General features: G+C 39.5%; 4 protein-coding genes across 5 annotated transcripts in view; all 4 read left to right on the forward strand.

Annotated features, from left to right (window-relative positions):
• The first annotated feature begins 11,166 nt into the window (after window positions 1-11,166).
• On the forward strand, window positions 11,167-38,775 carry LOC308142378 (uncharacterized protein C14orf132). The gene is made up of 2 exons (XM_080512743.1): window positions 11,167-11,259; window positions 38,406-38,775. The coding sequence occupies exons 1-2, from the start codon at window positions 11,233-11,235 to the stop codon at window positions 38,640-38,642; spliced, it is 264 nt and encodes an 87-aa protein (XP_080368869.1). The 5' UTR covers window positions 11,167-11,232; the 3' UTR covers window positions 38,643-38,775.
• A 22,324-nt stretch (window positions 38,776-61,099) lies between these two features.
• bdkrb2 (bradykinin receptor B2) lies at window positions 61,100-64,502 on the forward strand. The gene is made up of 2 exons (XM_080512738.1): window positions 61,100-61,204; window positions 62,646-64,502. Exons 1-2 carry the CDS (start codon window positions 61,185-61,187, stop codon window positions 63,679-63,681), a joined length of 1,056 nt encoding a protein of 351 aa, XP_080368864.1. The 5' UTR covers window positions 61,100-61,184; the 3' UTR covers window positions 63,682-64,502.
• Window positions 64,503-66,487: 1,985 nt separating this feature from the next.
• bdkrb1 (bradykinin receptor B1) lies at window positions 66,488-68,369 on the forward strand. Its single transcript, XM_080512737.1, has one exon. The coding sequence runs from the start codon at window positions 67,167-67,169 to the stop codon at window positions 68,352-68,354; it is 1,188 nt and encodes a 395-aa protein (XP_080368863.1). The 5' UTR covers window positions 66,488-67,166; the 3' UTR covers window positions 68,355-68,369.
• An 8-nt stretch (window positions 68,370-68,377) lies between these two features.
• The window catches only part of LOC308142376 (B2 bradykinin receptor-like), a 9,497-nt gene continuing 5,785 nt past the window's right edge, over window positions 68,378-72,089 (forward strand). Inside the window, exon 1 of one of the 2 annotated variants that reach the window (XM_080512740.1) lies at window positions 68,378-68,629. In XM_080512740.1, coding sequence (XP_080368866.1) covers window positions 68,625-68,629 — 5 coding nt within the window. In that variant the 5' untranslated portion in view covers window positions 68,378-68,624. Of the gene's footprint in view, window positions 68,630-71,797; window positions 71,876-72,089 lie in introns of those variants that run through there. The other variant, XM_080512739.1, reaches the window with a different exon arrangement.

A 72,089-nucleotide genomic window follows, 5' to 3' on the forward strand; every position in this document is an offset into this window, starting at 1 on the left:
CTAAGCTAATTATATTGCATAAAAGTATTTTCCCCTGGCTTGTCGCCCATCGTCAAGCTCACAGGCAGCGGGTGGCATTGGCCAGCAAATCCTTGTTTAATATCACACAGTCTGGGAGGAGGATTTCTCAAACGGAAGCTGACACTACTGGAACAAAACCACGGTGCTACACAGGGATGAAAGGACCAGAGAACAGGAGCACCGTAAAAGATCGTACTGGATCATAACAGCACAAAAAGAGGAGCAGACAACATACTGGATTTATTTTTGTCATAAAATATCTTTGTGCTCCTGGCATTCATCTGCAGCACTCAGTCATTGCTCTTTGCTTCTTCCTGTATGTATGGCACCCCAGGCGGATGCACAAACACTTACCTTTTCAAAGCAAGGCCCTCATTCTAACTAATGATGGATGGAAAGCTTTGACCCACAGGATATATAGCCGGCACCATCTTAAAACATAAAACAATGCTTTAAATGTTATTTACTGCCAGACTTTCACATTACACCACATCCGTATTAATTGTATTGCTTCATAATATTGCTCCTCTGATACCAAATGTTTTAGAATCAGTGTTTGATTTTTGTCCTTTATGTGTGATTTTTACTTATTTTTCTCAAAGGTATCTTTTATCCAAGCAGAAAGTTATCAAGCTCTTTACCAGAACTAATACTCATGGATTTGCATGATCTGCTTCCTTTTCTGCCATTGTATTTTTGTAATCTAGTACTGCATAAATGCCCCATGCAGTCAGAAGATAAGTTTTTTTTTGTTTGTTTTTTTTAAACAATGAAAACAATATTCTGAGTCTTACTGTTTTTTCACTGATATCTTTTGAAATAAATTGCTTTTCTGGCTCCATTCTCTGAAAAACAAAGCCACCAACTGTGGTACAGCCTCTTATCGGCAGTATGGCACATCACCAGTTGTGACATCAAGAAGAAATGACCTGGAAGAAGGTGGAAGAGGATGGGAGCCCCTGAGCACAGATGCTGATGGAAATGTTAGAGGTTGAATGCAGCAGTGTCTGAGAGGTGACTGACCATGTTACAATGATATTTTGACGAGCTTTACACTGTAACTGGCTCTGGAAAACACAAGAAGAAAAATCGGATCAATTTTGAAAGTCTTTGAAGCTGAAAATGATGAAAATAAAATAGAGCAGCACAAATGTGCATAATCCTCACAAGTGATTTCAGGAAGGCTGTGAATGGACAGGTTCTCCTCATTGAACTTGGAAACCTATTTCTTCATAACTAAAATAATTATTATGTGCTTGTTTACAATGAACTATCTATAGATATATCATGTACCTGTTACACTCCTTTATATGTACAATCAATCGTGTTCTAAAATATGAGCTTGATAAGAAAGATTATTAGGTTTACCCTTTATTTCTTTTAATCATGATTAAAAAAAAATACTTCACTTGCATTCAAGCAGGAAGACTTGCTACAAACTATTTTGTCATCATATCATTATGTCTCATTCAAAGTTATTAAAATACTTTCTACTTGTCTAATGGTACTTTGCTGGACACATTTTTGCACAACTTAACTGAGCAAAACTTTATCTTCTGAAAAAGTATAGGACAAACATAATATGAAATACAGTAGTGAAGTTGAAAGTACATCCTCAGGGCAAATTAAAGTCCAAGGTCAGATTTTCTACGGCCAGCTCTTTCTGCACCAACATGTTTAATTGTGGGGCACAAACTAAATAAATATATGTAACTTGTGATTCCTATTTTCAAGCAGTGTTACCAACATGATTGTGTAACATACATACACATTTTGGTATGTGGTATTTATACATATAATAAATGTGTCACAAGAAGAAAAAGCTCACCTATAATTGGTTGTAACTGACTCATTGAAGTTATCAGCAGATATGAAGAGGATTTTTATGGATTGATTTAATGAAGATGCTGTTGCTTCTTGGACTCTTTCACACGATCAAATCTAATCCTTGTTTTTGACGCCTCTGCTGTAAAGCAACCGATATTTCCTCCTGGTGTTACCCCATGCAACAATAATCCGAGGCTACATTCAGGTGACATGACATGTACCTGAGCCGACAGAGCCACCGAGGTGTCTCTGTCATCCAATGTTCAGTGTTGGTCTCTGTTCACACCCAAATGTGTTTTTGCACATATACTGCATTCTACACACACACACACACACACACACACACACACACACACACACACACACACACACACACACACACACACACACACACACACACACACACACAGAAAATATCACTAAAGGTCAGATCAGTTTGCCTCACATTTGCTGCTAAAAGTCAAACATGCGCACATTTCAACAAACTGGCAAGTGGCCCAGCAGAGTGGCAGTTTGTGGGGCCATTCAGGCATGAGACAGAGGAGTGTGTGTGTGTGTGTGTGTGTGTGTGTGTGTGTGTGTGTGTGTGTGTGTGTGGGTCTAGAATAAACTGAATCTGTAGAAAAGGTTTGTTGTTTTAATCTCTTGTTATGGTTCACTTAGATATAATACCACAAAGGACAAAGCAATCATTTCTGGAAGGAGCTTAAAAATGACAGAAAAGACATTTGAAAGTCAATTTCTTCATATAATGGGCAAGTTGAGCCGCGGGCTGAGATGAAGACAGACAGACAGACAGACAGACAGACGTACACAAAAATAGCCAGGTGATCACAGAGGAAGTTGTTTGGACAAACTGCTCATTTCTATGAATTTAGGGTTGGTGAGAGCACATGGAGGATGAGGGAAGAGAGAGACAGACTGAAAAAAATCAAGATAAATGAGTTTTGCTGTGTTACGCGGGTTTCCAAGGGTGAAGATGTCACAAGTCTGAATGAAATCAGATCTATTGGAAACTAAACGTAATTTCAGGAAGATAAAAAGCAGATATTACAAGAATGAAAAACAATATAAGGATTGGAAGGGCAGCTGGGGTAAAACATAGACGTCAAGGCTTCTTCTCTGTAATATCATTAAGCTGCTTCAGCAAACAGAAGTTTACAAATTATCCCCTTGTTGCAGTCCGACTTCAAACCACAAGATGGTACATTGAGCACTTCCAGCTGCCCCGAGGGAACCTATGTTGAACAAAGTAGTTTTGATGATGGATAGATTATAGTCACACTTCCTTTTTTGGATGTGTAAGCAATGTTAAGAATTTCTGAGGAGATTTGAAGGACATATGATGTGAACTTCTTGAGTTGTGCACCTTTAGGTTACACGAGATGGATTTGCCTTGAGCTGCATTATGATGCCAATACACAATCAGAGAAAGCCAACAACCTCAGAGGTTGCTCAAAGGTTGCTTATGATACTCTTGGGAAATCCTTATTAATGGTATGCAGCCTTGTTAAATCAAGCAGGAATCAATTCCTTTCCTGCAAAATTGCCCAACATCAGTGAATTTGATTTAACACATCATCTCGTCACATGGTTGCCTTTGTGCTTGCACTGATTGGTTCAGCACCTATCTCCTCACCTTCGGGTCATCAGACCTGTATTATAGGACTGTCATATTACTGTCTGCAATATAAAACCTTTAATCTCTTACCCAGGGCAAAACAGACTGCATTCTCTACATTATTTCCTGCACATACCAAAGATGTAGCAGAATAAAACACGGTGCATATACAGAGCAAAACGAGGAAACTGGCAAGACCCTTAACCCTCCAGCAGCCCCCCTGGGTGCTGTATTGTATGAGCCCACTGTTATATAATATATAGTTAAGATTACCTATAGATACGAAGGGTTAAAAGCAATCAACAAAGTTTTTATTTTAAGAGTTGTAGAGATTTTTTTTTATTTCTATGGAAGCCTGCATCTCTTGACATCATATCTGTTTATAATCCCACAATAATAGTCAATGGTTGTGGATGTATTACGCAATACATTTTATGTAGATGAAAAGTTCATTTTTCCCATGAGTGATATGTTAGGAATACATGAAATACAATCGATATTCCTTGCAGATTAAAAGCTGAGAGGGGTTTTAAATCACACTTTCACACAGGTCAGGTATGTTTATGGGTATTTGTGTGCACTGGCCCCGCTGCAGCCGTCAGAGACCTTGGCCGTATACGTGAGACCTTGATGTTGTTTCTCCAGAAAAAAAGGGAGTGTTTTCTGCGAGGACTGCGAGCAGAAGGTTGACTGGTCAGAGGTCAAAGCACGGTGCTGATCTTTCGTCTGAAATGAATACACACGCACATGTATTCATGATAGGTGAGTACTATGTCAAGTGATATTTATACCATATACATGTGCTCGTATCGGCATTTAGAATGAACCCAGCACAAAACGGCTAATCTCTATTTTAATGTAAACATTTTGAAAGAGTTAATATGAAGGCCTTCTGATCATACAAACATGTTGAAAGCCAGAGGAATATATGCAACTCTGTCTCAGTAGAAAGGAGAGAGTAATCTGTTTTCATTGCACTGAGATGTGGCTTGTAATCTTGGCAATGTCACCAAGTGGCATTCTGGGGGAAAAAAAACTAAACAAAACAAGACAAAAAAGAAAGAAAAAAAAAACCCCAAAACAAAGCAGCCGTGGGTAACAAGGCATTTGGCTCGGGGTGTTGTGCAAATCCATTTTCTTTGTGCCGTTTGGACAGCAAGACATTTGAAAATGTCACAAAGCGTACCAGCTTTATTAGGATTCTGCATACGACCAGACGGCACTGCATTTAGCCAGACGAGGTCATTCTTGAGGGGAGCTCCAGCCCTTTGGCTGTCATTCCGTTTGTAACGGCATACCTTTAACTGCATTTTTTTTTTTTTCATCCCATGAAAACATTAACAATTCATCTTGCTAACAAGTGTTTCCTGATTTAGATTTTGGCTCTGTGTCTGTGGCCTCCACTGAAGCAAAACCACATTGTTCCACATAAAGACAGCAAACACAGGCACTGTGGTGCTAAGCCTTCATTGTTTTGTTTGGTTTGTCTTTCTGGCTTCCCACTAAAAATACTGGCTATTACAGTGAGGCTGTAAATATTTTGTGATCTCTGTTTAAAGTTTTATATCTTTATTGAGAGCCGGAGGGGGCTTCAGATCTGAGTGACCATCTGACGTTCAAAGTATCAGGTCCTTTAATGGAATTTCGACTTTCAGACCTTTCCAGTGCCAACTCTCACTGTTCCATAAGGATACTATCTCAGAAAGGAACAGCTTAACTATGTGAATGGTTCCAACACAATGACACATATGGCATTGTTTTGTCGAAAACGATCTGCCACTGAATATTTAAATTCCAGCTGGAGAGAGCAACTTTTCCAGTCCCATTTTTTCCCCCTGGATTCACCTTGTTATAAATGCAGCTGGCTTAGACTCATATTTTGAAATTCTCTGCTGAATTTGGCATGATGTTGCATTTTTCACCTGCCAGTTTCAGTCTTATTATCATTAAATACTTGAAAACTTGATTGGGGAACTAATGTTCCACAATATAATTAGTTATTTCTATTAATGTACACTGAGGACCTGATTCACTAATCTTGGTAAATTAAGCTCAATGATTAAGGTATTTCACCTGTTTACGCAGAAGGTTTTGTTGTTCCCATGCTTGAATTTCCTTTGTTAGATCGGACCAAACTAAATTGGTCTAGTAGATAATAACAAAGTATCACTTAAATAACAATGATTAAAAAAAAAAGAAAATCCTAAAAATATATATTTTTAAAGGCTGAAACTAGACTGATTGTCTCCAAAATTAACTTGTAGTGGCTCATATGAAAAATGTGGTAAGTAGCATTGACTGTAAAGCAGCGTTAGGAGTGCATCTGTGTCACGTACTCATGGTCACATGCACGCATGTGCACACACACGCACGATGAATTTCAATATATTCAGCTGATGATTAATTATGAATCACCTGCCTTGTTGGCTATTCATCGGTTGAGAAAAGGCAAACTGTATAGTGAGTGCATGATGCTGAGAAAAGGCCTAATGCAGGAAAAGTGTGTGCTTGTGCATGTAGCATGCATGATGTGTTTGTGTGTATAAGTGTGGGAGGAGCAGCATTTACTAATATCTCCTTTGGCAAATAATAACCTGTGTGTGTGGGAGGGCTGTGGGGATCATTTTTTATTATATATTGTTTCTCTTGGGGCTTTGGCTCAATTATCTTCTTGTTTGATTCTTGATACATGGCTTTTTGTTTCCTGATGCAAAGATTAACAGCAGGAAATGTTATTCATCAGATCTGCCATGGAGCCGTCGCAGCCAAAGTGACACCTAAACCCTCCCACATCAAATGTATACAGGATTAAACGGAGAGCATCGTTCCAATCCTCCAATAACTTACCCATAAATGCACATATGTGACATCAGAAATACAAGCACATGCTTTCTGGGCAGTGAAAGCGAGGGTGACACACCACATCAGTCATAATACAGGCATTCATAAAAGTTAAGGCAGGCCAGCCTAGTAGGTGGCATGACATTATTCCAACTCATTACTATCAACCTGGAATATTACTACATGACAGGGCCCAGTTTGCTTGTTAATAGTCTATTTTTACTGAGATTATACCGCTGTGAATCAGGGCCAGTGGATGCCCAGTGGCACATCCAAAACAAAATGAGAGAGCCGAACAGACAGTGTTTGATAAAGAGCAGGACAACTGCAGAGAAACACATCAGGATCAGGCGAAGCTCGATGTTGCCATCAGTAATGTTTAATTTGTGAATTATTTCAGAGTTTAGATACTATTTGACACTATCAAAGTCAAAAATTATATTGATGCTCTTGAAACCCCTTGATCAGGATGGAAAATATGCTGATTGAATATTATTTTAATCAATTACACCATTGGGGAAAAAAAGAGACAAGTGAATTTTGTTCGTTTTGCCTCAGAGCATGCAAACATATTAGGTCTAATGATCAATGTTTAGGTTATGATGTTAAGCTCTGACATCACCATGAATTTTAATCCATTTAATTTCTGTATCTAACTGTCTGTAGACTCTGTAAAGAAACCATCACACCAGTGAACAAAATGGATATAAGCTGCTTCCCAAACTGGATCACTGAGTCACTTGAGGCCAAGTTTCTCACCATCTGATTATAAGAAATATTACACTCGTCAAAGCTCCACAACCTCACCATAGAATTCAGCGTTTGTCTGTGGAAACCGAGCTGTCACATAAATTCCCTTTTTGTCAGCACAGGCCTTATTAAAATATTATGTCACATTATTTATGACTGTATGTGTATAGACAAAAAAACAAAACAAAGGAAATATAGTTTTGAAATAATCTCTGTGCTGTAGATTCTCCAGCAGCATCTCACAAGAGAAATTGCCTCAGCCTCAATAGTCATTATAAATGAGTCTTTCAAACAAGCCTGTCTTTTTATCTAATGAAAAAGACCAAAAACACCCAAACTTCTTTTGTTTTTACATTGTTTTACTTTTCGTGCAGAGAATCCTTTCGCTTGTACAACATACAAACATGTTTCTTGTCAAAAATAAATATCCTTGGTGTGTGTGTGTGTGTGTGTGTGTGTGTGTGTGTGTGTGTGTGTGTGTGTGTGTGTGCGCGCGCGTGCGTGTGTGTGTGTGTGTCTGTTTGCATGGTGTTAAAACTGCATATATGATATAAACTTCCTGAATCTGTAATATGTTCTACAAATGCTCTCATGAATCAGCGAGCTAATACAGACATTAAATCCAGTTCAAAGGGGCTGGAGGTGCAGCCTTGAACTGTAAAGTTAAATCACCCCACACTGGAGAATCGGTCTGAATGTCGTGCATGCCTGCTCAGCAAAAAAAGCTGACAGGAGGAAGGATTGTGAAATGCTGATCTAGGAGATCTCCTTCATCCACTCCATAGCAGAGGCGAATGGTAAACTATAAAAAAACAACAACATGGGATCAGGTTGAGAATTTTGACCCTGTCATGAAAGCCTCTCAAGAATCACTGAGAATTATGCACCATATTCTCGGTCTGTTGCTCTATTTTGCTTTATCTTGATAGACTTTGAATAACTAGTCAAGCAAATACTGCCGCAGAGCTTTTATATGTGGACTCTTGTGTTACTCTACCAAGGATTGAGTTTTAGTATTCACAGTGAAGGCCGGGTCAGCAGTAAATTAATCACTCCCTGTACTGTAAGTAGAGCTTGTTAATTGGCTCTTTGAAGAGACTCTCCACTGAATAATAGCACTGTCCTTTATTCTGCAGGCCTACTTAATTCAACAGCATGTCATTAGTTTTAGGTCACAGCTTTTCGGCGGATCCACCGATGGCGTCCTGAGAGTGAAAATTCCAATGTGCATGCTTTTTATGAATGTAGATCCACAGATTCGGTTTCAAAGATGTCACAATGATACACCTGTTGTGCTCCTCCTTGATTCAAAACACAAAATGTAATGAAACACAGCTTCAATTGTGTGTGAAAAGTGCCTCGTGAAAATCACGGACTGTTTACTTTTCACATTTCAGAGACATTTTCCCAAAAAAATTTACCTAAAATAAAGTACTTCCATATTAACTCAAGAAATGTCTTTGCTTATGAGAATAGTGTATTCAACCATTTTACTATTAGGTAACTATGATCACCATTCGTATAGTTGAAAAAAACACAGTTGTCTAATTTTATTTTGTCTATACCTGTAAATGCTACTGAGTTGTGTGTTTTCGGGTAGCATTTACAAGGAGAAAAAAATGGCAGAGGGCAGGGAGTAAAAAAGTGAGTATCCACGACCAGAGGGAGTGGCTACTTCCCCAATTGATGTCATAAAGGGAAAGTCTCTGATTCGCCTGTATGAGAAAAAGATTATGAAGTCAATTTAACATAAAATGGGACCTTTATGTTAAACTGGAATAATATGTTCTATATGAACTATGTATTAATAAGTATAATATGCACTGTATTTGTACAGTGGTCCAAATAAGCTCCACAAAACATCTGGAGGATTGCATCTGACAGACACACAAACTAACACACACTACCCATTCAGCAATGTGATTTACGACACTTGCATTCTTCATAATCGTACTTATTTTTACTTTGTTTGCATGGTCCAATATGTTAACTTATATAACTTCCTCCACCAACATGTCCAACTACACATTTCTATGCAGGAGGAAGATAAGGGCTCCTTTCAATCCTTCAGTGGTTAATCTAACCAAACAAACATGGAAACAATGGTGTTTCAAGCTGATTCTCGTGAAAACAGAGTCTAAAATGTGCAAAGCCCTTGATTAAATGCTCATGTTTGATCCTCATGTCAGTCATAGTATTATTCTTAGGAGATCCCCTGCAAAACATTCACAACGTATTCCAGTGAACATGCCATTTAACACTCTTTATGAAGTAAATCAGGCCCACAGCAACAATCACGTGCATTCGCACTTCTGCACCAACAGGCAGATCAAAGGCCTTGAGCCCACAATCCTCTTCCTGTGAACCAGAAGACCTGCATAACACCGCAGACCCGCAGCACTATCCACTCCATTAACTAGGAAGCAAAGCAACAAGCAGCAGCACTGTGTTTGGCATTCCAAAGGATGTTGTTTGCTCTCTTCAAAATTCTCCCAGTGGTTTGGTTCAAAGAGATTTCTGAACCTGTGCAGCTCTTTGTTACTTAAGTGCCAACATCTTGGGAAGAGCAGGAAAGTAGCTGCTACTTTTTAACCACGAATAGTAAAGCTGTGTTAGTCGTTTATCTTCATTTTTACCACTATTTCAGTTTTTCTGCACCGGTGCTCCTATGTCGCAGTCTTTCAGAGCTCGAGTTTTAACATCTTAAAAAATTCCAAGTCAACACATACATGAAAAATATGGTAAAAGTATGAAGTATAAGTAAGTTACTTTTTGAACACATTCGATTGCTTTACATATTGTCGTATACCTTCATAAAAAATATGTCAGGTGTATATGCTTGAAATCCATTTCACAGATGTTGAATCTATGACTACAAAAAAATAACTGCAATTTCTTTTGAAAACCACATACATATGCTTGTATTGTTTCAATTCAATCACAAAGTTTCAATGTTGATTCACAAACTGTGGCTATACTCAGTCCTTACTTGTGTTTTTCTTAAAGTTTTAAAATAGACTGCATGATGCAAACTGCTGGCAATTTATGTGTACAATACATACATCAAAGATCGCTCATGAAAATAAAAGTGCCTCTAAACAGTACTTAATTGTAGTAACCTGAGTATTTGTAATCTATTATGCCCATGCTTTTACCTTTGTTAGACGGTGAAATTTTTTTAATTTTTTTAATTTTTCGCAAAAGCAAAGCAGTGCATGATGACATGATCATATTTTTTTGTTTGTTTTCATCCGTACTCATTACTCTTAAATCTATGGATCAGAAGAATAAACGTTTTTTATTAAGATACTCAGTTGCTTTAGTATTTTCTTCCTCAAGTGAACATCATTTGGCTGTTTCCATTATTCAGGGGTCACCAGCAAGTCATTACAATGTGCAGTGTTTTGTTCACGCATGATGAAGTTCCTACTGCAACTGGGATTTGAACCCAGGTCCCGAACTCAAGGTCAAGACTTTAACCGCATGCATCACCAGGGAGCACTTGGACATTTTCCAATTGTGTTATGGTCACTTGTGCACTTTTGGGTTTTGTTGTTGGAGTTGTGTTTTCAATTCATCAATATTTGCTTTATATTTGTGTCGGAATACAAATGGATCATTAACTTAAAAATCATGCTGGAAGAATCAATTAATGGACAGCATGTATACTTTCTGCAAGAGAAATTGAACGTGTCTCTGTGTGTTGTTGGAGGGAGGGAGGGAGGGAGGGAGAGAGAGAGAGAGGGAGAGGGAGAGAGAGAGAGGGAGAGAGAGACTGCACCTCCTCCGCTGTGTCAGTCAGTCCGGCTCCTGCGCTCCTCCGCGTCTCGCTCTCTCTCTCTCCCCCCCCCCCCCCCCTCTCTCTCTCTCTCTCTCTCTCTCTCTCTCTCTCCCACTCAGATTGTTTCTCGCAGCCACATCTCTCCATTACTCCGTCTGCTCGGTCCCCCTTTCCCCCCTACATGGTCTCCTCGTCCTGTTTTTGTCTTCTTTCGCTCGTTTCAACCCTCATCCTTCAACATGCTCCCCACGTGAATTCTGCACAGGTCTTGGATGCCAAATTCTAAGAAATTATACCAATAATAAACAAAAGCGGGGCAAATGCTCTAACCGGAGGAAACACGCACGTTTGCATCTTTCATTGAGTGCCTTGGCTTGAACGGAGCAACAGCATGGATCTGTCATTCATGGCCGCCCAGGTGAGACATTTTATGTTTTTTTTTTTTTTTTATATACTCCAAACTGCACAAAGATTTTTAGCTCCTCATAACTTTTATTTAGATTTTTTTTATTATTTCTGCATTCTATGTTTTTTTTCTTATGGGCGTGGTCGGTTTTCAAGTTAAGATCGTGCATGTGCGAACACGTCATCTTTTGCAACTGTAAAAGTAAACAGCACGCATATTGATAATAGGACATAAAGTATATTGTTGCTATGCTGTGACATGTATGGCATCGTCACTGTCTGAACACGGCCAACCTTTCAAACTTTATATGGTACCTTTTTGATTTTTAGTTTGTAGTCCCATATGGACATGCTGTACTTTCATGTATTTTTGTATATGAATCAAGCAGAACAGCTGGGATTTAAGTATTTAAACTTTAACAACCCCCTGCGTTTCATTCTCTCTCTCTCTCTCTCTCTCTCTCTCTCTCTCTCTCTCTCTCTCTCGCTCTCTCTCTCTCTCATTGTTAATTGAAGCTGTTAGATTGCACCAATATAATTGGACCAAATAATTCGAGTCATCTATGCAAATATAACACTGCCTGCGTTGCATAGTAATACATGTGCGCCATTGTTTTGGGCCCCATATGGAACATGCGTTATGGCCATGTGGCCAGTCTTTCCTCCTCCTCCTCTTCTTCCTCCTCCCACTGTCTGGATGCTTGTGGTTTTTCCCTGTGCCATCTACTTTGCCATTCTCCGCGCAACTGCTATTAAAAGGCTTCATACCATTATTTTTGTTCTGCAGGCCAGAGAGGCAAAATGCTCCCAAAATCTTTTTAAATCAAGGCTCTCCAAATGGAAAAGCATTGAACCATGGCCCTATCTGAGAATACTTTGTGGTCCAATATTGCTAGATTGAAAGGGATATTTAGTAATAACCAGGAAAGCATGAAGCCTGACCCCTGACAGTGATGAAATCAATTACATAGTTGCTCATCAGTCAAAATAAAAGTAAAATATGATAATGCAATATAGTCTGTGGGTCTCGTATTGTAAAAAAAAAAAAAAAAAGCTTATTATTTCTTGAATGAATGTTTGAAAAAAATGAAGAAAACAACAGCTTGGCCTTTTAACCTAATTAGCACAACAATTTGAATAATTGCAAAACTGCAGTTCAGACAAAATGGTTGATGTGCAACAATGCCACCAATGCAAGAATAATAATTTCAGACTAACTACTTGTGGCAAAGATTATGAGAGTATAATAATTTCAGCCTGTGTTCAAATCACTCCCTTTGTTCTCTTTGTCGCTGCTCCCTTATAATGAACTCTGAATGATAAGCAGTAAATCCAGATTATGACCAACATTTGGCATCATTACTGACGGAGTCCCTGAATGGTAATTTTCCCAGACAGTTGTGCATATGTAATAAATATGACATTTTTGTTGGCATTACATCGTGGCTAGTCTTACACCAAGACTGTAAATACTGAAATAAATTACTGACAGTCATTGCTGAGCAATCTGTGCAAAGAAAAATTGCTTTTCTTCGAATTTCCTTAGTAGTTGGAGGGTCTACTTTAAATGAGGCTTTGCTTTGCTTTGCTTTGATTCCAGTGCTTCGTGACCATATTTCCTCGCATTCATTTCTTGCTGGTTTCACAGTTCACCTTTTTAAAGCCTCTATCTGCCTTCCGCCCCGTCTAAAATGCAGCCTTTTCAGATCGGTAATAGCTAATTTAACTGAAGTGAAATTCATTCCCGTGCCCCGAGTCAGTCTGTAATGGTGACTGTGAATGAAGTCAGGCAAATGTCTCTGGAGTTTTAAAGATTGACTTCACAGTGGATGATTCTTTTTTTTTTTTTTTTTTTTTTTTTTTTTTTTTTACCCATCCATCTCAGTGAAGCTCCACTGTCTGCAAATCATTGGACCTTCGCCATCACTTTGTCTTAAAAAGATGACGGATGCCGCTATAACTGTTCCCTCCTAAAGACAAGGGAAAGTTTTTTCAAGAACGCTAACTCAAAGGGGCTGGATACAGCAGTTTATGCAACATGCCTACAAACAAACGATCTTTTTAGATTTAGATTTTCCTTCAGCGAGCATGTGGCTCACTTAGCATTTAGTGATAATATATCCTGCAAGACAAGACTATAAATCATGTGCACATTACTGTGAAAACCCATCCAGACGAGGAACATAATTGGCCATTGTTTGGCTGCATTTATCACCCCTCTGTTTGTTGAAACGCTTCTGTACGAAGTCACAGAAACATGCTGAATAGGTCTCCACTGAACAATGCGGCCACTCTTGTGTTTGGCGAACAATTTGCATTTGGCAGCGATGCCTCACTGGGTTGAAATGAAAAGGGGCATACTTCATTAGGTTGAAAGTGGTGGCATCCTCAAGCATTGCAAAACACGGATTAATAGGTGACAATCACAGTGAAGCTTCTGAATACTAAGTTCAATGAGGCAATTTGTTTCCTTTCTGTTAGATCAAACTGGGAAACGTCTCGCATAGTTTTCCACAGCTTTAATGAGGAAATTAAGATTTTCAGCTCATCTTGTACAATTGCTAATGGTATTGATTATTTCTCTGCATCTTGTAGCCTTCACAATATTTAATCTGCAGATGTAGGACATAAAAAAAGGAGGCAGTCGTATATTAGTCAAAGCTCGTCTTTTTCTGTTAATACTTGCAGACCAAATAAGACTCTAAATAAGACACCAACACATAAATAGGACAAGTGGACGCGAGCTGTACGCCCTTGCCAAACGTCTTAAAAGTTAATTCTTAACATACATGATTATACATAGTCTCCAGTGTGTCAGCCTTTTCCTGGCATACATCTCCCGCTTCACTGGTTTCACTCCAGCTCCGGTTGCTCTCGTCGCTCCAGTTCCTCCTCTCCTCACATGGCATCCCAGCTGCCATCCACAGCATTTCAGCGGCAGGATTTTAAAACCTCTGAACAGCAACAACGTCCAGGCAACACCTGTAGCTGAATGGCTTCTCTTCCCTCCGGGATGATCACCACGTTGCTGTTCATTGACTGGCTCAGTCACGTATCCACAGATAGCAACCAGCATGCTTCTCTTGTTTCTCTCCCTCTATTTCTCGGATCAAAAACAAAGAATTTCAGTCTTATATCTGGACCACTATGGTATCACTAAATTGAAGTAGAAACTGTACTGTTGAAATATTTGTATGAGTCACCAAACATACATTTCAGCACAATTCAATGTTTTCCATGTCTATCAAATTCCAAATATTGACTGGACTGTACATACATTTCTTCAGATTGTGAGATGCCAGAAATGCATCCGAAAACTTTTTTTTAATCAATCATACTATTGGAAAACAGCTTTAGCTTTTTTCTTTTTTAATGCTTCCACATCTGTAAGGGACATGTGTTTGTGGGATGAGCAGTACAGTCGACTATTTACTTTGGGAGAAATAATCAATACAGCTTTGTTTTTTGTGCTATTTATAAGGAAAAGAAGAAAGTGATGTGTTTTTGATGCAGCACAGTTATGTTACCAAGACAAAAATGTGTGAATATTTTGTGCCACTCTGTCCAGATTAATATGCAGTAAACAATGGTGGCATGAGAAGGAGGGAAGTCAAAGAAGCACATCACAGGTTGACCTGTATGGTCTCCATGTTTTATATATGAACTCTCTATGTATACTCTGGTTAACGTGGTCGTGTGTGGAGAAAACACAGTTCTATTTTTGGTTAATGAAGCTGAGATATAAAAGGTTGTCACCAAACAGTTGTGTCAGAAATCCTAGCAGGTTCTTGTTAGGCTTCTGTTATTTGGTTGGAAGCAGTAAATTGGTCTTCTTGGCTTACAGCACACAAACATGATAAATTAAGCTGAGAAATCAAGCCTGAAACATGCATAAGTAAATTAAATGTATGGCTGGATTGGATTTGAGGTCAGTCTTGGTATGTTTCGACAGTCTCCTCAGCCATCCTGGGCATTCTGCCAGTCTCAGACGTGCTTCAGTTGACAGATTTGCCACATGCGGCAGCAAAACCCCGAAGGCCTGGTTTTTCCACTACTTGGTGACCCACTAGCCTTTTATTCAATTTGGCCTGGACACAGATGCTCCATAACCAGCATTTGATCTTTGTGCCTTATAAAAAGAGAGAAGATTGTTAGTACTCAGTCTTCAGGCCAAATTGAAAATTAAGAAATAATTTCCATATTCTCACTTCAAATGTCTTGTCTTTATGTGACAAGCAATCAGGCGTTTCTCATTACTCATCAACTTATTTAGTGAAGTTGGACCTCTGAGCCCAAGTACCTGACAGGAATGTCTGTCTCTGCTTGAGTTATTGAGGACAGACAACATGGGAAAGATGAGGATGACGGAGTGGATGACAGCTGCAACAAACAGAGCCATCTGTATTTACCCTCAACACCAGGCGCACAGACCAGGCTCTGACAGAACTGGCAAAAACACTTTAGTTTACTTTGGTGGCAAATGATACAACAAAACACTAAGCGCTTTAATGCCAACACAAGCTGACTTCATGATTTGAAGTTAGAAAGACAGCCTTGGAGAGACATAGTAAGAAGATTTGTTTGTGCGCCACGGCCGCTGATATGAAGCCAGATATAGAGATGCAAGTTCAATAGTTCACAAATGATAATATTTTGCTCCTAAACGCACTTTTCGAAATAACAGCTATCACAAGCCCTAAATCAAGAACGCCGTTGTCCTTGGCTGCTTGAAATAAAATCCAATTACGTAATCATGTTATCTCGCTGAATCTTTCACTGGCCGACTGTCCCTTTAAAAACATCTCTGGTCTCCGTGGTGGAGGCTTATTTGAAGGGTATAATAATGGCACAGCAGTCTTTCCATCTCGAGGAGCTCATTTCTCCTCTGGTCTGCTTTTGTCTGCTTTTTCATCTGGATTTCTATGAACACTCTATGAGTCTTTCTCCTCTTTTTGGGCCATACGTAAGTGATGTAAACTGGCGTAGAAAACATCACTCACCAAACAACAAATTAGATACTTGCACACAAAAACAAGAGAAATCAATGGTTTAACTAGATGGAAAGCAGGTGATCCGTCTTTGTTAAGGCCAATTTCTATTTTTAACGGATTTCCAGAAGAGCTATCCAAGGACATGAAGCCCTTTCATTTGGCTTTTCTACTTTATTTACGTGCACATGTTTTATGACATTGTGTGCAGAAGAGTTAAATGTGTGTGTCGTGTGGATTCACACTTGCAGCAAGAACATTCAAAGACATTTATAAATGGTGGAGGGGCACAGGGCAACACCAGCAACTTGCTAATGAGGAACACCTCCAAAAAGCCTTAAAGATGTTGCCCTGCTTGAAACACATCTCCATTAATAGATGATTTTCTTCGCCGGGTTGAAGGAGAGGTCATGCTCCTCGCAACAGGACCACTTCACTGTTTATTCTCACTTGATGGATCTACGTCAAGACAGCCAGAACAGGGAATACTCAGGAGACGAAACAAACAAGATGTGTCCTATTTTGGCAGAAGGGCTGGTGGCTTTGTTTTTCACCCTCCCTGTGATCAAAATAAGGGTTCATTAGGAGAAGTCCTAGCGGAGAGTCATAGAATGTCAGATGATGTTAAATGAACACCCACAGGTTGACTCGTTTTCTGTTCAACTGAGGAATCTTTATTCCGTCAATGGGAACTATTGACTCGATAACAGGAAATTGCGAGTCTATTTTTGGCTCTTGGAAGCAGGTGCCAAACGGTCTTGTAACCAGCTGGCTGTATGCTAATCCCCCTCCCCAAGTCTCCAGGCTGAGACTCTATAAAAACCCTGTGAAATCATCCAGTGGTTCCAGATTCACAGTTTCAAATATGACTTGTATGCGCTTGTTTTTACAAGAGGTGGGAGAGTATAGATCTGGTCTGCCCACAAATGTGGTAAAAACCATTGTTTACCCTCTGGTTTGGTTTAGCATGGTTGGAGTATAGAGCAAGTCTGAGCTCATGCATTTTTCATTTATCTGCCTTGACAAATATAACAAGTAAAACACATGATTAAATATGGATATGGAAGAAAAATCAGCAATATAGTAATAAGAGCCGCAGCAACTTTGATCAGCACAGATGCTTGATTAAAGTTGAGATAACTACGTTGTGTAAAATGACCACTGCAGAGGCAGGTGTAGATGGCAGAAATCCAATGAAACATCAGTTGATAGAAGTAAGACACAATTTAGTCTCTAATAAGAGGTGTGTCCATTTGCAATGACTAAGGCTGGTTGCAGAACATTTTCAAATGAAAACTCAAAACTTTTGTTGAGAGGTCATTTTAACGTTTCAGGGATCCATTAAAATGATAGTAGTGCTCAGAGCCATTGAAAATACAACTTTTTAAAAACACTCAGACTCCACACAAGAATTATGTTTCACGTAAACGCACCATTTTGGGCCTATCATCCACACTCGGCAGCATTTTAACGGAAAACGGTTTTAACACAGGTCCCAGAGTAGGGAAATTCTAAAACCCCGGCTCAAATTTGAGGTGTGGACAGCAAAGACGATCATCTGTGGAAAAACGATGTCATAATCACCCCGCCTCTCCTCCCCACTGCGGTCTGCAATGCCATATAATAACCACAACAATCACAGACTACATGTTCCAGGTTGACTGTCAGAAGCAATTGATCCTAGCAGGAGGAGGACCAGGAGTATAGACCTATATTTACAAGTCTATGAGCAGAAGTCTACTTCGAAATTTTTATGTTTTCTGTGGCTTCTGCATTTTTGGTGTATTTGGTGAGTCACAGTGCCCCTAAAGGCGTGGCATATGTACTACATGGCCTTAGGCCTCGTGGTCATAGTGATAGGGGGACGGAATTTTTTTTGACAACACTGAGGAGAAAAAGGATTGTTTTGTCTCGTGTGGACGGGACCTCGGTCTCCATGAAGATGGTGCAAACAGTGCTACTGCGCACCACCGCCATAGTAAATAGTTCTTCTACACATGCATGAGTAGATGGACAATCACAAACCTGGCGACCTCCTGGGTGGCATGACTCCCAGTCCATATTCTCTTGGGGTTTAGCTTACAGTTGAAAGCCACTTATAATAACAATCCAACTTGGTCGTCTGTCCATATGAATGTCAGTGTACTCGCCATTGTTAATGTTTATAGCAAATTGTGTGTGTGTGTGTGTGTGTGTGTGTGTGTGTGTGTGTGTGTGTGTGTGTGGTTTCATGACAAAAATAACTTGAAATGTTGTGTAGTCAGGGCTTAAAGATGTTAGCTTCATGTGACTAATGTCATGTCATCGACATCACTCAAAACTCTTGCTATATATATATATATATATATATATATATATATATATAGTCGAATGAAGGAAGAGCTTTTATAACTAAAGGAGGCGGGGCTAAATACTTGAAATGACATGCAGAACCCGGTGATTGATGAGAGTATATTCCCCCCACTGCCACATCACAGGACATAATTTCCCAGTGTCTCTGGGCTGTCTTATTTTACAGCATGTTTGCGCTGTAGACGCAAAATATCTCCCAGCTGTTTTGCACCTGAAATATGTGATTGCATATTGAAAGAATTCCTGGGGAGAATGAAAGAGAAGCTTGATGGACTGTGACAGCCAAGTATGAAGTAATAACACCCCCCGATAGGCCCAACCCACTAACTGCATGATGCTTCCTATATAACGGGTGCCTGTGATATTCTGCAGGTATGAATTATGTAGCCTTACATAAATAATCTATTAACCACCCACCTCGAGATAATTTCAAAGCGACTTCATCCTGTGTATTGATACCATTCTCAGTAAAAACTAAGCTCTGATTTGGGGTTAAACTCAGAGGAGTCTTGGCTCCGATGTAATGTCTCCACAATTAAAGCAAACCTAAACTGCACATCTGAATCCACATCAGGGTGGAAATTATGAAGAGTGGCTTGTGGTTGTTGAGCTGGTGAATGGCAGGTGGTGATTACAAATGGTATATGCAGAAACGAAGCACAACTATAGTTAAACATCGCCACAGCTGTTATAATACAATTATTGCTCTTTTTCTCAATCATTATTTTGTGTCAATTTCCAACACAGATTTTCCAGTTGCAGTAAGAAAAAAAAAAAGAAATGTCTACGAGCAGCTAAAACGGCAAACTCACCTTTTTTTGTTCTTCTTATAACCCCGGTGACTTCAAACAATACCTCTGAAACAATAGAAACTGCAAGGCCCCACTTTTTGATTTGATCTGTTTCACTGAGACTTACACTTTGAGTGTGACCTTGCTTTTGTTCAAAGAAAGCTGCCCTCCAGCGAGTGACACGATGTACAGACGGGGCTTTCTGTCTTCCTCCCTCTCACTCACCTCGTGTTCAATCTGCAAGGGAGCCAGGGTGGTATAATAGCACATAATGCACTTCCATTGCCAAAGAAATACTGTCGCCCTCGAGCAAAAGTCTTGTCTTTAGATCAGCTTCCATGGCAACGTTTAGGGTTTGGATGACGGTCCCGGTTCACACTGTTGCCACAGTTAAACGATCAGCTTCATCAGTACAGCATCTGATCATGAGATTTTGCGATATCCTTTCGCTTACAACTTTATTACCATTTCTTTCTCTCAGTTCATTCGAGCTGCAGTCATCTCATAATTTACACTACAAATGGACTCGTTTCAATTTCCCTTGCTGATGTTCCTCTCGCAGTATAAATTACTTCCCTCCTGTGTTGCTGCCATTGTCTGTGAGCAGCTGCTCGCTTTTTTATTTATTTATTTTTGTCAGATTTATGGCTACTGTTTTTGTCTTACAGTATTGGCTAAGCCGCCTCACCTCTTAATGATGTTTTATAAAAAACAAATCTAACTGCGACCTTCTCATTTTAGGTTGCATGTAACTTTAATGCCCGGGTGATGAATCAGGCACTTACAGTACAGTCAGCTGGATTTAGTATGGAAATCATTTGCAACGCATGCTGGTATGCATGAGTGGTAGAGAAGTACACCAACTTTGATGTGTGTCTGGGTTTTTTTTTTTTTTTTTTTTTAAGATGTTGAATTTTTTATGTCATCTGCAAGGGGTTGCAAATCAATTCTCAGCTCGAGCTTCAAATCTCTCCTCACTGATGCTGTGATGTGTTTGAGCTACAAATCATAATGTTGTATTTCCTAGTTTAACCAATCAAAGTAATGATTCTATCTTTGAGCTCTTCTCGGGGAAAGCTACGATTGCCTTACCTTTATCATTTCTGGTGTTTTTGCATGCAGCCGAAGTAAATAAATGATAATTGAGATTTTCTCATGTGGTGTCATGTAGGGCAACACAACAATCTGCTGTGCAGTGTGCATGTCACAGATCTATTTGGGCTTGCTGCTAGTCTGTAAACATTGTATATCCCCTGCAGGGTTGATGCTGTGTCAGATTACACTTTACTCACCCATGTGTAAAAGGAAAAAAAAATGTCTGGAGCATTTAAAAGCAGTGATATTTCAGTGCTAATCACTGCATTTACTAAACAAAGACTGAAGACTAAGACTGTTGTGATCGAATAATTTCACACCTGAGTGTCATTTTATGTGTCTCCCAAGTCGATTGTGTCACGACGCCCACCTCATTGTTCTGTGTGATATACCTCTCACTGAGTGTGTGTGTGTGTGTGTGTGTGTGTGTGTGTGTGTATGTGTGTGTGTGTGTGTGTGTGTGTGTGTGTGTGTGTGTGTGTGTGTGTGTGTGTGTGTGTGTGTATTTCTCCACCTGAATGCATGCAATAAAATGATTTAGCTTTAATGTTCTTGCAATGAAAAACCTCACATATATTTTGGCCGCTGTTTACAAGTGTTTTGCCATATCATCCATAAACTGACATCCCCTTTTCTTGATGCCCCACTTAGACCTGCATTTACGCGGGCACATGCTGTAGAAATCAAGTTCAATCGAGATTGAGAGCAAGCTGATGGAAAGAGGACTGCTGAAGTGTTTCAGTATCTGAAAACACAGAACTGTAACTAGGCCAACATGGCACACGCGTGACAAATTTATAACAAACTCCCGCCCACCCACCCCCTCCTCCCACAGGGAAAATACATACAGTAACCATTCATAAATGCTGATGCCAACCTGCAGCAGTATATACTAAAGCAAAGCAGCGAGTGTGCACCAGTGTCGGCACTGGCTTACTAATTTAATTTTACAGCACTTGTGTTGTTGTGCTGTTTGCAATTTACACACTGAGGAAACATTGTCCTTCTTTAATAAAGACATGAAACTCTGTCAGCCATGGGGGTGTTGTGGGAAATAGTTTTTCATTCAGTTTTTTTTGTTTTTTTTTAATATTTACATGCAGTGTGAAGAAGTACTGGGCTGTTTACCAGTGACACACTGTTGGGTTTTAGCTCTGCTTTGTCTCACTCTTCATCGAGCTTATTATGAATAAAAATGAGCAGACCGAGGCAGATTTCTTTAATGGTCATCTTGTATCACATTGCCACTTGAGAACACAAACTGGAAATGTAACAAGTCTGTTCTCACATCCACTGTGTGGTGATTTTATTGAATATGGTCATGCAATGTGCAGCGATTCAATATAACCAAGCCTTACGTTTATAATGGAATTCCCTTGGGTTTTTTTATTTTTATTTTATTGCCATAGAAGTACAAACTGAACCATGTTTAGTTGTTATTCACACATTTCAATATACAGTATGTCGTGGTGTTCCTATTTCAATAACACAATCCATTGCAACACTAAAAATCTAATCTCAAGGCTTAAGAGACAGAACTATTTGAATAGTAAATGTTACCTAACAGTTATTGGATTAATCAGGTGGAATGTTTGGTGAATCTAACGGTAACTACTGAGTGCTGAGCTCAATAATAGTGATGTTGGTGGCAGGACAGGGCCCCATGGTGTAGCAGTGGATTGCACTCTTACCTCAGAATGACATTTTCCCTAGTCTTTGGAGGCTTGTGTGGCATTTCCATGGTCTCAGTGCTTGTTTGAGCTTTCTCCATCTACTCTTTGGTCCCTTGCCTCATTTCAAAAAGATGTGTTTTAAACGATTTGATTTAAAATTGCAAGTAATTGTCAATGAAACATCTAAGTTTGATTGAAAAGAATTGATCCTATGCAAAAGTAGAACATATATTATTATATAGAGGATTGGGATGAAATTCCCATTTAATAGTTGTACTAATATGAGGATACCTGTATTGCTTACACGGCCGTTTCTTTGTAAGTGAATATTTTCATACTTATTTGGTGATTTTTCTCCATCGGGTTTTGGCTACATTAAAGACTGCAAAGTCTTCTTTTCCGGTAAATTCAATGAATTTGAAAATGGTTTCATCTGCACTAAAAAATATATATATATATATACCGTGAGGCATCGTGGCTCTACCGGCATGCTGTTTCTGTCATCTGTATTCAACCCTTTTTTTCATGCACAAATGAGAGCTGTTGAAGTCTGTGCACTGACAGACATTAATCAAAATGCAAATTGGCAGAACGAAAAAAAAAGTTATTTAAAACAATTAGTCACTGTTTTTGGTTCTCTTACAAGACTTTTTCTCGGCAGCAGCACCAACCCTCCCTTCACAGCTTCACTTCTGCATGTAAATTAAGCTTTTGTAGTTTGCATATTAACATTTTAATATACTTATGTCGCTTTTACGTACTGAAAACCTTCTTGGGATTAGTGCGGAAGGGCAAAACGGTGTTTCCTCGACTTCTCAGATTTTACAGAGGAGATAATTAATCATGTTCCTTCAAGGGATTTAGAGTTTGTGACAGCAGCAGGCAGGCTATTACACGAGAGAGAAACTAATCGGGAGGGGGGGAAAAAAATAGGAGGGATATTGTGTAAAAGTTTACAAGTGAGAACAACAGAACGAGAATGAAGGGAATTGAAATATGTTAGTGCCTTTATGAGGGAAATCGAAATCGTGGTAGTCTACGAAGGTCTACCATCTACAAAGGTTACACACTTTGTTTGCAGACGTCATGGTGTGTTGTTTGTCTGATTAGAAAAGTGAGATAACGTATTTATGAATTCAAAATTAGATCTCTTCACTTGATAGACTCGCAAGGGAGTTGGTATTGTTGAAGCGCTATAAAACACGTTCTGACACTGCGCAGCCATCAAGGAGGCGAGTGCATCTGCACAGAGTGTCTGTGCGTGCTGGTTTACATCCATCCTGTATGTTTATCTGCCGAGAGGAGAAATTCCATTCGTCTGGCCAACCTTTATGAATAACCTCTGCCGCCTTTCAGTCACATTTCCCTGTCGAGTTATCCCACAGTGAGGCTCGGCAATCCTACTCACTCCGACCATAAATATTCATAATTATAAATGTAAATATAAATATATCATGGTAGGGGAGGAAAATAGATCACTTTAGCTGTGCAACACAGAAATTAATGAGACAGGACATTAAGTAGAGAGCAGCAGAGATATATGAATACAAATTATTCAGAGATGGATGAAGATGTATCAGATTCTGTAATCATGCATATTACATGAATGCCATGGGAGGGTGCAAGAGTCAACTACAGAAGGCTTTCTATTCTCCATGCTGTCTGGTAGATGGCTACAGATAAAAGCGAAGAAAGAGTAAATAAAGTGAGGAGATATGGTGCGGTTTGGAAAGCAGATTTTGACAGGAGGTGGGATACTCCTTTAGGAGAGGGCTTCACAGCCTACATGAGACGAAGAGCGAGCCTGCCACTGTGAAGTCATTGAAGCCTTCGAGAGCCGAGAGAGAAAAGATTTGAGACCGGCAATGACGAGGTCAGAGCAGTGAGAGCTTCCATGAAAGTAGCTGCAAGAGTGGAACCGCAATCTTGAGGCTTCATTGGACAAATACAGTACAGGACACAGATCTCAACTTAGTGTGATTCTGGATTTTAAAAGAAAAGTATCCAACATGCCTCATAAAGCTGTTGTCATTGATATAATTAATTAACTTCATACCCGCATAGTGCTCAGTGTTAGTGGATCCTTTAAAATTTAGCTTTTGTATTTGTAGTGACCCAGAGGCGGTGCATATGAATGAAGTTCTACAAACAGTCTCCAGAGCACATGCCAATATTTGCATTATTAAGCAAGGGAAGATAAATTCATACTTTGCTTCTCTAAGGGGGTAACACTGGATTAACGCCTTTCAGGGAGGAAGTGTCTCTCTGTGCTGAAACCTTCTGATGCATTGAAAAGGCAGTGTGTGTGTGTGTGCGCGCGTTCGTGCGTGTGTGCGGATGAGAGATGAACCAATCTTTGTAGTTGTGAGGACCAATGCTGATACTGATCCAGTATTACAGCTAATGGTATATACATTTCACAATTTAATACCAAACGATACGGCAGCTGATGGGTTTAGCTAAGATGAAAGCTTTTCATTTTCCACAGTGGACGACCACTGATACAATTTGCATGACATTACTATTTGTCACAACCATTATCTCCACTGCTTATTATTTACCATTGACAGAAATAATGTGTACACATGAGAAGTAGAGAGCAGCACTATGAATCACGTAGCTGGAGAAGCCCTAAAAAAAAAAAAAAAAAAAATCTGTTATCTAGTGGCAAAGGCATTTCTTCTTCATAATATTGCCATCTGCTTTGCAGTTCAAAGATTAAAGTAGATCACAGTCTGAGAGGGGGCAGAGCAGGGCCACCCATGCTGCACCTCACCCCAAGCCAAAGTGTTAGATGCACCTCACCTCCAACCAAGTCTTACATGAGTGGAGATGCAATTAAGGGCTTCTATCTCCCTGCCTGAAATGTCTCTGTGTTGCACAGTGAATGAGCAGGCATGGATGGAGCCGTAGGGGTGGCTGATGCAACCAGCAACAGATACACTGAGCACATACTGTAAGATTTCCCCCATTTTTCTCTGTTTGTTTTAGCTCTCTTACTCAGCAAGCGATTAAACATTTTAGTAGCAATGCTCAAAGGAAAATATCGATCAAATATCAGTGTGTGTGACTAAGTCTACCTTTAACAATGCCGTTTAATCTTGAAAAGGAATTGATTTTTGATATTGGTTTTTTTATTTTTTACATGCCAGCAAGGACAAAAGAAAAATAAAGATGGGAGACAAGCAGAGGCCACAGGTTGCTCGACCCTCACGCTCTTAACTTCCTTGAATCTTCCACTATTGAACTTAAAGAAAAAAGTTACATTTCCATTCTGATTACAATAACGGCATCTAAAACAATCATATAGATTAATCCGTGCTTTTGCCACAATTAAGACTTTTTTTCTCATGAATACTGTCTGTTCGCTTGACTTAATTTTGGCATGGGCACAAGAGGAAGTCTATTCAAAAGGTCGGCCGCTGGGGCCTGCATGGGCATAACGGCAGATACCGCAGATCCTTAACGTGAAAGAGGTGACATATGACGCCACTGGGTGCATTTTAATTGAAATTGCTCACAATCTAAAATAGATGAGCTGGATCTGCATGGAGATTTTGAAGTGGTGTGATATTGCCCAGCAAGAAACCTCTGTTGCTATAGCCTGATGTGTTCTTTGGTGTAAACTGCACCATAAAACACATGCTGCACATAATCCAGTTTATGCATATTTAAAATATCTGCTCCCATGAATATTTAACCGGTCATGCCATTGGTGAAAGAGCATTTTTCTGTAAATCTTGCAAACTATCTTGAAATGAAGATGGAAATGGCTATTTAATGTAGCTCAAACACAAAAACGTATATATTAAAAAAAAAACAAAAAAAAAAACGAGTACTGTATTGTAGAGTTTTGGCAGGGTGAGAGAAGCATTTTCAAGATTCACTGAATTCTAACAAGCACTTAAGTTTCTTTCCCAAGGTGTGGTGTCAGTTATGCCATATGCATGGTGCTCCTATAATATAACAATCAGACTATAACTTCAGTTATGAGTTATTTTATCCACAAAGATTTTCAAATAAAATTTTGCAAAAAGGGACATTACATTTTTTTTAAACTTAGCTAAAATGAAATAAAGTGAAATAAATATGTCAAATAGTCAGTTAAACAATAGTTCTGGTGTAATGTTTAAGACAATGCAGTGAATAATGTGTGTGATTGACAACTTGTCTAACTTGCCGTAGCTCTTTTAGTCTTGTAATAGAAGTTTCCTTCACAAGTTGGTGTATTGAGTCACTTCAGACAGTAGGGTAACACAACTTATGAATGTTGTTTCAAGTTAACAGACAGATATATAATATTTATCCACTGGCCACTACCAACCAGAAATAAGTCAAAAGTTTTAAAGTCAAGGCGAAGGGCACGCTGATGCTAAAGTAGCTCCACACTACCATCCCATATAAAACATAACCATGACTAATTCAGTTTCCATTAAAGTGTGTTGCTAATGATGAAAAAAACTGAGTGTGATCCTCAAATATAGAGCACAATCTTCCCCCAAAGAATTAAAAAAAAAAAAAAAAAAAGACTTTTAAGGCTGGTTTATTAAGAGGATGGTATCATCTGTGATCTGAGCTCTTTAATTATTAAACCTAGGTTTTCATGGATAAAGAAAAAAATAAAACGATTTCTTTTGCTTTAGCTTTATGCTTTTCACATGCTGGTCTTAACTTTTTGTGTCAGGATTTCTCCTTTAACTCCTGTGTGAGGAGTCTTTGCAGCTCGGGGAGTCACTCATGAAAGTAAAATGTGTTAAGACACGATGATGGTAAAGCACTTAGACGTGCCCAGATGTGTAAACAGATAAGTGGACACACACACACACACACACACACGCACATCGTTGGCTATCTCGCTTGCTTCTTTTTTCATGACTTCAAATCATTTATCATGTGATCATCTGGCACTCCTCCCCAGTGTCATCTGGCTGGAATAAGAAATCACTCTCTTTGTAGTGGATTTTAATCATTCGCGTCACACGTTAAGTAATCACATTATCTCTAACATTATCACATTATCTCTATCTAAAGCCAACAGGAGTGATAGGGATTGATGATCCAAGACATGTTTTAGTTTCTTCTTTTAAATGTGGTATCATGTCAAAAAATAAAACATGTACGGCACAGAAACATGAAAGTGATACATTGATCAGACATAGCATCAAAGTATAATAAACTTTCTCCTGTCCTGAAGATTTTCCATTGAGCTGACAGATTGATCGAGGTGTCAAGTGAGGATCACTTGGGCTACACTTGTTCCATTGAGTTATAAGATTTATTAAAAAATGCTGCCGGGCCGCAGGGACAGGGAAAATCAATGAGAGCAGAGCTGTAAATCTGACCAGTAGGAACCAGGCCTGAAACTAGAGGTTTCAATACCACAGTTCTGGTGAACAAGCCTCCCTAAAACCCCCAAGATTTATGGCATGACTAGTTCAATATGCCACTGTCTACTATGGAACAGACCTATTGTTTTTTCTTGGCCACTGCGGTTGTATAAAGTATAAGCGCTACTTTTTCTCCAACAAATTGGGAAAAAAAACATCTACAGATTTTTATTTTTCTCAGTACTCTGATGCAAATTAATGACTTCCCTCATTTGCAGCATTGTAAATTGTATTTATTTTCGGCTAAAGTCAGTGAAAGCAGCAACAAACATGACATTATTAGACAATTTCCTTTTGGAGAATTTAAAAAGAATATACTTTTGTGGTGTACAAGTGCAGACTATGCTACTTCTACTATTTATTTGTGTTGCAAACAGGCAGTTAATGTTTGTCACTGTGCATTAAAGTAGCAATGAAGCAAAGCTTTACTTGAGGCACAGCTCGTATTGGATGGCTGGCGCCAACTGTCTGCATTTGGCCTCCAAATGATTAGTTTACTCAGACGTATAGAGAGTGCTGTCGATATTAAAACAAATCTAAAGTAAAAACACCAGAGCTTGTCTTTTCTCTTAGTAAATTGTGTTAAACATTGAATGTCAGTGTCCGTTTGAGTAAAACTAGACTGCTGCTTAGTTTCATTGAAGCCTTCCAGGATCTTCAATGAATTATCAAGGTGTCCTCATGTCAGACTTAAATACAAATTTTATTTGATTTTTTACTCTGTGTTACACACCTGTGGCACCAGGTTGAGACTTCCAGGAGATGTTGTGTAAAATGACATTCAGCAGCTCTTCAAAGGATGAGCTGCTCTTCATTTCACTTTCACTTGGCTGACAAAAGCTCAGATTGGACTGGAACAATTTTTGAGACTGATGCGTGTAATAAAACATGCGCACGGCTCCTCGATGGCTTCAGTCATTGCTCCAGGCAGCATTTAAATTCACCGGGACTGTCAAACAGATGCTTTATGTGTCACTCTCACTTGTTTCGGAAATATACCGGATTGTGACGCAACCATATGAATGTGCCTATTGTTCACCCACGCAGGTGGTTTCACTCCGATTTCCTTATTAGGCAGCTTCTCATTAGTGTGTGCAGCTGTGCTTGGATAATTATCTGCCTATTTCTACCCACGTACTTCTGCACATCCCAAAATCTTGTAGCTTTTCATACAATAGAAATCATATTATAATTTCTAAAGAAAATTAGAGGTAATTTATAATTACAAATTGAGGTTGTATGGGCGCAGATTGAAATCCCTTCACAACCTGGTCGAGATAACGCTGACTTTTAAATTCTGGTTTTTGATGCTGCTGCGTGCGGCAGACGCTAAACTGGCCGTGGGTATGAATGCATGTGAATGTGATCATCTCACTGTGTTAGCAGTGAAACAGAGTGGTGAGTACGTCACCTTTCCCTCTGAGTTAGCTGGGATAATCGACAACACCTCCGTGAGGCGAGTGTGATAAGACAGATTGAGAAGAGTGCTGTCGTATCAAGACCAAAGTTTAAAAAAAAAAAAAACAGTTTGAAAAAGAAGGAGAAGTTTGCATTCTGTTGTTTAGCTTTGTGCTCAAACTGGTCTTCCTAACAGGGTAAGAATTAACTGTTGTTATGATGTATATCCTGCTGAACTCCGCAGTAATGCAATATGACTGGGTGGATGCAATGCAGTGCATGTGGGATTATTGTTGTGGCGTTTTTACCAGCACGTTTACAGTTTAAAGATTTATTAAGGAGTCAAAGCAGCTGTGCTCATCAATTAAAACCTAAATTAAACAAAAGTATATGGTGCCTCTGAAGCTCATTCCATTGCATGTATTTTGTCCTTGCTGTGTGCAGATTAGAATTTTTATTGAATTGCATGACGGATTGTTTTGAGGTGTTTTTGTGTATTTATTACTGAATTAAACACTCTTATTTGTATGGCAGTTTTCATTCTTCCATGCATGAGCCACATCACTAAAGGTGTCTCACCTGCCATTAATAAAACAATCCTTTCCAGCCAGTAAATATATGAATTACTCCACCTATAGATTCCAGTCAATATTCTACTTCACATAATGTGACACGATGTCTAACTCAGGAGCTGAAAATGACATTGGAAGAAGTGGACTTAAAAATAAAAGAGCCAAAACTCAAAACTCATTACAAGTTCAAACAGGAAGAGATTGGCAACCGATCAGCTGTTTGACCAGTTCCAATCCATTTCACTGGACTGGAAGCCACAAATATAAAACTGAAATGTTTTTATTGATGAGCACATACATTGCTAACATCAACCAGAAGCATGGTTTTTGAATCCAGCATCCACTGAGGACTTATTGTAACAAGATGCCAGTCGACATGATTAAATAGAGGCGACATGGTCACAGCTCATGAGGGCTGTGCAACAGGAGAGCAGAGGGACAACGCCATGTCAGACAGATATTAAATTAAACTAACCAAGAATCAAGGCTTTAGTCAAGTAAAGCCTTGATTTACTTGACAATTGAATTGAATTGTAATTAGGGAATAGGGAAACAGACCCCGGTCCGGGTAGGGGGTAAGTAATGGAGCCTGGTTTGGATAAGGTGCAGAGCTAGAGGTACAGGTTGGACATCCAAAGCTCAGTTCTTAGTTTCTTTTTTTTAATTGTCACAGTATCTTTTTATAGTTCATCCATAAGTTATAATGTATGTACTTTGGCTGTAACAATGTACTGTACATGTGTGAGCAGGAACAGTTATTTTTGGCGTGTTAAGTACACAGCCACTTTGGCGAGCTAAAGTACCTGCATGGGATGTCCCAGGGGGCATTATTCTGTGGATAACATGTAGATGCTCAACAGTGGGATTGTTTTTTCGTGTTTTCAGGCAAATGTCAAAAGCATGTTTGAGTTACGACGCGTAAGTGTGAAGGTGTGTGTCTGTGACAAAGTGTAGCCAAGCAGCGAGATGCTGACAGTGTCTTTGACAGTTAAATCAGCCGAGATCGGTAGAATTGTATGTGTTAGCCAGGTGTGTATATGTTTCATAGTATGTTAACATGTGCTGTTTCCAATGTATTGGAGGCTAAAAATGGAAACCATGCACACATGGACGTCGTCTTTGTCTGTCCCTGTGTGCAGCACTGTTTGTTCGGTCGATAGCGGTTGACAGCGTTTCTAGTTTCTGATAACACTTTAAAATAACTACAGTGCAGAAAAAAGTGGCTCCTGGGTTGAAAAACATACCAGTGAGTGAGAAAGGTCTCAAATATATTAAAATAATGTGAAATGGTCGACTGGTCAAATTGCTCCCAATGGATGGATTGAGGCCTTTACATGGCAGCTGTCACCATTGGTCAGTGTGTGTGTGTGTGTGTGTGTGTGTGTGTGTGTGTGTGTGTGTGTGTGTGTGTGTGTGTGTGTGTGTGTGTGTGTGTGTGTGTGTGTGTGTGTGTGTGTGTGTGTGTGAGAGAGAGAGAGAGAGAGAGAGAATGTGATTAAGAGTGTGAAGTAGTTCTGGGGCCACTCAAGCAGTGGAAAAGGGCTGTATTGTGAAATCCATTAGCCATTTATGTCCTGACTTTTCGCCTTGAAAAGTATGAAAAAAACTTTTGTCATATTTGTATTTTCATCAACATCTGTTTCACTCAACGAGAAACAAATATAGGAATTTAGTCTGCCACTGATTCACTGTCATTGGTTTCAGAGACAATCAGAGGAAAGACGCAGGTTATTAAGCCCTCCTCTGTCCGGGCAGCTGAAGCTCCAAGAAGCAATCACAGTTTCTGACACTGTGCAACGATGAGCTTTGATGGCGGCGGCCCTTCTCACTGTTTATCAACTCACTGTCTTTAAACCATGATAAAATACATTTCCAAACCAAAATCACACTGTATATTCAAAAGAACACATGGAGCCCGACAAAAGATGCACAACGAAAAGTGTATGCTGTATTGAACTGTCCCGATAAAAGCGTGATTCAACGGAGTAAAAAACAAAGTCGATATGACTTCACTTACAACAAGATGCATTTGTGAACAGCACACCCTGACCAAACTGTAGTTTATAGAGCTGTGATTGCTGGGACTGTTGACAAAATCGACAGCTGTGTGTTTTCATTGATTGTATGAGCAATGCAAAGGACAAAGTCCATCCTGTACACTGCAGGGATCCACCTCTACTTTCTCTCAACCTCCAAAATGTACCTCAAGTTTGTTTTTTTCCACCACAAGGACACACAGATACAGGAATCAACTTCGATTAGAGCCTGGACTCACCATCAATGATTGTAGAAAACTCACATGTCGGATTGTGTCTTAACTGTTAAGCTGGAGTGCTTTCGTGGTTAGGTATATGTTTGGGTTTCTCCACTGTTTGGAGGGTTTTTTTTCCCCCAGTTTGTGCCAAAATCATTTCACTTGAGCTCTTACTGGTGTTGACATCCCACAGGAGGCAATTACGACCCATTCTATTTCACAATTACTGTGATCATCCGTGTAGGATGGCACAGCTCTCAGAACAGCTGGGACGAATAAATCAAAGCTGTGGGAGCAGAGCAGGTGGAATTGTACATTTCACTGTATCATCTGCTGTAGATTGGAGTTTTTCTGGGTGTATCGTTGCACAGGTGTCGCCATCACTCAAAGCCAAGTGGCCGTGAAATATGCAAGTATAGATATTTTTCTGCTTTTGTTTATTAGATTGTAGTTTTAGCCATTTCTGTTGCTTGGCCTCACAGGGTAGCACAGCCTTTAAAATACCATTCAAAACCCCGTTTCTTCTTTTTTTTCCTCAGGAAATCATAATCCTTATTGTGCTTATGTTTTGTTTAAGCATGGAGAGAGACTTCTAAGTCCACCTTGGTTGAGTAGAGTTAATTCTGCTGCTCCAAGGAAAGAAAATTACACTGGTAAAATTCAATGACTGCATGTTTTTCCAAAAACAATGTTCTGGTTCTTTTGAATAATCCACAGACTTAACTCTCCATGGTTCCTAACCCTAACCCTTATTTATTTTTATGTCTCTCACTTAAAAAAAAAAAAAAAAAAAGGCTTTTCAAACAATGTTCTGCCTTTACAGATGAGCAGTGTTCAACTTATCAATCTCACAGGTTGTAATTATCTGCAATTTTTGTAATAATCTCAGATGTTGGGTCATTCACATTTCATGCTTTTCAAGTTTATCAATACTGATTATATTGATTTGATCGATTTTTTTTCTCCTGAGACGCATTCAAAAGAGACTGCAATGTTTGTTTCGAAATGGCCACAGAGTAAACAAAGCATCAGAAAATGGTGACATGTTTTCTTCACCCTCTGCATAAAAGGAGGGTTATTCATAGGGCCCAATTTGCATCAAATTCCTTTGTGTGTGGCCCTTGAAATCAAATAAGTTTGACACCCCTGGTCTTTTGTGATACGACTATATAATGAACATTAAAGGGAACAAAAGTAGACAAGACAGAAGAAATAAAGCTAAACTCGTGCCTGTTAAAAATGTAGTGCTCGACTGACCAGATGACTGAAGCCATTTATCTGGTACTTTACTGTCAAGAGGTGGATGTTTGCAGTTTCCAGGAAATTTTGGCATAAACGACTCCGCTTACTCATCCATGTATGCCAAGAAGCACGTTTTTTTTTTGACGGTAATTCTTCAGGGATGATCATCATTACCGTCTAAGTGTTCAGATGCTTTGGGATGCTACTTATCAAGGTCTCCGTTTCCCTCTCTTCCATTAGTGCTTAACTGCTCGCTGTACCAACCTTACATCCACGATCCACGTGGGACAGCTTGGATAAGGAGGCACAGAGGCACTCCCGTGAAGAATAATGATATACTGACATGCCATTGAAACAACTGCGTATGTGCACCTTTTCACACAACATTGCTGCCAAAAATAGCAAACCTTGGCAATCAAATATTTAGATTGAGGCTTTACTAGATGGAAAACTGTTCCACATACTCCCAGAATCAGCTTCTTTTTTATTCGGTACACTTCCCCATTTATGCAAACAGCATACTCCTGTGGACAATGAGCTACTTATAAATAAAACATTAATATAAAGAATGCAGACAGGGTTGAAAGCTTTACTTGTTGTCTGCTTGAACATTAGATTAGGCAGGATTCATGTTTGAATGCAAGATACGGTTTTCAACATTGAAAAGGCTAAAGATCAGAAAGAGGGAGCATTAAAAAAAATGAATCAAACTCAGTCACATGTTGAATATTTATAAAATAGGTCACAGGTCCAGGGAGACGGTAAAGTAACATTTAAAGGCATTCAAATGAAATTTCAGGTTTTTACTCTTTGCATTTGCAAGTAAATAAGTATGACAGTTATGGATATTAAAGTGACAAAGTTAAAACTTCCAACTCTTTGAAGTAAATTGGAAACAGCCAAACTACTCTAAAAATAGTTTAAAATTCTAGTTTTTCTCATTCAAATTCAGACCAAATTTCAAATAAGAGATGAGAAAAATGTCAAACATAAGCGTGCAGCAGATTGTTGAAAATCCACATTATATTCAGAATATAACAAGTACACCCTGTCGGAGCTTACAGTGAGAATTTCCTGGAAGTTCAGAACAGTTTTAAATTTGCATCAGTCCTAATTTAAATTCCTCCCTTTGAAAAGAAGATGGAGGATTGTGGTGGTCCTTCTCACATGAGTTTTAAATTGCATTTGTGGATTGCACAACAAACTGTGTTCACAAACCATGATCATTGGAAGTGTGCCGCCCTTGAAGTGGTTTCTGGTACACGTGGCTGTTACTAATGCAGTGTCGCCTCAGGGCCTGGACATCACAAGCATTCAATATTGACCTTCAGGCTTGTCCCTCATGCACAGAGGATTCTCCGCATTATCTGAATGATTTGATGTGATGAACTGTGGAGGGTGGGATTTTCTAAGACTTTTTGTCACAAATTCCCTGAACGATGGTTTGACCCTTTAGATGATAGTTGTAAGGTTTATTGAAAATCCCAACAGAAAACTTAAGAGATGGGTACAAAATACAAAAACACTGTATTTATTTACCCAATATACATATTTAGTAGCTCACATTGACATTATTAAGTCATAGCCTTAAACTGGTTAAAGCTAAAGTCGAACAACAACACCATAAAACTGTTAAAAATGCAAATGGGATATGAAAACAAATTTGTGGTGCGTATTCTCATTTTATCATTATGTCTCCAGGTCAGAATACACCCTGGTCAGGGAAAAATACAGAGAGAACCACACATTCGATTCACACCTAGGGACAATTCAGTGTCACCAATTGACCTCATGCATGTTTTTGTTCTGTGGGCGCTGGGTGCTGTAAGGCGAGCGTGCAAACGACTGTGCCGCCATGGAACCCACACCTGTATTACAGATTCAAAATGAACCCAATGAATGACAGCACTTCCCTATAAAACAGGTAAAACAGGGAATACGTTCAAAATTCCATCGTATGGGCATTAAAAACAACAACAATGAACGTTTTTAAAAAGGGGAAACATAAACTAGGTTATTTTCCCTTTTCAGTAAAATTGTTTCATGATTTCAAACATAGTTGTTTCCTGTCTAAATTGCTTTCTTCATGAATAGAGCTCTTGTCATGTTACTTACCTATGAACAATTGATCAGACTGTGGCTGACTCAACATCAGATACATATAAAATATGTTTTTTTTTGCAATTGTTGGCATGTTAGAAATATTATTTTCCTCTGTAGGTTTCTGTTGACATATATGTAATGTTACAGTATCTTTGATGTAGTGTCTCTATCTGTCACTTTCAGTTACGCCATTTTCCATTGACCTTACCCATACATGTTGCATGTATAAGCCCCCTAGTATATAAACAAACGTGAAAACAGATGAAGTGTGTGTGACATGCTATACTTGGACGAATCAGCAACTACAGTGACAGAGAAGATGGGGGCAGGGGGGACCCAGGTTGCTGGACTTCATGCATGCCTGTCTGCCTTCATCATGCTCATATGAACAGCAGGCGCTTCACATGATGTGTCATGTCATTATTCACCACCAGGGGCCAATGAATGGAGAGCAGGAGAATGCTTTCTAAACAGTGTTTTCCCCCATGTGAGGGAAGACCAGGAGTGTGTGTGTATGTGTGTTAATGTCTTTGTGCATTAGCCTGTGTTGGAGGGGAGGGGGGCTGCGAGTGTGAGAGGAGAAGGTGAGCAAATGAGCAAGCGAGAGAGAATTTCTGTGTATGTGAGCGCTCAACATCCCTCCGAGGTATTTTTAGCATTGTTGTTTCCACATCTTCAGCAGAGCCTCCTTTTCCAGTCTGAGAGTGGTAAAGATTCACCATGCATTTCCCAATCACACACACACACACACACACACACACACGCATGTGCGCGCACACACACACGCACACACACACACACACACACACACACACACACACACACACACACACACACACACACACACACACACACACACACACACACACACACACACACACACACACACACACGTTGTCCCAAGCAATTCATCATTTCACTTGCCACATCTAAAACATTCAGAACTTGTTAATCAAGAGGTGCTTTCTAAATACACACATGCACAGACACACACTTGATGTTGTGTGAGACACAGAGGGGACCCTGCATGTCTTGTGGGAACCCTTGTATCCACTTACTAATGATGCCGTGCACAGTTACATCTCATTTGTTTTAATATAGCACTCGAACTTGTTAATGCATGACCAATAGTAGCAAACCTGGCATGCGATGATTGCCAGGAAAGGAAAGGAAAGACCTCGGAGGTTTAACTCACTGCTTTCAATCTGGTTCGTCTGTTGTGAGTTGATGAGCACATCCTCATCAAAAGAAGACAATTAAATCAACAGCATTCTCACACTTGAGCAGAATGAGCAGGTTTAGGTTACAAGTGGGTTTGTATTGTATTTCAAGCAGTGGCGGTGCCAGATTTCTTTTTTGCGGGTGCTTTGGGAGAGCTTGGTGTTATAGTAACGGTGCCGGGGAATTTAGGGATCACGAGATTATTTTCTACTGTAAATGCCAACAATATGTGCGCACTGCACTGCGCACCTAACAGTCGCGCACATACAGTAAAGGCTCCGCTATTTAAAACAATATTATGCGACACAATATGCAAGATTTTCAGCCAAAGTGAAAAAGATGAAAGGTTTACAAGCCTGCCACTTAAACACACCACAGAATGGAAACTTTAAGACAAGAATGTCACTGAGGGAGCCTCAACACCAGCAAGTTTTCATTTAGGCCTCACACACAACGTGAGGCCTGAGTTTTTAAGAATCATCATTTGTGGTGAGTCGTAACTGCTTTTATGTGTAAATGTCCAAACACAGAGAAATATCACAGTGCATTAGTAAATTGATACAGCGCTTCTACGCTCTCGAGCTCGTTGACAGGTTAACAGGCAGGGTGACCGCCCTAGAGACGATAAAGACATTTTAACAACTTTCTTTTGAGGGAAAACACCAGCTTTTAAAAGATGGGAGACCAACACCTGAGCTACCAGACATTCAGCAAAGGAAAGGTCAGACGCAGGCTGGGTTAGTGCGCTCTTTGCTCCAACTGCCAAAAAGAATTTTGTTGTACCTATGTTACAATGACAATAAAGATATTCTATTCTATTCTAAAATTGAGAGTTGTTTCGATTTTCTCAGTGTTTCTGTGTTTCCAACATAAACAACAGCTGCGCTGCCATGTCATGAGCTATATCTTGTTGCTTGATGGGAGCGTATGGAGACTGCTATTGAATAATTAAGTTTCTTTAATGGTGTTTTACGATCATGATTTTGTTAGATTAACACCAGCCAGCCAAAACAATGTAGCGGTTACAGAGCTGATTGCTGCAATGCATTATGGGAGTTGGGTTGGCGGTGTTTCAAATGTCTATATTTGGGGTTATATTAAGCTTGTTAGTGTTGGCAATGATTGTGTTGTGTTGTGTTTTTGTTACTTAGTTGGCATCCAGAAGTGGAGGGGGTTGTGTGTCATGTCATCTTGCCATCGTGCTCCTGTGTTCTCTGTCAAAATAAAAGGCCCTGCTGATTGCAGAAGGTATAAAGAGAAGAGCATATTTTCATTTGTTAATCCTATGTATAGCACACCACAATATTTAACTGTCATTGGTGTTGACATCGTTTGTGCCGCCTATCCAACCCTGATGCTCACGGCATGTCACTGGTGATTTCCATTTAAAGTTAGTTATGCCATCTTTCCTTAGCGCGCCATTATTTTCCACAAATAGTGTGTCGTCATTGGTGAATTGAATTAAAAACTAACCCTCAATGCAGCAGATTGTCTTGCTGAAGTTGCTTTTCTCTTGAGGTCTTCCCACAACTGTAAGCTCTCCTGGCTGTGTATATTCAGTATTCTCAACATGTACAATATGCTGGTATTACAACTTGTTGCCCCTGAAACTTCCCCGAATGGCAAAGTACAACCTGTGAACCAAAAGATCCAGAAGACAATTCTCCTGGGCTTGAATGCCAGACTTTGTTTGTGAGGCTGGTTGCTTGGAGCCTTCGGACTTTATTATGCTGCTTGGGGATTTTGGCGAGACACGCTACAGCAGTTTGGGTATTTTTACTTTTCCTGCTTGTCTGGGTTTTACATTTTGATGTAAGTACAATGGACATGACACTGTTCGTGGTTGGGCCACATCTACACTACGTCCGTTCTGATTCTTATTAAAAATGCATTAAAACAAAATCCCTGATGCGTGGGCCCAGCAGGCCTCAGTTTCCCAAATATAGCACAGAGCTAATTGGAATAGCGCAGTCCAATGTGACATTTCCCATTTTCTCTTCTCTAACTTAATTTTCAAGCGCAGGCCATCCGTTATGCTTCAGTTGCACAAATAAAAATAAACTTCACATTCTTTTTCTTTCAGATCCCAGTTATGACTGGAGCCTTCATGGACTCCTCGCCCAATGATGACTACAGCGGCGAGCACTCGCTCTTCAACTCCTCGGCCAGCGTCCACGCCGCGGCCTCGGCCGCCTCGGTTCACGGCCAGCAGGATGAGCAGCAGTCCATGTCCAGCGATGCCATCTGGCTCTGGATCGCCATCATTGCCACTATTGGAAACATCGTGGTGGTGGGAGTTGTTTACGCCTGCACTTTCTGATGAACCTACAAAGAAACTGCAAACACGCATCCTGCTTTTTCTGGATCTCTGGACCCCTGAACGAGGCATTGTAGACAGATACACATCCGCTCTCTCTCTCTATGCCTCTTTGCTTTTTTCTTTTCCTTCCTCACATTTGGTGTTGGGATCAGTCCGGGTCCCCGAGGGTGTCATAGTTTGGATACTTGACAATGACATATGGACTACTATATTTCTTCATCGAAGAGAAAGATGTGGATTTGGCTGCATTTGTCAGCAAGAAGCACTTTTGAACGGCCAGAAGTTTAAGAGGAAGCATGTGTGCACGACAACAACTCTTTAGTCAGGAGCAGAAACAACAAACTGCTCTCAACCATTAATCAAGGGAACTTTTTTTTTTTTTGCCTAAGTTTGTTTCCATGTTTCTGCTCAGACAACACCCTCGATGGTAATGCAGGGAGTAGAATGGAGATTAAATGGGGCTTGAGATTCGGGTTGAACCGGGGCATCTGAAACATCCAGCAGATAGTTGCAAAGCAATTTAGAGCAGTACTGTTTAATTATGCGACTGAACAGAGAGGCTAAATGTTAAAAGATTTACATAGTACCAGTATTATTTTCATGTTAGGCAGCACTGAGGCTCGTGACATTAGAGTTCATTTAGGTGGATGGAACTCAGGATCTTCACTGATCATCAGTGAGTTTCTAAACTATCTAACCAATAAGAAACAAAGAACAGAATACTCCCTTCATTACAGTACCTTAAATCCACTTAAAATCTCACAAACACGCTTTCTGCAGTGCTCACACACAAGTCACCTCATTATAAATGAATCCAACAGAGTCAAATACCTACAGTAATAACAGATGGGTATCGGTAGCGAATCAACCTGTAGTGTTACAGTCTGTCCAGTTATGTTTCGATAATATCTACACGTTAACAAAATAGAATTAGAAGCACAAATTGAATTGAACACGTAGCCTTCTGTCTTTATTCACGTATCTTGATAGTTGATCCTCTCTGCAAACGCAGTGTGTAAATGACTTTGAATAATGAGCTGTTGAAAGTTCCTGATTTACTGAAAAGTAAGGATTTGTTTGTTTGCTGGTTCATGCTGGTTTAACTCAGTATTTCTCAAAGTGTGGGGCGAGGCTCTTTTGAGGGTTGTCAGATAGCTTGGTGGCAGAGCAGGAGAATTAGTGGAGGGTAAAACTACAACACTTTTTTGGCAAAAGTGTTATGGGGAAATTTTAAAGTAGACTATACTGTAAGATCTAGTAACTTTCAAATAAAAAAACCTCTGACCACGTGACAAATCATGTGTTTTATTGCATCCCAATGCAGTTCATGATTATACTATATGTTATGATATTTAAGGAAATCAGGCATTTCAACCATGAATTACTGCAATCCAGGGGATGCGTATCGAGGGCAGGCTCATCCTCCCACGCTTTGAGAACTCCTGGTTGAACTGTTACACACCAGCTCCATAAATGCTGATGTGACTTGCATTAATTATGCTGGTTATGTTGCTCATACCAGCATATGCTCTGTCTTGATTCCGGTTGCTGGTGGTAGCGCCGAGAAAATGCTGGATCTCCATCCAAACCTGATAAAGCAGCCGTTTCCTTCAGTGAGCACAGATATTTATAGACAGAGATGGGAAAATGGTACATGTATGTTTCCAAAAGTTTAAAACAACTGACCAGCTGTAACTATGTAGTAAATGTATAGTTATGTGAGTGGGGACGTGGCGCCTACTTTCAAATAAAATGTTACTGTGTATGAAGCTGTACCTTTAACATTTCCACTGTTCAGTTAATTAGTTTTGCGTTACTGCAGATGCTGGAGGCTGCCGTCTCCATGGCAACTAGTCCTCGTCCCAACTGGGATACAGTAACTTTACCCTAAACTCGAGCATTACCTCACTGCCAAAGATGCATTTTCTTTAATGCTTTTCACAACTGACAATGTACTGCATCCACACAAATATTACAGCTGGTGGGCTTGAATCTGTTTCTCAAGTCTGCTTATTGATGTTTAGCCTTTGTTTTGACTGTTTTGTGCCCCAAAGGGAAAGTGGATTAGGATAAAAAAATACCCATCAAAATATGAGTTTTAATGTCAGGAAGTAGTTTTTTCTGTCATATTATGTACTTTTTTTTTTTCATATGACAAGACTGATATTAGACACAGGGCTAGACAGAAATAGATAGAGGTGGCACTCTGCTCAGTCATCTAATATATCTACTGGGCTTGGTGATGCTGTAAAGATATAAATGCAGCTTTGAAGCACCATAACTGTTCAAATGTTAATACACTGGAGTAAATATAATAATTCTGGAATAATGTGTCTACTGTGCCATGTAAAGAGGAGTTACGACACACAATAATCTCTTATTATCTGTGATTTTACATTGTTGATAGAAGGACTTTTAAAGCCTGTTATTTTTAATAAATGGTTGATGTAGGAATATTTAGAGATGTTGTAAACCACATACACAAGGCTCCTTTTGTAAAAATAAATAAATAAAATAAGCTACTATTAACGTTTCTGTATCATTGCAAAATGGTTGCCCTCACTGCCTGATGCACGTTGCACAGAATCAATTCATCAATTATTGTAGGTGTCAAGTGAAAACTTGCTCTCTGGAAATCTCAGCACTTTAATGCAAGCTTTTGACTTTACACGCGGTGGCTGATCACCCGAAAAGATGTTTCAGCTCAATCTTTTCTTCGTTTGAATCACCCTGTCATTGCTCCCGGCAAATATAACCCGCTGGCAAGACATCACCAGTCACTGCTGAGGGATCAGGTGAGATTGATGCCGAGTTTAAACAGCGCCATCTGTCATTCTGACACGGGCACCGGCTGTTTAGAAATCACCTGGACTCACTGCGGTGCCGCGACATCGCTCCACATTCACGTGCTTTTTGCTGAACAAACAGGAACAGTTCTGCAGAAAGTTTTAGATGTATCATTAAACATTAACTTCACAAGGTGCTCCATGAAATCCCCCCAAAGATAAATACTTTTTCTACATTCTTAATAATCTAAAATATTGTTTATATTTTTTTTTCTTAATTTTAAATGTGATCATTATGGTTATTTGTCAATATAATGGGATCAACCTCTGATCTTAATAAATATCAAATTTTAGGACATTCTATTTTTCATTTTCATGATCCATAGCCTGAAATTATGATGAATATAGCAAAACTATTTGAGGCATTACAAGTTATGCACAATAACACACAGATATATTGATGTTTCATGGCAATCAAATGGTAAGATTTTTATTTTTTGATTCAGCAATGTCAATCTGCAGAGAGCTCATTTTAATTCATTAATCCAAAAACTAAATCAGTTACAGTTTATTTACAATTAGACAGTATGTTTATTTTTCATCACTTCAGTATGCGCCTATGTGTAATGGGAAGAGCTATTTCAATATAATTTAGTTTTTTATGTTTTATATCACAGATCAATGTAATTGTAGCATTTTAAAGATTAAACAGCAACATGTTATACTTTCACTGAATGGGGAATTATTAGAGTCGTAAATGATGGAAAACAACAGTCCTGAGTTTATCTCAAAGATACCAGTTTGCCTGATAAACATACAAAAAAAAACACAAGTCTTCTAATCTTCTCCAGCTCATTTAGTGTTGCAATACAGGTTTGCACCACCAGATGGTGTATTGAGTCACTAAAAGAAATAGGTATAGGTAACACACAGAATGTTGTTGGCTAAAACACAGTGTTGGAGTTACCTTATAAACAAGTATTCAGCAGTCACCCTCTAGACTATATCTGGATCCACATGTAAGTAAATACATTTTTAAATTAATCTCAAAATGCTGGCCAAGATGCAATTGTTAACATAGGGGCATGACACAATTCACAAAAACCGAGATGCAGATAATCCTTAATTTGCTTATTAGCAACAAAAGCTACTGGAGATTCTACCAGGTACATTCCTGTTCCATGCACAATTAAGGTCAAAGTTAAAATGTTACAATAAAATGGTGTGATAGTTGCCTAATGTATCACCTAAGTTATAGTTGGAGTTCATAATCCCAAGGGAAGATTGTCGGTACAAACGTCTGGAGAAATTTCAGAATTAGACAAATGGTTAGAAATAAGAAAAAGCTTTGACATTTTGGTGGTATTTAAGGAGAACCAGTTTGTGTATTGACTTTTTCAACAGTCCCTTCCTTTTTTAGTCCTATTATTGTGTCCTTCATTGTGGCTGTGGCTCTTTCAACACCGTTGCAGGAAAAAATGTGGAGTAGCATCGTATGCACAATATTTAGCAGAACCACTCAGAATCACATCTGTTTTCTACAAGTCATTCTAAATGTGTTTCTTTGATATTGAGTGAAGGTAAACACAGACATTAGTCACCTGGAATGGAGCTAATAATAACTCTCCTTAGGATTCTCCGACCGGATCAGCAAGCCGCGTTCCCCACGGGAATCACTTTAGCTCGTTTACATGTGAGGCTGCAGTAACACTGTATCATGGACAATAAACCATTATCAAGATGGTTGTACATCATTCAAGTTTGAACGTATAAATGAAAAGAGACAAAGAATGGAGGCACATGGAGAAAGACGGCAAGAAGCAGCTTAAAAGATAAATTATCTCTGCAGTCACTGCTGTGCTGCTGAGCGACAGGCAGAAAAGCTTAAATGTCTTATTATACATTTATTATGCGGGGCGCTGTGACTCAGTTGGTGGAGGAGACCGTCGTCCAATGGCCCCTTGCGTGTCTGCATGTGTGTCCCTTAATGTGAAGTGCCTTGGGACTGCTGAAGCAGCAAGAAAAGTGCTTCATAAGTGAAATCCATTTGCCATTTTAAGGCACTTTCACCCATTAGCAGGAGTTCCCAACATCTGACATGGATGCTGCCTTCACATTACCTTCAATAAAGACCGTGGACCCCCTCTCAGAGCATCATTTACATACATTTAAAGTAAGATTTAAAGACAAACGCCACGAGGACATACTAACTCTTAGTCAAACTAAAATCAATAAAGAGATTTGCATGTCTGAGCTTTATTCTACAAGGATTCTTATGGTTTATTTGATATGTGTGACCCTCAGACCGCTACGGTTGCTGGACAGCTTTAACACACACTGGTGATCTGAAGAATAGAAAAGAAGGAAGTTGAGACCAGCCAGACTCAAGCTCCCCACTCTAAACACAATCAGCTGTCAGCCAGCACGTACCCCCCCCCCCCCCCCCCCCGTTGGGGAATCCCTCATGCTAATTAGTATCAGCATCTTACCAGCTGTCTAATATCTGTTTGCCTTCAGTCAGCCTAAAAAAAAAAGAAAAGAAAATTAAGAAAACTAAAACTAAAAATTGCATTAGTGGCCCTGCAAGTTAATTTCTTAACGACAACATGTTGAAAACAAACTGGAATCATCTTTTAATGTTCATTCTTTGTTGAAATTGTATCAAATAACTCTATATGTTTGCACAAATACTCAAATGCTGAGACTATTTCAGTCTGGACCAAACACATAGCTGCTGGAATTGATGAAAGATCTAAATGTGTTGTGATATTTACACAGAAAAGTCTCTTTGTATATGTATTTATCCTGCGAGTTTCAGATTCACTATGTAACACAATGGATTACAATGAATTAGCAAAAATATTTAGTTCCTAAAAAAAACTCCAATTGTATTAACATTTATTTTTGTTGACAAAATCTTCAGTAAACAGTTTTCTTTTTTAAAAAGAGGCTTTTTCTGTCATGTTAGAATGACCTGAAGGAAAAGTGAATGTTTAAAGATCACCTTCACAATTCCATTAAAGTGAACCACTCAACTGTTGTTTTACCTTTTCTTTTACAGGCTAAATGACTCCAGTGAAAAAAAGAAAAGAAAAGATAAATCTGCTAAATTGTTTTGATTATGAGACTTTTGGGTGATGGTCTTGTGAGAAATCCAGCGTCTGCTTGGTCACTGAGGGCATTAAAATGTGTCTTTGGGTAGTTCAATCACAAGTGTGAAGCTCTTAATACGACATTTCACACTGGGAATTAAGATGCTTCTTCACAAGTGTCTCAAGTGATGGTATCTCACGTCCCTGCTCTATTTGCTAATAGACTTTCTTTTTCTTTTTTGTGTGTGCCAGGAACACTTTGTGTCTCGTCCACTGGGAATTAGAAGAAAAAGAACAGTTGAAAACAATGCAATCTGTTTATTGGCATGTTGCCAGCCAACATAAGCCACATTTGAAAAATGTGTGAATGATGTGATCCTCAATGTCTCTTGCATTCACATTGAAAGTGAAGTGTGACTTTTCTGATTAATAATGTCTGTGCAAGGTGAGGGTGACCTTGCTTGAAAGAGGTGGATAGTGTTGCCAATTTCAATAAGGGAGAGGATTAATCCATCTGAAACGAAAGGAAATGAAAGGAAAGGAAAGGAAAGGAAAGGAAAGGAAGGGAAAAGGAAGATGTAAAATTTTGCCCCAGAGATCCAAAGGATGTAACACTTCAACTCAAGTCCTGTCCAGTGGAGAGTGACAGCTCAGCGACGAGGTGCTGGGTATGCTAATATGTGCCAAGCTGCTTCAGCACATCTTATCAAACTGTCACTTCAGAGGCACATGGGGACGTAAATGTGTGTGAATTTTTGTGTCGCCTTTACATGAGCGTTACATTGTGATTTGTCTGAACATTTTCACAAAAAGTTGACCAATTCCAACAGAATACATGCATCTTGTGCTGTTGTTACATATAACGTTTTCCCGATTTGAACTGTGAATCCCGAGTGCGTTTGAAAATAGACGCTTTTACACCTCTTTCAACCATTTTGCAATTTGACCTTTGGTCAAATGTAGAAGGTAAAAGTCAGGGAAAGCCAATTCAACTGCAAAGCCTAAAATATTAGCTGATGATGCAATGTTTTAATGGGAGTTTTGATTTTAATCAATTTGCCAGTTTTGAAACATATTTAAAAATCTTGTCAGCAGCCACATTTTAACAACCTTGTTATGCTTTTTCAAACCATGATTCTCCTATAAATTTAACATCCCCCACATATTACAGTACTGTGGGGAATGTTAAAAATTATTGGAATATTTCATAAGATTTGTGCCCCCCCCACCCCCACCCCTATTATATTAACAGAAATCCATGATGAAAACTTGACCAAAAATATAATTGTTTAACACTTCAATTTAATTAACTTTAAAAAAAATGTATATAGTGCCAAATACAACACATTTGTTTCAAGGTATTTTACAGGGAAACACCTGACAACAATATCATGACTGTGAACGTAACTGAAAAACTTTTATTAACGTTTTATTTTTTGAATGCACTTGTATGTAGAAAATACATAGAGGAAGAACAAGCAAGCTCCACACAACAGCGCTGACCCACAACACCACTGGGCATTGTGCTCATCACGATAAGCAGCTGAGCAAAATATCTGCTGAACATGTGATGAATTGTTTAGGAACAACTGTGTTTTATTTCTTTTGAATTTCTCCCCGAACTCTAGTGACCTAAAAAGCCACAAAAAGTTGGATGCATTTCAAGGTCTGTTTAGATCCCAAGAGAGCCTTTTAAAACTTTTTCTTACTGGATAAAATAAACACAAAATACACCTCTTTGGAAAGCCTGCAGTGCCACACCACTCTTGGGACCGGGTGAATAAACTCATGGCATCAGACACAAAAGAAAGGATCTAATTGAGATACATTGTTTAGCTGCAAGGTGATGTTAATTTGTTCATCTGACTCATAGAATTAGGGTGTTACTGGAATCAATAACGGGCTTTAGAGCTGCGTTTCCTCCTCATAGTCTCTTTCACAGAGAAATGGAGATTGCTTGTTCCCATCAAATCAACAGCCTTCTTCCATTCTCCCAAGACATCGTATTTGCCCACCTCTGATTAAAAAAAGCCCTTTCATGGCACAAGTATTAGACCATCACATGAAATATGCTGCACTTGCGTCATCTGGTAATTGGCTCCGACACCGGAATGATGTATGTTTTTGATAATAACTGCTTGAGTGCATAAGCAAGATGACGTTTTAATGCACGGCCCAATGACTGTGAGTCAGTGAGTGGCAGGTGTCGTCACTGACACCCTTTTTACAGAGATCTAAGCAACTATTCTTTGTGATTGCAGCTTGATATTGTAGGTTTAGGTGAAGTGCTGCTTTGACAGTAGCAGGCTGGAGAGGATTTAGACAATAGCTTCGGTTTGTGACATCCACCTCCTTTGCTCACTCCTTAGATACTTTTTGGGAAATTAGTCTTTCTCAAGCTTTAATACACCCACAAGCGCACAACGTAATGACGCTGTTCATTAAAGATGCTTTAATCTAGCTAATATCCTCTGATGAGGGGTGTAAAGTGCAGCACCTACAGCTTTTCGTCTGGTTTAATCAAAATAATTAAACAAGATGATGAGGCCTGTAGGCCAAATCGTGCTGAACAATCCTGCAAAAACTAAGACAGAATTGCTATCTCGTGATCTATATCCTGTCAAGAATGACACGGAAATGATGGGCGTCCTTGACAGCACTCAATTTGATGATTTTCCTGGAAGTTGTAACTGAAACCTTTTTCTTTTTAAGCTGATGAATTTAGCGTCACACAACTTACAAATGTAAAAGATGCCATGTGTAATCCATTTTTGCATTAGGCTTGTCTTTATACCTCCAGTCACATGGGATGGTAAATAGTGTGCCAGGTGTGACAAAGAACAGAGGGTCTTAATGCACCCCCCTCTCCCCGATGCTGCTGCGGCATCCTCAGTAAGTATGCTTCATTACTGTTACCTCATGATGGGAGCTCAGCTTCACCCGTCATCTAAAAGGCAGGGGCCCTATTCTTTTGATTTAGTACCGTTGCTGAGTGGATGGCTGGGCCTGGTCTCTCACACACACGTACACGCACAATTCTATGAGACACACTAAATATCCGTCTCTGCCTCTGATCTCACATAGAAAACATCCTTAAAAAGAGGGGGGGATTTATGAGGACGCTGCCCTTTGAACAAGATGGATGTAGCCCTTCCCACCTGTGCCTTGAGCCAAATGTCTCGCACTCTTGCTTATCACTGCTATTATGGGCCATACTTTGATTTTTGGCAAAGATTTCTAACAGTGTGTCATGGTATCACACATCAAAACATTAGCAGCAGATCCTTTCAACACCCACATGAATGCTAAGTACCCCAGCAGTCCAAAGCTCATTCTCAGGTAAGTATTGCCCAAAAACAAATGAACAAAAATAAGATTTGAACACTGGCGCAGTGGCTAACACTCCTGTGGAGGAAACACCAGTGTGGATAAAAGTTCCATTAACACATGCATTTGAGCATATGGATGGATGGATGGATGGATGGATGGATGGATGGATGGATGGATGGATGGATGGATGGACTATCTTGATCAATCTTTAGCGAGTGTTTAAACTCAGAAGTACAATATGGTCAAGTTTAATGCGTTGTCTATATTGCGGGACATATTTCAAACTCTCCCACATTCACTCTATCATCAAAAGCCATTACAGGCCATCAAATAATCTCATCAAATAACCTCAAACACATTTCTTTTGACTATGTGAGTACAAAAAAACCCAAAAATAAAACATGTGCAGGGGAGAACATGTAAACGTCACCCAGAAAACACCCTAACTGCGCTGAAATAAGAATATTCTCACTGGCAATGCTATCATGCTGTCTCTTAAACTTTACTGAAGACAATCGAACAACTGAAAATCTGTCATCAGAAAGTTTTGAATTAAGCTGATTAGGCTTAGAAAAAAATACAGACAGGGATAACATACAAACTCTGCAGAGACACCACGGATAGACTGGCTGTGTAACTACTACTGCACCACTGCGTGGTGTCAGGATGTTACATCCCACCAACTGAGATAATCAGTATTACTCACTTTATGTCATTGGTTAAAACATTGTGCATGACGAATAATCTTTATTGCTGCAGTATTTTTCCTTGTCGCTGATGTGATAAATGAGTACTGGATTGTCATGAGCTTGTCACTCATCTTGAGTGTGTCCGGATATCAGCATGCAGAACATGCCGTCTGTCACCATGGAGACTGACATGTTTTACGCCCACTGCCTGATGCACCCATTGGCAGTTGAGTCTCACCCATGTGGTTGCTGGCCAAAAAGAGAGTGGAAAAGACTCTAGGGGTCTAATGGAGGATCCACTGAACGAAGAGTCAGACAAAGGGGGGGGGTTTACAGATCGACAGATGGATGTTCTGAAAGGAAATGACAGCATGATTGACATCAGCAAAAATGCCAGAGAAAGAGAAAGAAAAGGATCGGAAAGCCTCTGTCCAATTGTTTGGGAAGTGATGAATGTGTGACAGGTGTTCTCTAAAAGCAGAGCAGAGACTGATTGATGTTGATATCTGTCATCTCTGGCTCACGCTGAAGCACTGACAAGCTTGCCGGAGTCTGTTTTCTGTTCGCAGCTACTCTTAGATGCGCCGTGTTGCTTATGATTTATAATACCTGTAAGGTTATTGTGGTGTAAACTAAAGGCTGAAGTAGAATATTATGCTTTCTTCAGTTTAAAGTAGCGATGGCACAGCGTGAAATGCTCCCGGTAATACAAACAGTCTGCATTTCAGTCAACAAAAAGCTCTGCGGGCAAAATATCCATAAGACATCAAGTTTATAAAGTACACATTCAAGTGAATCAGTGACAGTGCAGAAGCTAAAGTATCAGTAGTGGCACTACTCAAGTACAGCTCTCTTGTCCAATTCTATCTTCCCTTCTTACTGCCCGATTTACCGAACTCATCTCTCTATATTTTTCAAAAGACAACTTCGATTAGTTGATTAACTATATCATGCATTTGCATGTACTAAAACCCAGTAGTTATATAAAAAAAAAACTAAGCAAAAGATATATATTTTTAATTAGCTCCTATTTAAAGGGATGTACACTGCATGTCAATAATTTAAAAAGGTCCACTCAGTGAAACACTTGAAAATTATGAAATTCAACCACAAAGTGCTGATGAAGGTTATTCTAGCACTTAATTTGTTTTTGTTTACTTCATAAGTAATGAAGCTGGTCAGGAAGTGGGAAAACACACAAAAATGACACATTTTCCTTAGTTTACTTTTCCAAAAAAATATCTAAAATGTATGTATTTATCACTGGATTTTGTTCCATTGTAACACAATCCTGTTAAATATGCTACTGAGTACTGCAATCCTATTATATAATATGTGTGCTTTGCTTTTTGCATTGGGTTTGTGTTGTGAAATTAACACGGGGCTCTAGTTTTATGGACAATTTTCTTATACCTATTGAAAAGCAATTTACAGCCATGGTTTACAACAAAAATGCTTTATAAATAAATGTGTTGTTATTTTTAGCATTGTCAAGCATGGTAACACTGTTTCTGTGGCTTTTTTGGTTAAAAGACATGCAAAATGTCTCAAAATACAACATTTTCCAGGTCAAGATGAAGGCGAGTAGTTGTGTAATTTCAGGTAATGTCATTTCACAAAAAATGCTACACAAGCAGCACCAGTCACCAGTGAGTTAACCATTCGTTCTGTTACTATGGCTTTAAAGATACATGGAAAAATGCAGAAGCAACCTATATGGTCACTCCATTTATACAGGGTAAATATTAAGTTTCAGATGAATAATTACAATAATTTTTTAGTTACATGAAAAAAATTGAGTGCATGTTGTTACTGAAAAAGTTCTTCTCAATTGTGATATTTCTGACTGAATTAATTCAATCCAACTGAATTGAAAGCTCCTTTTCATATTTTTTTTTCAGGTTTTACCACAGTTTTGTTTGCTAGACACTTTTTTTTAAATGAAAGAATGGTTCTCCCTCAGCTGATATGTATCTATCAAGCGTTCATGGTAACTAACACTACATATTCTCCAGTAGAGGGCTCTCTGTTCATTTATTTCAGACACTGCAATTCCAAGGGAGATGTTGCATACTACAGAGAGCACATATTAAATCTGAGAGTAATAGCTTTGTAAACGTTTTCAGTGACAAAACTGTAACTATTGAATTGAAATATGAAAACACAGTCTCATATACCTGTCACAGATATATCGATTGCTTCTACTTTAAAACAATTTCCATCCTATAGAGCTCTCCGGGTTCTCATTTGTTGCTTCATCTAAACCAACAACATAGCTGTTAAATCCAATCCCAATTAGACTCATCAAAGTCATTTTGCTCAATCAATACGAGATCAGATCAATTTATGTATAAAAGACTATGTATCACATTGCTGTTAATACACATCTTAAAAAGCACACCTTTGATCCAGGTGTTTTAACAAGTTACAGGATATGACCCCCCCCCCTCCTAAAACCCTGGAAAAATTGGTTGCAAGTCAGTTACATAAGTTTTCATGCACAAATTATGTATTTAACTTTTTTCAGTCAGGTTTTAGATCTCAGCTCTGGACAAAGTTATGAATATTCCTCTCATGGCCTCAGGCAAAGGAGTCGTATCTGTTGTTGTCTTTGAGATCTTAGTGCTGCATGTGATATATTAATGATCATACCATCCAACTCCAGACACTAGAACATATCACAGAGATTAAGAGGACATAACAAAACTGGTTTCAAACATATTTATCAGATAGATTCCAGTTTGTCCATGTTGAAGATGACTCTTCAGCTCAGACTAAAGTTAATTAGGACAAAATACAAATCGGCTTGAATTGCAGTACAGCTTGTGCTTTTCGTTTCAGAAGTGGTGTCTGAAAAATGTAACTCAATAATACTGTTCTCTTAAACTTTTGGAGTAGCAGTAAACTCTTCAGCTTTCCCTTCAACTTAAGGTTTCAGCACTGCCAGCTTCCAGGGCTTTTATCTATAAAGATTAAACGGATTCCACCTCAATGTGGGAGCACGGTCTATCTTAAGATCTGGACTCTGCAATGTCATCCTTTTCAAGATCACATGTTTCAAACAGACAGCTCTCATAGATCTAACGGACGAGGGTGTCATGTTGTGTGGTTCAAAATATAAAAAAGAGTGGATGTCCATGGAGATCTGGCTCATCTCCATGGACATTGTAGTGTTGCAGAACTTCCTGCTTCCTGCCTGATTGAAGATTGGAGGTGCCTTTCTGTTTACTTGCATACTATTTAAGTATTTACATCCTTGGCTTACCATGGAATCAAATCTATGGATCAGAAAGAAATGCAACCTCGATCCTGGTGAGAGGGAACCATTCACTTTTTCAGTAACTTCTTTGATAATCAGTTTTATCAAAGAGACTGTCACAGCTGATTTCTTCTGAAAGGCCCGTGACTTCTGCAACTGTCTGAGGAGCTGTGCTGCCCACACTGGGCTTCTGTCAACCCCGATACAAGATCCTGACGCATAATCATGGTGGTTTAATGGAGGTTGCCAGACTCTAAAAGAAGCTGCTGACAAGCTGTAATTCCTCGAGGAAAACATTCAACTGCTGAATGAGCAGCTTCCATGGTCAGCTCTATGGTTTCAACATTGTAATTCCATGATGATTGACATGTGTATTAAGCAAAGTAATGTTTTGAATCTGCTCTCTTCTAACTTGAACTACTGAAATGGGAACATCTGCTGTGTCTGAGCTGCCCCTATTAGGAGTTATCTTGTTACATCAACCTCTAGGTTGTTGAGTCAGGGAGCGTATACAATGTGCCCAACTGTATGGCCTATGTCAAACTTAATAAAGCAATATTTACTAAAGATGATGGCTACTGAACCAGGAACTACAGTTACAAGAGGAACTGGGACAGACTGAAAGTTTAAATACATGCACCTTGAGGCAGGGCTGGCGAGACACAGGTGGAAACACTTGAATAAAGAAAGAAGAAGAAACGGGTGGAGTCACAGGACAAACGAGACAAGGAGGCAGAGAACGGAAGAAAAAAAACAACACACGATGACAGAAAAAAAATCAAACACAAAGAAAGGGTCATGGTGGCACATTCCCATGAGAGCATTGGGTGATTTTAGTTCTAAGAGATCGAAGGGGAGGCTTTAAAATAACAGCATTTTGATCCTGGATCAATCGTTTCCGGGTCCGAACCCCACTCCAAGAGGTCACTACTGGGTCCCTGAGGAAGGCCTTTAACCACCAGATTCTGAGCAAGGTAATGAAGGTCAATGGACATAAATCGTGTGCCACATCAAACGTGTGGCATCCACAATCCACTCTGGCAAACTTGGAATTGAGCAGTCAGAACACATCCCCCAATTCATCAATAAATTGCCAGAAAATTTTTTCTTTTTGTTCGTGAGATCGGCCACAGATTAGAATAGGCGGCTGCGGTACTGCAATTGTTTTGCAGAGGGAACTGAGCTGTAAAGCCACGCTATCTGTTCACTGATCTGTCTGACTCCCAAGCGAGTGAAATGAGTTTTCTCCACAGGATGGCAGGCATTACACTTCATGATAGAGTGAGGAGTTCAGCCATTCGGAGGAGACTGGAAGTCAAGCCGCGACTCCTCCACATTGAGAGGAGCATGATGAGGTGGTTGGGGCATCTGATTAGGATGCCCTCTGGTTGCTTCCTGTTAGAGGTTCATCAGGCACATCTGACTGGGAGGAGACCCCCACCCCCACCTCCGAGGTCGACCAAGTCCTGTTGGGGAGATTGTATCTCTGGTTCGATCAGGGAGCAGCTTGGGGTCCCTCCAGAAGAGCTGGATACAGGAATGTCTCGGCCTGTTTACTCTCCATACTGCCACCACGATCCCACAAGAATAACTCACTACTGCCACCCGATGCACAGCAGTGGCATGATCTAAATCTTATATATCAACACCATCTGAAACTAAAGGCTTAAGTGTTGTTATTTTAGGTTTCAAAAAGAGAAAAGAAACAAAAGAAAAAATATTGAATATTTGATGTCTAAAAAATAACATTGTGATACAGGCCTAAACAACATGATGTGTTCAACTAACTACTGGGCTTTTTTTGCAGATGTGGTCAGCTTTTTCACCAGATGGCCTGGCCAAAAAACGTATATTGGCAAAGAATGGTTGAAGGTCATTAGTTTAAGAAATGATCAATGTAATACTTTCTAAGGGAGCCTGGTAAAAGTCAAAGACTTAACAGTGTTGGCCATTGAGATGCCAGAACTCACAAATGAGAAAGTGCTATGACTTCTGTGTGTTCTTGTCAATTTGAAACTTTGCAAACATTTGCTAAGAGATTGATATACCAGTCAGAATACAGTCCATGCCAGTTCAAACTCGATTTTTATTATTATTATGATGTTCATTAAATTAAAAAAAAACATTGTTCAAAAACATTGTAACAAGGGTGGGAAAACATTAGTTTCCATCTCACTTATTGGAAAGCTACAATGTTCATTGGAGCTCATTGTGTTTGTTTTGGCCCATCTCGAGAGCTTGTCCTGAAGTCCACTCACCATGTTTTAGCAAAATTCAGTTGAAAGTACTTCTTAATTCCCTAGTTGGAAGCTTGAGATTCCCGTTTCGTTCAACCAATTTGACAGATGTTGACATGAGGTGCTATTTTAAAGGTTATATTGCTCAATAAAAGCAACCTCACAAAAAACAGTCCAGAAGCTTAAATAGTCCCCAGACATTAGTGTCCAAAGGACTGTAATTCTCCCACATACTTTACGTCATATTACCTCAGACTCCGTTTTCCTCTCAGCTGTAAACAGAAGATACATGGTGATTTTCCGGCCGTTATGAAAATATATATTTGCACTGATGCTTCAAAATAAATTACAAGAAAAGTCATATCCAGACAAAATATGTTTGGATCATTGCTTCCCACCAGCTGCTGACTCAAGGTATTGCATAATGTCTTGGATGGATTGTTTACATACCGTAGTGGTGCACATTACTGGTGGATTGTAATGTTGCTTCATTGGAAAATTACAGAATGTGAAATTCAAGCTTATTTTGAACATAGAGCCTTTGCTTAAACTCATATGACCCTGTGATAGAGAGGCCACATTAAAGTCTGTGTCTGTGCGTGTGCTTTGCCAGGAACATGCAAGCAGCATTTCTTGTTTTGTTTTAGTTTTTTCCTTGGAACTATCGCTTGGTCTCCCCAAACTGGTTGCATTAGTGGTTTCACACATTGCTCCTCAAAGATGCATTAGTGGCTTAAGCACATTTCGTCATGTCAGGGACCACTCCTGGCACCACACCCTAATTCTGCCTGTTCCTCAGCCTTCTCCCACTCTCTTTTCAACTCCCTAATTGTTCAAGATGGCTGTGAAAATAATACATCTAGTACAAATGAGGAGCAGTGCCGCGTTGTCCTAAATCCATAGAAGTTATACGAGAGGGAATCGAGGGGGTGGGATCAACAGAGACTAATGGCTCCCACAGCCTGGAAAAAAACCAAACCTCACCAGACAGGCAGGAGGAGACAGGAAATGAGTTGAATATTCTGAAAAGGGAGCATGAGCCTGGCCGCCCCCTCTTTCAGGCATGTGTTTTATACCTCATTGCGCGCCACTGACACATAACCAACAGCAGCCGAAGCACTCAGGGTCTATATTTATGCTTCCTCAAGGGTCTTTCAGTGTACATGTTTAACAGGAGTTATCTTTTCATAGAAATGGATCAGAGACACATGACGGGTTGGCTCATGTTGTTCCTCTAGCCTCTAACTCTGGGGCATTTCTCGACACCCTGGGGGCCCGAGGCAAGAAGAACTATGGGTTCTCCTGGTCTTAAGTCCATGACGACAGATCAGTAAAGAAATACTTTAGTAAGTAATTAACATATAAGATAAATATTTAAAACTTTACACACAATATCTAAATGCTAGAAGTATGATAAAAATGCTACCAAGCATAAAAAAAACAAAAAAACAACAACAACAACAAAACAAGGAATTGAAGTGGAAAGTAAGAACTGTGACACCATGGTCTTATATCTATAGTCCACTTGAAGTGCAATGTTTATTTCGGAAAAACTGCTGCTTGCAGGCCTTGGCTTCTGCAAATGCAGCCACAATATCTTCCATATCAAAGGACCTTCGAACATCTCTCTCGATGGAAATCAGTGCTGGTCCTGTGAGCCTCTCCTGGCACAAGACTTATGGCATACTGTACAATCAAAGCTGGACTACTACTAAAATAACGCTGTTAGAATTGGTGTAAAGTAAGAATAAATATGTGCTCTAAGTTTGTCATACCACAGAAATGTGTTGTTACTGTCAAATTTGAATGATTAATATATACATATATACACACAAAAAATGGCTGATTTCACTTTACACTGACTTAAATGTGCAGTTAACTTTTCTGGAGTTTGGTGGATGACTGGGAGTTTGGGACAAAGTGTATAGGATTAACGTTTTTATAATGTAACACACATAGTTCACATATTCACTTACCACTATCACATTTTTTTCTTTTTATGCTCTTCTTGTTTTTGTTTTCTTTTCATTTCATGTGCCCTGAGGGGTTTGTCCACTTAATTTTTATGGTGTGTTTGGCAATAAGGACTGCTTGCTGGCAGGGTAGTAGTGGGGCCCCATCAGGGAGATTCCTGATGTGTCATTGACGTGTCACTGATATCTGCCGTCTGTCGGGTTTGGGTTGGTTTCTTAGGTTTGTTTTTGTTTGTATTTTTTGTTTTTTTTTAATTATTTCAAGCTAACAGTGTGATTAGGATTGTGCCTCTCACAGATTCTCACAGCAGCAGAAGTCATATATTTGTGAGTCAGAAAAAATAGTGTTCGCAGTTTGTTTTTGACAGTTTTTTTCAAAAAGTTTGAAATCTAAACCTTCTTAAAATCCCCAAAAATATAAGCGACATTTTATTTTGAGTACAGAAAGAAACCTCCAGCTTTTACTATACTGCAATAGGAAAACAGTTGCAACCTCAGATGACCTACATCGAGGTTTATACTGGCAGACATTCACCATTGTTTTCTGATTAGCAATCAAACAATGACTGGAGCTGCTGTATTTCTGGGAAGTGACAAAACAAACCCATCTGTAAAACCAATCTGCAAAAAGTGAACAGTGCTTTTTGCACAAATGATTATCCAGCATAAACAATTGGCAGTAAAATCATCATTTGAAGTAGTAGTTTGTGGTGAGAGTTTCAACATCTTAGTTTATAGTGTTTTCCTTATTGCGTAAATGAGTTTACAGACACGAGTCAAGTCAGTCACCTTCAACAAACCAACATCAACTCGTCTATCCACACTTTTTTTTTTTCCTAACTCAAAGTTATTGGAGAAGGCAGGATCCACGTGGAGTCATTCACAGGTCAAAGACATCAGAAAGGAGGCCATGCACAGCCACATTCAACACACAGAAGCAGTTTTAGATTTACCAAAAGACAGACTCTCAACAGTAAAGGTAAAGGAAGTCATCTGTTGCGGTGTTGTCACATTGCCGAATGCATTATGACCTAATCCCCGGTTGAGGTTTGGTTGGTGCAAAAAGTGGCTATGTATAGGTATTTGGTGTGAAAATTAGCTGTGAAAATACTTTTAAAGTTGTTTTTGGTTTATTTACATTTTCTATAGTTTCTTTTAGGCCGTATTGGAACTGATGTTGACTGGTGTTTGGCATGGCCACTGCCACTAATGTGATTATGCATAAAGCTGTACTACTGCAGTACTTTATTGGTTGCTAAAAACCTTTCACTTAAATGGAATTGCATGTGAAAGTTTGTGAAGTCAAGTTTGTAGTTTGAAAGATAAGTGTCCTCTACTAGTTCCAGCATACAGCGTGAAATGAGTTTGTGATTGCGAAACATTTGACCGATTTGTTGTCTGTTTTATGTTAATAGCCAGAGCCCACTGCTGTTTGGTTTTCTACTCTTATTTCAGTTCTCTTTATTTGAACATGAATTTGTTTCAAATACAAACTGCAGGTTTGGCTACCTGCCACATAGGGTGAAGCAGCCACAGATACATGGAGGGTGTCACGGGATGTGGGTGAGCCCAAATGCAGACTCAGAGTTCCACAAAAAAAAAATTGTCAAAGGGAGTAAAAATCCAAAACAAAGCCCATAGTCCAAAAACCAGAGGGCACACAGACTAATGTTTGGGAGCAGGGATTGAGACTAAGACAGGAACTGACAGACAACAACGGGAGAAAGGTTTAAATACAATGGGAAGGGAAAATAACAGGTGAAACTCATAACACAGATTAGAGCACACAGAGGGAGAAGACAATATGATAATTGGAAACACGAGGTGAGACACAAGGGCAGACGCAGGAAATGTTTACACATACGCAGGTTTTGTCTGGTTTTTTTGTAATGGATATCTCCGCCTCTATGTTTAAAAAAAAAAATCTTCTTTTACAAGGACCCACATATACACCTGGTTCAGAGCTGCTATTGTAACCATGCTCAGCCACACTTCACTGTTGGTGGCTGGCTGGCTCAGACAACCTCCTTGACTCTGCGTTGTGTATTTTGTCAGTGAATGAAGACGGGAGGCTGGGACATTCTTTGTGTCGTCATTTATTATCCTGGGTATGAAAATGAACATTCGCTAGTCAGGTTCACGACTCGCTATGGGTCTTCTACACAGGGCACACTCATGCACGCTTCCGGTGAACTGACCATGCTGGCCACTTGGCGGCAGCATATACTTAGGATCCCTTAGAGACGCTATAGAGCCATTGAAATATTGCATAAAACCAAATCATAACAAGTGGAATTACACAGCACATAAACCTTGTGACATTACGAGGAGCCAAACCTGTAGGGGGCAGTGTAGTGAGAAGCCTGAAGTCATGATAGCCAATCAGAATCCTGGAAAAAAAACATGACGTCATGAATCGTTATGTAGATATCTACCTACCCCCCTTTAGATGCAACCGGAGACACGGTGTCTATCCAGCTCTCCACTATGGCCAGAGTTTTCAAGAATTATCATTTGTCGTGAGTCATAGCTGTGTTTATGTGTGTTTATGTGTTTATGCATGGCCCAAACACAAAGAAATATCACAGTTTTTTCAAATACCCGTGTACGTGTAGACGTGGCCTGATATGCACTCCAGACTGAGGTGAAGGTTGTACCTTGAATTTCTTGGTACAGCAACAAAGGACACCATCCAATCAGCATCTTAATCTCATTGTTGACATTATTATCATTTTCACAGTATAGACATGGGCCATTGGGGCCATCTTTTGTTTCTCATGAAGGTGTTATATAACTACTTTTGTTCCATTGTATTTCCAGTTTCCCTTTTCCTATGCGATGGGTTTCAAGAAAATATTGTGAAGTGGTATCTCCGGAAAGTTAACACCGAACACAATTCACACTCTTCAGCGCAAACAACAATCCATTGTTTGAATGAATGAAAACATTTGTCAAGCACGACATCTGCTTTAGATTCTTATCATTTCGTGGCTTTGAGGTGGCTGGGTTAAAGAGGAAACAATCCATTTGCTCCACCACTGGGAAACCTCATGTTGTTACTAGATCGGATAAGAGACAACATGCTTTTACCCATCGGGAAAATGCACAATGTATTTCTGCCTATCGAGCTATACAATCAGATTGTATGGGGTTTTTTTTTTCCACAAATATAATCAATGTGACCAACATGATGTGAAGTACTTCAGTGTTTCATTGCCAAATAGTTTTAAGGAAGGAAGAGGTCTAGTTTACTCACAGTCATAACACAATAATCATTTGACTATGAGTATGACATACCAGTTCCCTTTTTATCTCGTACAGAGGGCTCCCATCCCTTATAGTGTTTGGAAAGGGTCTTTGGTTTGCTTTTCTCCGTATTTTCTGTGAAATCCTTGTGCCTTTTCAAATTGCCTCGTTGTGTTTCCATGCACTTTCAGAGACAAATGGAAGTGCAGACATCACATCAAAGCTAGGAATCAGGTCTCATGACGGAACGGTCAGTCAGTCATCATGGATTGCACATACACGCTGACACTAATGACATTTTGCGGTACAGTATAGAAAAATGGGATTAGTTAGAAGCATTAGGGTCTGTGTAAGACGAGACTGACGGGTTAGCAATGACCTCACTCGGAAAGAGAGAGGCTCATGTCAGAGTAATAACAGTAACAAAGGCAAATGACTGTGTTGTTTGGTAGTTTTGAGCAATGGAACAATGGAGATTTAGTGTTACCTTTCCCGATGACCGGAAAGTGAAAACACAAGATGCAAATGAGGCCATTGCAGTGATTATTGCAGCCATATGATTCAGTGTTACTGTTGTACAATATTCTTTTAATCTTTGAGGAAAGCTGTGAAGCTTCTGTCGGATCTCTGATTTCTTAAAGGTTTGAGTGAAGTAGAACAGTGGTGGCCAGACCGACTCATTTTCTTTCCAGGAGCAGCTCTAAATTTGTAAAATATGCAAGCAAAGCTACAGAGGCTGGTTCGTGAAAGCTCTCATCTGCAGACACGTTTCTCAATAAACCAGTTTGTTCCAGTTTTATTGACTGAATACTGGTGAAACAATTACAAATTCTAATATTCACAAAGACCAGCAGGTGTAGCAAAAGTAATGATTACACAGAAGGACAGGTGACCGGAACTGGGCCTCTGTTAGGCACCAGAATAACATCTTAACTTTTAACACAAAGATGCAATTTTAAACCTGTGATTTGTTGCTAAATTTAAACTGTAACAATAATCTGAGCAGAACATGCAACCCTTTCATGCATGTCTATTTTTGTTGTGAGATTTGATATGTACAATCTTCACACATATTTTATCCAATATAAAGACAATAACCATGATGAAAATTACCTCCTGGGATATATAGTGTGTGCTGAGTAAATAGATTCATTTGTCTTTGATTGACTGCCATTGTCCACTGATATCCTCCGAATTGGTAATAACTGAAGGTGTTTTCATCACAATCCAAGTGTATTGCTCAACGACTGTAATGTTGAGAAAATATCATTTGAGCACCATGGCGATACAAATCAAACTACTGTTACCTTGAATTACTTTGTGCAGTGCAAAGTGTTTACTTATTTGCTCCGATTGCACAATGACAAATAAAAATGCTGTGAGAATAAATAGCCAAGATAGATTAAATAGATTATTTCTCGTATCGTGGAATGAACTGTGAACAAAATTCCATTAACCCCTCTCAAACATGTGAATTTTGAGGTCATTTTCCTTTTAAGATCACAATAATATCATCTCGAAGTTCAGTGTGTGAAGGTATATAACAAGTTTTGTGGAAACAGAAGAAAACCCTATATACCGCACCTCCGACATATAAACGGAAATAATTATGTGTCTGGGATTTGTCAGGTCTTGAAACATTCTGGATGCACCTATTAACTAAACCCGATTAGGAGCACACAGATGTGCTGTGTAGAGGGGGGGGGGGGGGGGGCAAACAGAAGAGAGAGAGAGAGAAAAAAAAAAGTAGCAGCCAGACTGAGGTGACTCAAATGATTTTTCCTACCACACAAATACACATGCCTCGCCTTTTGGGCTGACATCACTTTAATTATAGTTTAGTTTTGGAGAGCAAGTCAGACATAGGCAGAGAAGACTCACAGAGTTTACTGGTAACACTGTGAAGAAGTTCTGGAAATACTCTGGAGAAATGACTTTCCAACCTACAAGGTATGTATGAATATCATATACTTTATGTATTATGAGATAGTTCATATAGAATGTATTCTAATCTTCAAGAATGAAAAAAAAATCATTTGTGTATTGTGTTTTATAAAGAATTCACTATATCGGCTTGTTGATATGAAGGATTAGGGTTAGGGTTAGAGCGAGGGTCAAGATCAAAATAAGCGGATGACTCTCAAATATAAAGGAGATGTGAAAGAATAATCATTTCTGTAAATTTTATTTTATTTCACAAACATTTTGAAAGAAATGTATCAAGCATGACAGTATGCATGTTGACTTTTATGCCATGTGCCGACAGGCAACATGTGCGTCAATTTATCCCCTGCCTCAGTGCTGGCGCCTTCCCTGTTCGCCTACTAAAGACTAAACTCTGGTGTGATACTTTTGATGGTTTGATTTGATTTCAGCTTTTGAATTATGCATTTGGCTCATGGACAGGTGTTGCGAAATGGATTTCTGAATGATCAGTAAATTAGATTTTTCAGTGAATTAGTAAAGTTTGTAGACATGAGCAATAGTTACCCAGTAGCTAAGCTGTGACCGTTGAACTAAAGTTTGTTATGAAATTGAGCTTTGCAATGGAGCGATCGGTATTCATGAGTAGAGGTTCAATTTCAAGAAGCACATTTAAATCCTTTGTGTTATTATTTCACCATGATTATAGCTTGAAACTCTGACAAACACTGATGATAAACTGTTTGTGCAGTTACTATCACTTCTGCAACTTATCAGTACTGTCTTTATGGCCATCTTTATTATTTTAGTCCGATACAAAGGTAACCTCTTCAAGCTTTATGTATAACTGGCGGAAATACCTTAAACAAACCAACAAGTGACTATAACGTTTGACTCTGCTGTTGTGGAAATGCAAAAAGGCCAAGTCAGGGGATGACCATGCAATGAATGTTTCCGCAGTGGGTGGAGGCACTCCCCTGCAAAAAAAGTCCAAATTACATAGCTAAAGCAGGAATCAAAGAAAGAAATGTGCACACCAATGATTGCTACACCACAGAAAGGGCCAAAGTCTGGGAAATTTTAAAACTGAGATCAAATAATTTACTTTCCTGGATATTAAACTCTCTTTTCTTCTATGAAAAGAGAGTATTAGACACTGTAAATGCATGGCGTGTACAAATTAAAAACCTGAACCACTGTTTCAATGAAAGTCGTCAATATTCTATTTTCTCTTTGTGACAAATAGCTTTATAAAATTAGGAAGTGCAGATGACGAGATTGAGTAATCAGATTATGTTGGCACGCAGTCTGAAAATAGGAAGGAACAGACACTTGCTATTTGTATCAATGACAGGAGAGTGACATTAATCTTCATAAACTTTAGCATGAATCCAAAAAATACTGTAATTGTCATTTATTGTTGATGCCACCAGTAAATCCTTTTTTTGTTGTTGTTTGTTCTTGACAGCATCCCAGACTTCAGCACCCCAGTGTTATATGGAGACCAAAACCAGACCAATGGTCCTCATTGCCCAGATCCAGAGGCCTGGGAGTGGCTTATTGCTGGGCAACCAGTGTACATTATGGTCATCGCTATCCTGGGAATTGTGTTTAATTTGTTTGTCCTGATGGTGTTCCTCCTCCACAAGAAGGCCTGCACTGTGGCAGAGATTTATTTGAGCAACCTGGCTGCTGCCGACCTCCTCCTCGTGTCCTGTCTGCCCTTCTGGGCCGTCAACATCGCCAATGATTTCGTCTGGCCTTTCGGTAACTTCATGTGCAAAGCCGTCAACGTGGGGATTAAAATAAACGTGTACTGCAGCATCTACCTCCTCGTTTTGGTCAGCATAGACCGCTACGTGGCGCTGGTGCATACAATGTCATACGGAAGAATGCGCAGGCCAAAGTATGCCAAGTTAGGCTGTCTGCTGACTTGGGGATTTGGCCTGCTAATGAGTATTCCCACATTCATTTTTAGGGGAGTGAAATATCTCCCAGAGTACGACATCAGGGCATGCCTGCTGCTCTATCCGACCGATGCAGTAGCCGTACTCTTTGAAGTCATCCTGACCATTTTTAGCTTCATCATTCCCATTTCAATCATCTCATTCTGCACTATTAAGATCATCCAGGCACTGCAGAATCAGGGAATCGAGAGGTGCAATGTTGAGAAAACAGAGCATAAGGCCACCACCCTGGTTTTGGTGGTCCTCCTGGCCTTCCTTATCTGCTGGGTGCCTTTCCATTTGGTAAACATCTCAGACTGGCTCCTTCGAGCTGAAGTCATGGGAGGTTGTCACGTTGAGAGCGCCATTGAAATCTGCACCCAGATTTTCACCTACTTAGCCTTTTTCAACAGCGTTCTCAATCCGATTCTGTACGTTATTGTGGGAAAGAACTTCCGGAAAAAAGTTTGGGAGCTCTTCAAGCAGTGGAACACGACAAAAGCAACAACGGACTCTGGACAATCAAACCTGTCCTCCTCTTCGAAGGTTTCAGCATAACATATTCATGGCAACAAAAAAAACCCAACAAAAAAAACTTTGAGCTGTTATTTAATAATTATGCCACCAATTCAAATAATCAGAATGATATACTATGTATGTGATTTTAGTGGCTACAGTTGCAAAGGAAGTATATCAAATCCATCGCTTTAAACAACTTTGATGAGTTATAAAAAGTTGTATGTATACTGAAATGATAGCTCCTGGAGATATTGTAGTGTTACAGATTATATCATACGTGAATGTAAATACCTTTTTATACTGTTACTTATATGGTCGTTGTACCCGAAAATGTAAATAAAACATAAAAAACACAAAGTCTTGGGAGATTTTTGAATCCCTATGTTGTTAAATTGAGCCCAAAAACTGGAACAGAGTCAACACCACATGTGTTTTTCTTGGTGTTACTGACTCATTGTTGGCGGAGTAAATGCAGAAAGACTTTCCAGTGGGCCACACAAACAAGCTGGCTGTACAGACATCAGTCGTCTCATTTTACATTTCTCACCATAACACCATCTAATGGCTGAACGTTGATTCAAGTGGGTTGTGGGCAAGGGCACACCCTGAGGTTACAATGAAGACCCACCATGCCAAACAGGAAATCAGGCTTAACCACAAATGCCAGACCTGAAAAACTGTTGTGGAACAAAAAAAAAACATGCATGCAGACAACATTCTCTCCAAAGGTCTAGCAAAAATACACAAGATGGGCAAACTTAATTTATTTTAGTCCCCTCATTTCTGGGCTGTACCACAGTGCTTACGGCTCTCATTTTTTAAATAATGAGAATACAGTCCAGCCATTGCTTCTATTTTAAAGATGCTTTAGAGAAATTGTCTATGCTTATTTTGGAGTCTGTAGATTTTGGTCAAAATTGTGCTTACAATAAAGGAAAATTTGTCTTTCTGCACTGACAACTAAAAGCACTCAGTATCTGCCTGTATGGTTTTGTCACTTCACCATTGAAATAAATCAGAACATATAGTGGCATAACAGGCCTTTTTGACCTGGATAGAGTTGATAACTTAATCTATTATGTACACAGCGCTTATGAGCTGCAAGGGACTCAGAAAGAATTCAAGAAAAAAACATTTGAAGGTTTGACATTTTTTTTAGATGACCGGTTGTGTTCGGTGGGAAACGGATCCAAATGGCTCTTTGAGTGATGAAGGTTGCCGACCCCTGGCCGAGATGTTTACCATCTTCTGAAAAAAAAGGCTATTTTCTGAATTGAAGAGAGCAACTTGAGAGAAGATCTCATAAGGATTCCCAATCATGAGCAAGATGTTTCCTTTGAGATTTGAGGAGTTCAGTCTCCAGAGTTTACTGCATTTTTTCATCCATCGTATGTCTTCTCTAAACATTCATCCAATTTATGGCACCCAGAGGCTGTTGTTGGTTTCAGTTGAATATGTGTGAAGACAAAATATGATCTAAGTGGCCAGTTCAGCACACGAGAGACATCTTTTTACTAACAAATACACATCTTTGGATGAAGAACTCAAAGAAAAGCCACACAGAACTGAGAAAACATGTGAACGCTACACAGTACATCCCCAAAGCCAAGCACATTCTAGCTATTTGTTAAGTGGTACATACTACACCACTGCACCTTGTCATTTTTAGGTTGAAACATTACTGTTGCATGTTGTTTCTCCCCTTCATGTCTGTGAACAGGTTTATTCAGGTCACGGTCACATGGAGACAGTGACCCGAAATAACCGGTTCACAGAGAGTAGCCTGAAAAACATTGAATTGACACTTCAACTTGAATTTGAGCCTTGTTGGATTCATCGTCCTTATTACCATTGTATAATTTTTTTATTCACCACATGACTAAAGTCATCAACATAGGGGAAGAAAGTTAGGCAGGAGTGGTGAAGAGAGGAAGGCAGCACAACTTGTTTAGCTTCTTTTGACCGTGTTTGTTCCTTGCTGGCTACCTTCCCAGACTCAGGCACTAATGACGTCTTCTGAATGAAGTAACATGGACACATATGGACATGTATGACCTGTTAGTGGGAATCTATTATCAGCTCACCGAAAGCCTTCTTGTTTGTGACTGTGGAGAATTAATTAGCACAGCAAGCAAGCAAGAGAAGAAGCCTGGTTGTTTTTATCTAAACGTTATACAGAGAACTGAGGCAAAGTCTATTACCATATAAAGTTCATTTTACATGCAAACATGCAATGAGCTGGATAATAAAGCTTGTATGTCTTAGCGGTGAGGAAACAACTCCCACCAGTAGCAATTTGGATGAAAACTGGAAACGAGACAGTTCAATTCATACCAACTCAAGGAAGGAAAATACATCTTGTTGCACTGGGATTCAAAGTTAATGACAGATTATTTGTCTATAATGTTGACTCAAAGCCAGTTAGTTGCTTTTCTCCATGGCTGCTCTAACTCATGGCAGGTAAGCAAGTTGCCGACTTCATCAAAGGTTTGTGATTATTATGAGGATGAAGTGTCTTTTCTGTCTTTGATAAGACAGGATTGTTTATAATTTTGAAGGCAGTGAGTAAGGTTTTCTCTCATGAACCCTGAAAAAAAAAAGAATTATTCCAGAGTGCTGTCATCATTTTCTGGATTAAAAGGAGCTGTGAAGCCACAAGTCACACATTATTAGGTCCACTGAGTAACTACGCTTGTGTTTTGTTTTGTTTTGTTTTTTTACTTCTCAATGGAGTGTTGTTGTTGTTTTTAATAGAGTTACCTTTTAACTATCTTGAGTTGAATCCAATGACACAAATCAATATACAGAAATGTTTAATCATTTAACCCCAGTGTCAAAATAAAGCCTGTGGGTCCAAGTGAAATTATTGAATTCTACAGAAACATGACATGCACCAATAGATTTATCTGACTTTAGTGTGATGTAGTTGTTTTTTTGACATTTTAACAATTTATATGAAATGCTATTGATTCCAGTAAGTAAAAACTTTTACTTTGATGTTACATGTTGTCATGCCGTCTGTTCCGGTTCAACTGTTGCAGAGCAGGTTTATCTCACATATGAGCATGGACCAAAGTTTGACTCTTTGATAAACACGCTGATAGATTGGACTCTTTGGCCCAGGGTGTGGAAGTATGCAACTTCATATACAAACACTCGTAGCAAAGCTCCCCTCAGCGCCAGTGTGTACTTTTACCGGGAGTGTGGCGTACTCAGCTAAACACTGTTCCAGATGTGTTTTCTATCACCAACATTTTGACCATAGGAGGAATCGCTCTCATGGGAACCGCACGGTAAGATATTTTCTCATCAGTTTTATCATTTCTTAGTTTTCACCATCTGACACCACCTGACAGGTGATAAACTGACTTTGCTCAGCTCAGTTCGTCTTTAAGTTGTAGAAAAGGATTTAATGACGCTACATGGGAACAATAAACAGAACAGAAATGAAACTGGGAGGTTAATGATTGTTCAACAAGAGAAACTGTTAAACTTGGTATGTGCTGTCCTCTCCATGAGTAAAGATGTCACGGAAGTGGCATGTTTGCTTTGAATCTTCTCTAACACAACATATTGGTTATGAAAATTATGTTTTCCAGCTCATGGATGAAGCGATGCAGATAACGGCGGCAACACTGTCGTCAGAAAACAGCAGCACGCCTCTGCCTTTTGGTCCATCGACGGCCCCAGTCTCTGCAGAATGGGAGCTCATCATCACCATCGTCCCCCCCTACATCTTCACTCTGTCCCTCTCTGGACTTCTCTTTAACGGCTTCGTCCTGGGCGTGTTTCTCACCCACAAAGACAGACTGACTGTCGCTGAAGTCTATCTGAGCAATCTGGCTCTGGCTGACTTTCTTCTTCTGTGCGGACTCCCTTTCTGGGCAATGAACATCCTCAACCACTTTAACTGGCCGTACGGGGATGCTTTGTGCAAGTTGGTCAACTCCATCATCATCATCAACTTCTACACCAGCATCTACACCCTGGTCATGATAAGCATTGACCGTTACTTAGCACTGGTGAAGACCATGAAGGCCAGGTGGCTCAGACGGACGCTCTATGCCAAGGTGATCTGCTTCATCTTGTGGCTGTTTGGACTATTGCTGAGTGCGCCGACCATGGTTCACAGAAAGGTGATGTTTATCGAAGAGTACAAGCTGACCTGCTGTATTTTGGATTATGCCCACAACAGCTCCTGGAAGCTGGCCCATCAGATTTTGATGAACTTGGTGGGTTTCATACTCCCTGTTCTGGTCATTGTTTTCAGCAGTGGAAATATAATCAACTCTTTGGCTCAGAGGAGAGACACCACAGGTTTTCAAGATGTTAATGACACAAAGGCTACTGTGCTTGTGTATGCTGTCACGGTGCTTTTTTTTCTGTGCTGGGGTCCTTTCCAGATATTCACTTTCCTCGACACACTCTGTGATGTCCAAGTACTGGACGAGGAGCTGTGGTCTCACACTCTCGATATCGGAGGGCAGGTTTCGGTGTATCTGGCTTTTCTCAACAGCACCGTGAACCCTTTGCTGTATGTCTTCTCTGGACAGTACTTCAGGAGGAAGGTCAGCGCCATCTATAGGAGGAACAGATACCAACGTCGAGGATCAGACATGACAATATATCAGCGTTCGGTTGTGTCCACTTATGTGAACAGAACAGACCAAATTAAGCCTGTGGTGCTTTTTAATACAAAGGATCAAACATGACTCCATCTGATTATTTCCTCTCCAGCACTGTCTGTGCTGCTTGTCGACAAAATGAGGCAATATACAGACTTCAGAACTGTTATTTCCTGACACTTAACACAATTCTGATGTTAGGCTGATCAACAGCAATAACAGAGGACATTAGGGATTAATTGTGAGAACATAATGAACACATTTATAGGAAATGGATGAAAATTGCTGGAGAAACGGAAATACATTTTATACATTGTTTACTGTCTCAGTAATCATGCATCATGCCTGGCACTGTGGATGTGGTATGTATCTGAATCTTTTCTATGTATATATTGTTGTTCATTTGTGATGTTTTAATGGTAAGCAAAAGAAAACCGAGCTGATTACCCTCACACTTCATAATAGTGTGACTGGATGGCTTTCAATGTACTCTACATTCATAGTCCATTTTGTGCGTCCTTGTATGTTACAGTATCCATCTAGTAATCGCTCATTAATATTAAAGTTTTGGGCATTATTAAAGTAATTTATTTGTAATCTCAACTCATATCATTCCTGAAATTTAACTCTAAAAAAATCTGACTGGTTTTCACATTTTCAAATCACAGGTCTGACCTTTCTGCACTTCAGTGTGTTTTGTTCATCCCTCTGCAGCCTCTTTGATTTTGCATTGACTTTCCCCAGGCAGTAAATTTATTAGTATGCTGCATACAGCCAGTCATATCGGAGGTTAACGATTCCATATTAATATTCATCTGACATTTAGTGCCGTGGTAATCTTCAGTGTTCTTGTGTTATGACCATTTGATAATTTCCCGAACTCTATTATTTCAATCAAATACTGTGCACAATCAGTGTTCATTACAACAAGGCTTTGTTCTGACCTGCATTGATCTTCTTTTCTGCTCATGCATTGTTGTGATCTTGCCATTCTGTCGTTCGTCATGTTTTAAACTCATTGGAAGGCTGTGGGGAAACAGCCAAGTGTACAGAGAGAAGGAGAGGAAGATTTTCTCTTTTGTTTTGTTTTGGGTTTTTTTAAACAAGAAAATATTACTTTCCTTGTGGTGTTGCCACCTCACTTCAAATGAATTGTGGCAGCCATCTGAGCATAGTACTGTTTTTGACATTACACTGATTATCTAACAGATTTGGATATAGTCCACCTGGTGATGCCACTTCATCCGAGGGAAATAGTGGAGGGGGAATGTGCTGTATCGGTCCTACCTCAGCTCAAGATCAAACTCCCCCAAACTGTAAAAGATTCAGTACAGTAACCAAACGCTTCAACAGAACATCACATTATTGCCCCCCCCCCCCCCCCCCCCCCAAAAAAAAAATACAAAATAGCAAAGCAACTAGTCTTTTTACGTTTCCTATAACCACCATATTGCAGATATTGCTTTCAGAGTATGCGATCCAGAAGTCTGGATTCTTTAAATTTTTTGGCACACTTAGAAATGTAGAGTTTGATGATCACCGGCTTTTTTCAGAGAAAAGAATATGACACTTTCCGGCACACCCTGCAAATCACATACCACATATGCTGCAAATATTCAAGAAACATTGCTGGCTTCCACGTGAGCGCGTCCACAGACGTTGAGTCCAAAACAGCAGATGTGTAGGTGCTTATAATCACGTGTTACAATAAAGTGTGTGTACGCATACAAATAGATGTATCACACTCAAATATAATTACTTTCTCTTGATCGGTAGGTAAGCTGTTTATTTTCTCTCAATAGACAATCCCCAGAGGAAATATTATATCTATGCACATTGCTTGTGCCAATTGCTTTGGTTCAGCATCACCTCATGGTGAGAGCAGCTGATTGATGTTTTAAAAAAAAAAAATAATAATAATTATGACCCTTATGGGTCATGTGTTTTATTTCCTGCACAATCCTGATTTTTGTTTTTACTTTGCTTAGTTTCAGGTGTTGTATTTTTCCCAGCCATCCTGTCACCCTTTGCGAAACCATGTCATTATACTGCTCTTGGTTTTGTGCATTGTACAGTTTTCATGTTTAGTATTCCCTCGTCTGTTCATGTTGTTTGTGTCTGGTTTCACACTCCCTGCCCTCGTGTTTTCAGTGCTTCTTGTCTCCCCCGATGACCTTTCACTGTTGTCGGCTGTGCCTAGTTTCTCCCGGTATAAAGTTGCCTTTCCGAGATTTGTGTCAGTTGATAGTTTCTGCCTTATAGTGAAAACATGCTTTGAATTTCCCCTTTTGTTTTCATCCTGACTCCACATCTTGAGTCCTTTCTGCACTCAACCTTTCAACAGAGCCTCTGTTTCCATCTGTGTTGCATTAACTCCCCCTTTCCCTCTGATAAATAAGTGAACTGCTGTATGTTGTTTGTGTGATTTTGTCCTATATCGTCTTTTCTCAGTATAAAGCCAAAAACAAAAGTAATGTGGATACATTTCAGAACGAAGCCTGCTGCTCCCGCTCCTGTAATCTATAATAACCACATTATAGAAGTGGTGCAAAATGATCATTGTTGACAATAAACTGTACTTTGAGCAACATGTTGATCTGTTTCAAATAATGTCACAAAAAATATATAAGCTCACTTAAAAAAAAAAACTGGCTGAAGAATGTAGTAAAAAGCTGCTGCAAAATTGCACAAAACACACTCAATCACCTCAAGACAGACAAGCACCTTGGGAAAAAAAAGTTCAGGCAATTCTGACCAACCACAGTGATCCTCTGTTTGTAGTGTTTCATTTGCAAACACCAGGCTGTCGGTTCAGGTAAATGACACACAGCTCCAGCAGACACAAGGACTCTTTTAATCCAACTGCCACTGGTCTGTTTCAGTTTACGTGCACATGTATTGCACAAATGTTATTTTCTTTTATGTATGATTTATTGTTGACTGTACTTCGACCTTGAAAAATAGGATTGGGAAGCACTACTGTGCGATTTCCTTCTGATAAATTATTTATTTAGCCCCTGCCAGTACATACTTTGGGTTTTTTCATGTCTGTTTTGGAACCTCCCTCTAAATTCACTCATGCTTTGTAAACCCTGCATGTCTAAACATGTATACTTAGACGAAATGCGAAATCACTTTTAAATCCTTCCAGAGAACTTCTTCATTGGAATGGAAATTTTAAATTATTCAACAAGTACTTCCTGAGAGGAGACCCTAATCAGTGTCCCACACATGCTCAGACTGTGTCGTAAGCATCCTGTCTCAAAGTACACCAACATGCATGAAGCATACTTTGTGATGACAATGACTTGAATTCACTCACACCAGAGACGAGCAAAATATTTTGTGGTCTGGTTGCAGAGGAAACATTCATTAAACACAGTTTATGCCAAATATCCCTATATGCCCCACGAGGTTGCTCTGGTGGAAAGAGAAGGGGAAAAGGAGGTGGGGCAAAGAGAACAAGGGGAGGTCGTATGAGATATTCATCTCTTCGTCTTTGAAGTGAGCAAGTTAGAGTCACACAAAAACAGGAGCAGACCAGATTGGAATTGTAACCAGATATTCTGGCTTTGTACTTCAGCAAGAATGGCTTTCTTGAATACAAGGTATGCCTATTTTTCTTTGTTTTCTCATTATTTTGTATTTGCAAAGGTCATCTAGTGCCAAACTAATGTTTAGTGATTTATGACATTGTCTTGGAATAACATTTGCACACGTGGCTTAAAGAAATAAAAGCCTTAAAACTCAGAAAAGGGGCAATGTATGGTTTATCGAATGTGCAATGTTTAATCCATTTGTTCATTTCACTTGTGACATGTT

Source organism: Blennius ocellaris (assembly GCF_963422515.1).
Source record: "Blennius ocellaris genome assembly, chromosome: 17".
In the NCBI taxonomy this organism is placed as follows: domain Eukaryota; kingdom Metazoa; phylum Chordata; class Actinopteri; order Blenniiformes; family Blenniidae; genus Blennius; species Blennius ocellaris.

Excerpts from the sequence above, each read along its gene's own strand:
- bdkrb1 (XM_080512737.1), top strand. The coding sequence starts at position 67,167 with ATGTCACGGAAGTGGCATGTTTGCTTTGAATCTTCTCTAACACAACAT.
- LOC308142378 (XM_080512743.1), top strand. The coding sequence starts at position 11,233 with ATGGATCTGTCATTCATGGCCGCCCAG. Across the intron at positions 11,260-38,405 it reads TGTCATTCATGGCCGCCCAG|ATCCCAGTTATGACTGGAGC; the intron begins GTGAGACATTTT and ends TTTTTCTTTCAG.
- bdkrb2 (XM_080512738.1), top strand. The coding sequence starts at position 61,185 with ATGACTTTCCAACCTACAAG. Across the intron at positions 61,205-62,645 it reads ATGACTTTCCAACCTACAAG|CATCCCAGACTTCAGCACCC; the intron begins GTATGTATGAAT and ends TGTTCTTGACAG.